Raw genomic sequence first — 72,089 nt, forward strand, 5'->3', positions numbered from 1 at the left:
ACACGTTGACACTCAAAGGTTGCTCTTATGTCTTGAATTTTAATACAGGAAATATTGTTTGCATTCAATAAGGAGTGTGCAATTGATATTTATTCTACACAGTCTATGAGGGATCTCACCAATCCCCTCAATTGGCACCTCCATTAGTGAAATACCTCAGTGTGCACACCGATATCTAGTTTTCTATGGACAGATGAGCCAAAAATTTTACTTTTTGCAAGGGACATCAGTTCTATGTTCACAGACAGAAAAATGAGGAAAAACCAAGAAAAAAACACGGTCCCTACTGTGAAACATGGAGGAGGTTTTGTTATGTTCTGGGGCTGCTTTGCTGCATCTGGCACAGCATGTCTAGAATCTGTGCATGGTACAATGAAATCTCAAGACTATCAAGGGATTCTAGAGAGAATTGTGCAGCCCAGTGTCAGAAAGCTTGGTCTCTGTCACAGGTCATGGGTCTTACAACAGGATAATGACACAAAACACACATAAAAAAACACCCAAGAATGGCTAAGAGGAAATTAGTGGATTGTTCTGAAGTGGCCTTCTATGAGTCCTGACCTAAATCCTATTGAGCATCTTTGGAAAGAGAGGAAACATGCCGTCTGGAAAAGGCAACCTTCAAACACAAGACAACTGGAGCAGTTAGCTCTTGAGGAGTGGACCAAAATACCTGTCGAGAGGTGCAGAAGTCTCATTGACAGTTAGGCCGGCGTCACACTCGGCATAAGACAATACGGTCCGTATATTACGGCCGTACTACGCGCGTAATACGCCAAAATGTCCCTGAAATCTAGTTCCGTAGTTAATGCGTTGCCTAGGCGTGGTCGCGTATTTTGCGCATGTACTGTTCCGTGTGTAATCCGTATGTGACCAGTATGGCGTATTTTTCACGCAACATGCCAAAATGAACATTTAATGGTTTTCAGGCCTGCAAATCATTTAAATCAGCAATAACAACACTATTTAAGCCCTCGACAGCCCTATTTGTGCTTGCACTTATTTTGGCTGTGTTGGTTATACCTTACAAACATGTCTGACCATGTGTATTTAAGCACAACTCAGCGGGTGTTGTTTCACTGGCTGTTGTCGCGTCGCTTTGGTCAGCCATATCCGGTGAATGTTGATCCGCGAAGGAGGAGACGAAGATTGTGGGTGCATCCTCTATTGACCCAACGCCAGAGTAAAGGACATTTTCAGAGGCTATATACAGCTTTGAGGTCACATCCTGAAAAGTTCTACCTGTATACTCGCATGACCATCAGGACCTTTGATATGTTGTTGGAGATCATACGTCCAGGTATCACGTATCAGGACACAAGGATGCGAAAAGCCATATCTGCTGAGGAGCGTCTTCTCGTAACCTTACGGTATGTTTTCTACATTCTCACATACTGTATGTTGATGATATTTTTTTTCTGTGTTGTGTTCTAGCAGGTTTTTTTAAGTATAGGTGGACATTATGGCACAAGCACACAAACAAAACTGTGGTTATTGCTTGAGTAAAGTAACCAAGGGAAATTTTACTTTTTATATTTTCAACAATGTGTTTGAAAATATAGTATGCACTTGTGCTTCATCATGGATTATTTTCACTCATTTTTTAAAATAATCTTATCTTTATTTGTCTTTCAGCTTCCTGTCCACAGGCTTGTCGTATGCGGGACTACACCTTGAATTTCTGATTGGGCGTTCCACAATTTCTGGCATTGTTCGTTCAACCTGTTTGAAAATATGGGAGAAATTTCATGAACTTGTTATGCCTGAGCCCAAACAGGAGGATTGGCTCAAAATCGCCAGTGGATTCAAAAACACTTGTGACTTCCCTAACTGCATTGGAGCTGTGGATGGGAAACATATCAGGGTGCGTAAACCGCCGAACTCTGGCTCCCAATTCTACAATTACAAGCAGTTTTTCTCTGTAGTTCTGTTAGCTGTTGCTGACAGTAACTACAGGTTTGTAATTGTAGACATTGGGGCCTATGGGCGAACTGGAGACTCTAGGGTCTTCAATACGTCCATTATGGGTCGGCGGCTACGTGACAACCAATTAAACCTCCCACCACCACAACAACTCCCAGGCTCCAATGCGGAAGCCGTGCCTTTTGTTTTGGTTGGAGATGAGGCTTTCCAACTGATGAGGCACGTCATGAGGCCTTATCCCAGGCGCAACCTGGACCACCGGAGGAGGGTATTTAATATGAGACTTTCCAGGGCGCGGAGACTGGTGGAATGTGCCTTTGGGATTCTTGTTGCAAAATGGCGTGTTCTCCAGTCTGCCATTCAACTCAGTGATGCTACAATCAATGAAGTAATAAAAGCCTGTGTTATTTTGCACAATTTTACACGCATACATGATTATTCATCAGATAATATTTTTGATCACCTGATGGACAATGTGATTAGGCCTACCCCATATGTCCCTCCTCCGCGGCGTCCCCTTTCTGGGCTAAAAGTTCGTGATGTATTCACAAATTATTTTTTGTCTCCTCAAGGTGCCACTCCCTGGCAAGAATATGCAATTTTTCATGTGTAATTTTGAATATTTATAAATGTTTTTTGAGAAATCAAACAAATCTTTCTGTTGTATTTAATTAATTTACATATGGTTATGAGCCTAGCATGTGTGTGTGATGTAATAATGATTGGTCGACAGACATTTTTTTGTTTTTGGAACGTATTTTTTACTCAAACTTTTTTTTGGATGAGGTTAGTTTTTTTAATGAAACTTTTTGCCATAACCTCTTGTATGTCAACATTTTAAACTGCCAATATAAGCAGAAAATGAAGAAAACAGCCAAATAAAGTGCTATGTCAGCACAAAGAACATCAAGATTGAGCCAAAAATAATATATAAACAAATTAGCAAAATTTACAAAAAAAAACACAAAAAAATAAAGATAAGAAAAACAAAAAATCACAAATCTTGATATGTTGGCGGTGGAGATGTGTCTAGTTCACGCTTCTCATCAGGTGGCCTTTGTAGGCCCAATTGTCCTTGGCCCTGTGAGGATGTGGTACTGGCTGCAGGAACATTAGGCCTGTTCTGATGCTGGGCAGTAGGCAAATTTAAAAATGGATTCTGACTAAAGCCATGATGTTCCTGAACATATGGCCTGGAATCATACCCCAAACCAAACTTGCCATGTTGTCCAAAGCCAGGTTGGGACCAGCCTCCAGCACTGGGTCTGGACAAGTGGCCATATTGGGATGGTTGCTGATATCCAGCCATATGGTACTGAGGTTGCCATGGTGGATTTTGTGTGGGTTGGGGTTGAGTTGTCGGCTCACGTGGAGTGGGTGCTTCAGATCCCTGTTGAGCATGCACCTGTTGGAATCTTTGAGGCCGCAGGATATTTTGTGGTGACATCTGCCACTGTTCTATCATCTCCATAAGCGGGTATGGGTTATTTGGGGGGTGCATGCATCAATAAGGATCTGAATGCACCCTCTCGCACGAAGCCTCAACTCACGCTCTATGGGCCTCAAATATCGTGACAGGCTCCTTGTAAAGCCCTTCTCACCATCATCCTCATGGACCCTTGCCAGGTAGCTCAACACCCCAGCATCAATGTTTCTCCTACTTTGTAGGAGCTCTCTCCTGCGGCGAGCACGCTGGAAAAACAATCCAGCCTGTGGTGAGTGCTCAAGGGCAACTGTAGGGCTGCTGCTGTTTGCCTGCTCATCCTGGCTAGGTGGTTCTGCTGCTGCTGCTGAAGACGGTGGTGCTTCTTCTTCTTGGGCTGCTGCTGATTCTGGAGCTGGCTGGGCAGATGAGGAGGATCCTGGATGGATGGAGCCTGAGGGATCCGAAGATGGTCCAGCCACCTCTTCTCCTTCCCCAACTGGGTCAATGAGTACCTCAGAATCTGACCCTGTCTCCCTGTCAGTGAGGTTAGACTGTGTTCTGTAAGGTAAAAATATTTTGAGTACAAAAATTTTTTTAGAAAAGAAAATCAGTTATCAAAAAAACATAAAATGTGTTATGAGGTTTCTACTTATGTCCTGAGGTCCATGCTGGGGTTCAAGAAAGATAATCTATCGAAATAGATGTATTTCTTCTTTTTCGGAGGTGCATCTGCCCCACTTTTTTCCCGCTGCTGCCTCTCCCTCCTGTACTGATCGCGGATACTCCGCCATCTTGTTGTAACAGCACCCACTGAAACAAAAAACATGAAAGAAAGATATTAGCCCATTATGCACAGTGGTCACACAAGGTGTAATTGACTACACAGATTTTAGTGTAGCATAGCAATATGCATTTGGGGAATACATTTATTAGTAACTTTGTTCAAATAACACAATTTAAATGTAAGGCCACAAGGACAGAGTCCGCTACCCTCTATCCCAGAAAGAACCATATTAGAAAAACATTGTTAACCCCTTCATGACCCAGCCTATTTTGACCTTAAAGACCTTGCCGTTTTTTGCAATTCTGACCAGTGTCCCTTTATGAGGGAATAACTCAGGAACGCTTCAACGGATCCTAGCGGTTCTGAGACTGTTTTTTCGTGACATATTCGGATTCATGTTAGTGGTAAATTTAGGTCAATAAATTCTGCGTTTATTTGTGATAAAAACGGAAATTTGGCGAAAATTTTGAAAATTTCGCAATTTTCACATTTTGAATTTTTATTCTGTTAAACCAGAGAGTTATGTGACACAAAATAGTTAATAAATAACATTTTCCACATGTATACTTTACATCAGCACAATTTTGGAAACAAAATTTTTTTTTGCTAGGAAGTTATAAGGGTTAAAATTTGACCAGCGATTTCTCATTTTTACAACAAAATTTACAAAACCATTTTTTTAGGGACCACCTCACATTTGAAGTCAGTTAGAGGGGTCTATATGGCTGAATATACCCAAAAGTGACACCATTCTAAAAACTGCTCCCCTCAAGGTACTCAAAACCACATTCAGAAGTTTATTAACCCTTCAGGTGCTTCACAGCAGCAGAAGCAACATGGAAGGAAAAAATGAACATTTAACTTTTTAGTCACAAAAATTAATTTTAGCAACAATTTTTTTATTTTCCCAATGGTAAAAGGAGAAACTGAACCACAAAAGTAATTGTCCAATTTGTCCTGAGTACGCTGATACCTCATATGTGGGGGTAAACCACTGTTTGAGCGCACGGCAGGGCTTGGAAGGGAAGGAGCGCCATTTGACTTTTTGAATGAAAAATTGGCTCCACTCTTTAGCGGACACCATGTCACGTTTGGAGAGCCCCCGTGTGCCTAAAAATTGGAGCTCCCCCATAAGTGACCCCATTTTGGAAACTAGACGCCCCAAGGAACTTATCTAGATGCATAGTGAGCACTTTGAACCCCCAGGTGCTTCACAAATTGATCCGTAACAATGAAAAAGTACTTTTTTTTCACAAAAAAATTTTTTAGCCTCAATTTTTTCATTTTCACATGGGCAACAGGATAAAATGGATCCTAAAATTTGTTGGGCAATTTCTCCTGAGTACACCAATACCTCACATATGGGGGTAAACCACTGTTTGGGCACATGGTAAGGCTCGGAAGGGAAGGAGCGCCATTTGACTTTTTGAATGAAAAATTATCTCCATCGTTAGCGGACACCATGTTGCGTTTGGAGAGCCCCTGTGTGCCTAAACATTGGTGCTCCCCCACAAGAGACCCCATTTTGGAAACTAGACCCCCCAAGGAACTTATCTAGATGCATATTGAGCACTTTAAACCCCCAGGTGCTTCACAGAAGTTTATAACGCAGAGCCATGAAAATAAAAAATAATTTTTCTTTCCTCAAAAATGATTTTTTAGCCTGGAATTTCCTATTTTGCCAAGGGTAATAGGAGAAATTGGACCCCAAATGTTGTTGTCCAGTTTATCCTGAGTACGCAGATTACCCATATGTGGGGGTAAACCACTGTTTGGGTGCACGGCAGGGCTCGGAAGGGAAGGCACGCCATTTGGCTTTTTAAATGGAAAATTAGCTCCAATCATTAGTGGACACCATGTCACGTTTGGAGAGCCCCTGTGTGCCTAAACATTGCAGATCCCCCAGAAATGACGCCATTTTGGAAACTAGACCCCCAAAGGAACTAATCTAGATGTGTGGTGAGGACTTTGAACCCCCAAGTGCTCCACAGAAGTTTATAACGCAGAGCCATGAAAATAAAAAAATAAAATTATTTTCTCAAAAATTATATTTTAGCCTGCAATTTTTTATTTTCCCAAGGGTAACAGGAGAAATTTGACCCCAAAAGTTGTTGTCCAGTTTCTCCTGAGTACGCTGATACCCCATATGTGGGGGTAAACCACTTTTTGGGCACATGCCGGGGCTCGGAAGTGAAGTAGTGACGTTTTGAAATGCAGACTTTGATGGAATGCTCTGTGGGCGTCATGTTGCGTTTGCAGAGCCCCTGATGTGGCTTAACAGTAGAAACCCCCCATAAGTGACCCCATTTTGGAAAGTAGACCCCGAAAGGAACTTATCTAGATGTGTGGTGAGCACTTTGAACCCCCAAGTGCTTCACAGAAGTTTATAATGCAGAGCCGTGAAAATAATAAATACGTTTTCTTTCCTCAAAAATAATTATTTAGCCCAGAATTTTTTAATTTTCCCAAGGGTAACAGGAGAAATTTGACCCCAATATTTTTTGTCCAGTTTCTCCTGAGTACGGTGATACCCCATATGTGGGGGTAAACTACTGTTTGGGCACATGCCGGGGCTCGGAATTGAAGTAGTGACGTTTTGAAATGCAGACTTTGATGGAATGCTCTGCGAGCGTCACGTTGCGTTTGCAGAGCCCCTGATGTGGCTAAACAGTGGAAACCCCACCACAAGTGACCCCATTTTGGAAACTAGACCCCGAAAGGAACTTATCTAGATGTGTGGTGAGCACTTTGAACCCCCAAGTGCTTCACAGAAGTTTATAATGCAGAGCCGTGAAAATAATAAATACGTTTTCTTTCCTCAAAAATAATTATTTAGCCCAGAATTTTTTATTTTCCCAAGGGTTACAGGAGAAATTGGACCCCAATAGTTGTTGTCCAGTTTCTCCTGAGTACGCTGATACCCCATGTGTGGAGGTAAACCACTGTTTGGGCACACGTCGGGGCTCAGAAGGGAAGTAGTGACTTTTGAAATGCAGACTTTGATGGAATGGTCTGCGGGCGTCACGTTGCGTTTGCAGAGCCCCTGGTGTGCCTAAACAGTAGAAACCCCCCACAAGTGACCCCATTTTGGAAACTAGACCCCCCAAGGAACTTATCTAGATATGTGGTGAGCACTTTGATCCCCCAAGTGCTTCACAGACGTTTACAACACAGAGCCGTGAAAATAAAAAATCATTTTTCTTTCCTCAAAAATGATGTTTTAGCAAGCATTTTTTTATTTTCACAAGGGTAACAGGAGAAATTGGACCCCAATAATTGTTGCGCAGTTTATCTTGAGTATGCTGGTACCCCATATGTGGGGGTAAACCACGGTTTGGGCGCACGTCGGGGCTCGGAAGTGAGGGAGCACCATTTGACTTTTTGAATACGAGATTGGCTGGAATCAATGGTGGCGCCATGTTGCGTTTGGAGACCCCTGATGTGCCTAAACAGTGGAAACCCCTCAATTCTACCTCCAACACTAACCCCAACACACCCCTAACTCTAATCCCAACTGTAGTCATAACCCTAATCACACCCCTAACCACAACCTTAATTCCAACCCTAACCCTAAGGCTATGTGCCCACGTTGCGGATTCGTGTGAGATTTTTCAGCATCATTTTTGAAAAATCCGCGGGTAAACGGCACTGCGTTTTACCTGCGGATTTTCCGTGGATTTCCAGTGTTTTTTGTGCGGATTTCACCTGCAGATTCCTATTGAGGAACAGGTGTAAAACGCTGCGGAATCCGCACAAAGAATTGACATGCTGCGGAAAATACAACGCAGCGTTTCCGCGCGGTATTTTCCGCACCATGGGCACATCGGATTTGGTTTTCCATAGGTTTACATGGTACTGTAAACCTGATGGAACACTGCTGCGAATCCGCAGCGGCCAATCCGCTGCGGATCCGCAGCCAAATCCTCACCGTGTGCACATGGCCTAATTCTAAAGGTATGTGCACACGCTGCGGAAAACACTGCGGATCCGCAGCAGTTTCCCATGAGTTTACAGTTCAATGTAAAAGGTTGCACTCTATCGTGCAAAAGCATGTCTAATATGAAATATATGAAATATGAATCGCAAAATGGCATTTGAACATTAGGAAAATATTTAAGAGACGCTTTGCACAGAATTTGATATAATCAAATAGTGTGAGCCCATCAACCAATCGTCAAGGTGGTCTCATAACTGATGGGTCCCTGACCCTCCTGTCCAAATGTGAAATTGGGCTTCACCCTCCCCCCCCCCCGTGGCTACGATCGCTCTGATTGGCTGTTGAAAGTGAAACTGCTAATCAGAGCGATTTGTAATATTTCACCTATTAAAACTGGTGAAATATTACAATCTAGCCATGGACGATGCTGCAATATCATTGGCCATGGCTGGAAACACTGGTCTGCACCCCCCCACCCCACCGATCCCCACCAAGTCCTCCGATCAGTCCGGTACACAGCTCCGCTCCCGTTCGTTCTCCTGTCCGCTCCCCTTGTGCTCTTGTCCGCTCACCCCCGTGCTCCAATCCCATCCCCGTGCTCCAAGCCACCCCCCCCTGAACTCCGATCCACCCCCCTGCACTTCGATCCACCCCCCTGCACTCCGATCCACCCCCGATGCTCCGATCCACCCCCCATGCTCCCCCCTACCCCATCATACTTACCGAGCCTCCCGGGGTCCGTCCGTCTTCTCCTTGGGCGCCACCATCTTCCAAAATGGCGGGCGCATGCGCAGTGTGCCCGCCGAATCTGCCGCCCGGCAGATTCGTTTCAAGTGCATTTTGATCATTGTGATAAAACCTATCACAGTGATCAAAATAAGAAAATACTAAATGACCCCCCCCCTTTGTCACCCCCATAGGTAGGGACATTAATAAAATAAAGACTTTTTTTTTTCTTCCACTAAGGTTGGGGTAAGAACTAGGGTTAGGGTTAGGGTTAGGGTTTCTGTATGTGCACACGAATTCTGGTCCTTTGCGGATTTTTCCGCAGCCGATTTGATAAATCCGCAGTGCTAAACCGCTGCAGATTTATTGCGGATTTACCGCGGTTTTTCTGCGCATTTCGCTGCGGTTGTACAACTGCAGTTTACTATTGGAGCAGTTGTAAAACCGCTGCGGAATCCGCAGAAAGAAGTGACATGCTGCGGAATGTAAACCCCTGCGTTTCCGTGCAGTTTTTCCGCAGCATGTGTACAGCGATTTTTGTTTCCTATATGTTTACATTGAACTGTAAACTCATGGGAAACTGCTGCGGATCCGCAGCGTTTTCCGCAGTGTGTGCACATACCGTTAGAATACCGCTATGTGCACATTGTGCGGATTTGGCTGCGGATCCGCAGCGGATTGGCCGCTGCGGATTCGCAGCAGTGTTCCATCAGGTTTACAGTACCAAGTAAAAATATGGAAAACCAAATCCGCTGTACCAATGGTGCAGAAAATACCGCGCGGAAACGCTGCGTTGTATTTTCCGCAGCATGTCAATTCTTTGTGCGGATTCCGCAGCGTTTTACACCTGTTCCTCAATAGGAATCCGCAGGTGAAATCCGCACAAAAAACACTGGAAATCCGCGGTAAATCCACAGGTAAAACGCAGTGCCTTTTACCCACGGATTTTTCAAAAATGGTGCTGAAAAATCTCACACGAATCCGCAACGTGGGCACATAGCCTTAGGGTTAGGGTTGGAATTAGGGTTGTGGTTAGGGTTGTGTTGGGGTTAGGGTTGTGAATAGGGTTATGGCTACAGTTAGGATTAGGGTTAGGGGTGTGTTGGGGTTAGTGTTGGAGGTAGAATTGAGGGGTTTCCACTGTTTAGGCACATCAGGGGTCTCCAAACGCAACATGGCGCCACCACTGATTCCAGCCAATCTTGTATTCAAAAATTTAAATGGTGCTCCCTCACTTCCGAGCCCTGACGTGTGCCCAAACAGTGGTTTACCCCCACATATCGGGTACCAGCATACTCAGGACAAACTGCACAACAATTATTGGGGTCCAATTTCTCCTGCTACCTTTGGGAAAATAAAAAATTGCTTGCTAAAACATCATTTTTGAGGAAAGAAAATTATTTTTTATTTTCACGGCTCTGCGTTGTAAACGTCTGTGAAGCACTTGGGGGTTCAAAGTGCTCACCACATATCTAGATAAGTTCCTTGGGGGGTCTAGTTTCCAAAATGGGGTCACTTGTGGGGGGTTTCTACTGTTTAGGCACACTAGGGGCTCTGCAAACGCAATGTGACGCCAGCAGACCATTCCATCAAAGTCTGCATTTCAAAAGTCACTACTTCATTTCTGAGCCCCGACGTGTGCCCAAAAAGTGGTTTACCCCCACATATGGGGTACCACCGTACTCAGGAGAAACTGGACAACAACGGTTGCAGTCAAATTTCTCCTGTTATCCTTGGGAAAATTAAAAAATTCTGGGCTAAAAAATTATTTTTGAGGAAAGAAAACTTATTTATTATTTTCACTGCTCTGCGTTATAAACTTCTGTGAAGCACTTGGGGGTTCAAAGTGCTCACCACACATCTAGATAAGTTCCTTTTGAGGTCTAGTTTCCAAAATGGGGTCACTTGTGGGGGGTTTCTACTGTTTAGCCACATCAGGGGCTCTGCAAACGCAACGTGACGCCCGCAGAGCATTCCATCAAAGTCTGCATTTCAAAACGTCACTACTTCACTTCCGAGCCCCGACGTGTGCCCAAACAGTGGTTTACCCCACATATGGGGTATCACCGTACTCAGGAAAAACTGGACAACAACTATTGGGGTCAAATTTCTCCTGTTACCCTTGGGAAAATTAAAATATTCTGGGCTAAAAAATTATTTTTGAGGAATGAAAACGTATTTATTATTTTCACAGCTCTGCGTTATAAACATCTGTGAAGCACTTTGGGGTTCAAAGTGCTCAGCACAGATCTAGATAAGTTACTTTGGGGGTCTAGTTTCCAAAATGGGGTCACTTGTGGGGAGTTTCTACTGTTTAGGCACATCAGGGGCTCTGCAAAAGCAACGTGACGCCCGCAGAGCATTCCATCAAAGTCTGCATTTCAAAACATCACTACTTCCCTTCCAAACCCCGACGTGTGCCCAAACAGTGGTTTACCCCCACATATGGGGTATCAGCGTACTCAGGAGAAACTGGGCAACAAATTTTGGGGTCAAATTTCTCCTGTTACCCTTGGGAAAACAAAAAATTGCGGGCTGAAAGATCATTTTTGAGAAAAGAAATTTTTTTTTTTATTTTCATGGCTCTGCGCTATAAACTTCTGTGAAGCACTTTGGGGTTCAAAGTGCTCACCACACATCTAGATTAGTTCCTTTGGGGGTCTAGTTTCCAAAATGGGGTCATTTGCGGGGGATCTGCAATGTTTAGGCACACAGGGGCTCTCCAAATGTGACATGGTGTCCGCTAATGATTGGAGCTAATTTTCCATTTAAAAAGCCAAATGGCATGCCTTCCCTTCCGAGCCCTGCCGTGCACCCAAATAGTGGTTTACCCCCATATATGGGGTATCAGCATACTCAGGACAAACTGGACAACAACATTTGTGGTCCAATTTCTCCTAATACCCTTGGCAAAATAGGAAATTCCAGGCTAAAAAATAATTTTTGAGGAAAGAAAAATTATTTTTTATTTTCATGGCTCTGCGTTATAAACTTCTGTGAAGCACCTGGGGGTTTAAAGTGCTCAATATGCATCTAGATAAGTTCCTTGGGGGGCCTAGTTTCCAAAATGGGGTCACTTGTGGGGGAGCTCCAATGTTTAGGCACACAGGGGCTCTCCAAACGTGACATGGTGTCCGCTAACAATTGGAGGTAATTTTCCATTCAAAAAGTCAAATGGCGCACCATCCCTTCCGAGCCCTGCCGTGTGCCCAATCAGTGGTTTACCTCCACATATAAGGTACCAGCGTACTCGGGAGAAATTGGCCAACAAATTTTAGGATCCATTTTATCCTATTGCCCATGTAAAAATGAAAAAATTGAGGCAAAAGAAATTTTTTGTGGAAAAAAAGTACTTTTTCCTTTTTACGGATCAATTTGTGAAGCACCTGAGGGTTCAAAGTGCTCACTAGGCATCTAGATAAGTTCCTTGGGGGGTCCAGTTTCCAAAATGGGGTCACTTATGGGGAGCTCCAATGTTTAGGCACACAGGGGCTCTCCAAACGCGACATGGTGTCCGCTAACGATGGAGATAATTTTTCATTCAAAAAGTCAAATGGTGCTCCTTCCCTTCCCAAGCCTTACCATGTGCCCAAACAGTGGTTTACCCCCACATGTGAGGTATCGGTGTACTCAGGAGAAATTGCCCAACAAATTTTAGGATCCATTTTATCCTGTTGCCCATGTAAAAATGAAAAAATTGAGGCTAAAAGAATTTTTTTGTGAAAAAAAAGTACTTTTTCATTTTTACGGATCAATTTGTGAAACACCTGAGGGTTTAAAGTGCTCACTATGCATCTAGATAAGTTCCTTGGGGTGTCTAGTTTGCAAAATGGGGTCACTTGTGGGGGAGCTCCAATTTTTAGGCACACGGGGGCTCTCCAAATGCAACTTGGTGTCCGCTAAAGAGTGGAGCCAATTTTTCACTCAAAAAGTCAAATGGCGCTCCTTCCCTTCCAAGCCCTGCCGTGCTCCCAAACAGTGGTTTACCCCCACATTTGAGGTATCAGCGTACTGAGGACAAATTGGACAATAACTTTCGTGGTTCAGTTTCTCCTTTTACCATTGGGAAAATAAAAAAATTGTTGCTAAAAGATCATTCTTGTGACTAAAAAGTTAAATGTTCATTTTTTCCTTCTATGTTGCTTCTGCTGCTGTGAAGCACCTGAAGGGTTAATAAACTTCTTGAATGTGGTTTTGTGCATCTTGAGGGGTGCAGCTTTTAGAATGGTGTCACTTTTGGGTATTTTCAGCCATATAGACCCCTCAAAGTGACTTCAAATGTGAGGTGGTCCCTAAAAAAAATGGTTTTGTAAATTTCGTTGTAAAAATGAGAAATCGCTGGTCAAATTTTAACCCTTATAACGTCCTAGCAAAAAAAAAATTTTTTTTCCAAAATTGTGCTGATGTAAAGTATACATGTGGGAAATGTTATTTATTAACTATTTTGTGTCACATAACTCTCTGGTTTAACAGAATAAAAATTCAAAATGTGAAAGTTGCGAAATTTTCAAAATTTTCGCCAAATTTCCGTTTTTATCACAAATAAACGCATAATTTATTGACCTAAATTTACCACTAACATGAAGCCCAATATGTCATGAAAAAAAAAATATCAGAACCGCTAGGATCCGTTGAAGCGTTCCTGAGTTATTACCTCATAAAGTGACACTGGGGTTGAGTGAGGACTTACTTTTTGCATGCTGATCTTATGTTTTTTTTAATACCATTTTGGTCTAGATGCAATCTTTTTACCGCCTGTTATTGCATTTTATTGCAATGCTGCAGCGACCAAAAAAGTGTAATTCTGGCGTTTTGATTTTTTTCTTGCTACACCATTTTCCGATCAAATTAATTATCTTTATAAATTGATAGATCTGGAGATTCTGAACACGGCAATACCAAATATGTACAGTACAGACCAAAAGTTTGGACCCACCTTCTCATTTAAAGATTTTTCTGTATTTTCATGACTATGAAAATTGTAAATTCACACTGAAGGCATCAAAACTATGAATTGACACATGTGGAAATATACTTAGCAAAAAAGCGTGAAACAACTGAAAATATGTCTTATATTCTAGGTTCTTCAAATTAGACACCTTTTGCTATGATGACTGCTTTGCACACTCTTGGTCTTCTCTAGATGAGCTTCAAGAGGTAGTCACCGGAATGGTTTTCACTTCAAAGGTGTACCCGCTCAGGTTTAATCAGTGGGATTTCATGCCTTATAAATGGGGTTGGGACCATCAGTTGTGTTGTGCAGAAGTCTGGTGGATACACAGCTGATAGTCCTACTGAATAGACCATTAGAATTTGTATTATGGCAAGAAAAAAGCAGCTAAGTAAAGAAAAAGGAGTGGCCATCATTGCTCTAAGAAATGAAGATCAGTCAGTCCGAAAAATTGGGAAAACTTTGAAAGTGTCCCCAAGTGCAGTTGCCAAAACCATCAAGCTCTACAAAGAAACTGGCTCACACGAGGACCGCCCCACGAAAAGAAGACTAAGAGTCACCTCTGCTTCTGAGGATAAGTTTATCCGAGTCACCAGCCTCAGAAATCGCAGGTCAACAGCAGCTCAGATTAGAGACCAGGTCAATGCCACACAGAGTTCTAGCAGCAGACACATCTCTACAACAACTGTTAAGAGGAGACTTTGTGCAGCAGGCCTTCATGGTAAAATAGCTGATAGGAAACCACTGCTAAGGACAGGCAACATGCAGAAGAGACTTGTCTGGGCTAAAGAACACAAGGAATGGACATTAAGAAAAAGGAAGAAAACAGACTGGGCCAATAACGGTATGCACACCCATGAATTATGTAAATATATCAAACAATTTTAATTTTTAATTACACCTCAAAACAAGACTATAAAACCAATTAAAAAGGTCTGGGTACAGGACCATACACCATCACCCCTAAACATGTGTGGCATGGATTAGCCTGACACATGAAGAAAATGTTAGTACGTAGATACAAAATATATATATACAGTGTATATACTGTGAGTGGTATTACCAGCTATATGGCTTTATCTGCTCTCTTTTTCATGTTCTCCAAGGTTTAACCCTGCTGTTGTCTTCGGTCTGGGGAGACCGATTTTGAACTTTGGTATTTTTTGGGGTGTTCAAGATGCGGTTCTGAAACTTGTGGTTGATTGACTTAAATGAGGATGGGTCGGTCGGCCACGGGTTTCAGAGCCGCATCTTGAATATTTTAAAGAATATTGAAGTTCAAGGTCGGTCGTTTTTGACCGAAGACAACAGCAGGGTTAATTATACAGACACTCATTTGAGTGCTGATATGGTTCATTTGCCCACTTGGATGTGTGTATGATATATGCCCTTTTTTCATGGTCACGCAGGTTTTCTTCTGGCAATGCAGACTTTATTATGCAGGGCCAACCAACTGGACATTATTACTCCTAATGAAAAACGTTACATGTGGGTGGAGGATCCCATCATTGCAACATTCTATATGTTGCCAAAAATTCACAAGGATGACAAACAGCCCCCTGGTCGACCAATAGTTTCAAGTATTGGTAGCCTATGCGAAAGAGCTTGCCACTACATTGATTTTTTCTTGCAGCCCATTGCGGCAATGTTACCCTCGTACGTTAGGGACTCGCCTCACTTTATTGAAATCATTCGATACATCAATTTGCCGACTGAATTCCACGTAGTCACATGCGATGTGGAATCATTATATTCCAACATTAGCCATGTGGACGGCATTAACGCATTGTCCTTTTTTCTGAATTTGAGACAACATGAGGAATCTGGACACCATATGTTTCTTTTGGAACTTCTTAAATTTGTCTTACACCATCATTTTTTTCTTTTTGATAGGACTTTCTACCTCCAGGTGTCCGGTGTGGCCATGGGGGCTAAATGTGCGGCAGCCTATGCTAACATCTTTTTAGGCTGGTGGGAAGAGACTGTAGTTTACCCCTCCGTGACCTTCCAGGAGAAGGTGCGCCACTGTCATCGATACATCGATAACGTGTTTTTTCTATGGCTTGGCACCGAATCGGAGTGTGTTCAGTTTCTGCAGGACCTCAATACCAACTCCCATAATATTTTTCTTACACATTTTATGTCAACTGCCTCGGTCACCTATCTGGATTTGAAGATCATTGTAGAAGACCACCATTTGGTAACAGATCTCTTCTGCAAGTTAACAGCCACCAATGCACTACTGGAATACAGTAGTTTCCATACTACACATACCAAGGTGGGTGTCCCTATTAGCCAATTCTTGCGGGTGAGGCAGAATTGCACGCATGATATTGATTTCTTGTCGCAGGCCCGTGAGCTCACAAGTCGTTTCAAACAAAGGGGCTACCCTAAACGAATAATTTCATCTGCCTTCCAGAGAGCACGACGGGAAGATCAAGCGTCATTACTGACTCCGAGACCTCGCAACCTGGATAAAGTCACCAGATTTGTCACGGACTATAACAGCAGCTGGGACCAGGTAAAGACCATTATCACTCGACATTGGTCTATCCTCAGGACCGATTCTCAGACGGCAGAGGTAACGAGTGACAGACCTTTGCTTGCGATTAGACGGGCCCCCAACCTGCGAGATCTTTTAACAAACAGTCATTTCTCGAGACCTACAATTAGGCTTAATAGAGGGCTTAATCTCAAAGGGTCATTTCCCTGCAGGGATTGTAGTGTTTGTCCCTTCATGATACCCACAAGGAATGTTTTTTCTAATCCATTAGACTCATCTATCCATCGGCTTAAACATTATATCAACTGTAAGACGAGGACGTCATTTATGTTATTATTTGTCCATGTGGCAAACCGTATGTTGGACAAACCTCCCAGGAACCCAGAAAGAGAATCCAGAAGCACATTTCGACCATTCATTTGGCAGCTGCAGAACAACGTAAGGGTAAGCCCCTCACCCCGGTGGCAGCACATTTTTTGGCAACACATGGGGGCTCTACTTCCAACACTAGGGTTGTGGGGTTGCAGAGGATATTATATAGGGGTAGGGGCGGCAGCTCACATAACCAGTTCCTTCAGATAGAATCTAGGTGTATCTTCAATCTTCGGTCCACAGCACCACAGGGACTCAACGAAGAACTTTTATTCACTGGGTTTTTAGGTTGAGATAGGTGGGGCAGGCATGTCTGTGTATGGGGTCTTTTTTCCCTTACACATTTTTCACCTTGCCGCCTTCCTTCCATCTCCCCTTTAAAATTTGGGCCACCTGCATACCTATCTCATATGCTTGCTATTTGTTTTCATTCCTTAGAGCTCCATGCTGCTTATTGTGGATCAAGTGATTCCTTGTTCCAAACAGGATATACGGCTTGGGGACCAAACTGGACACTGGAAATATCCAAGCTTATGAGCTTATACATCTTGGGTGTAATTGGAGGAGCGTCATGATGGTATTGCCATGAGGACAACGTACAACGGTTCTTGGGACCCTGGTCTCCGGTGATGTCTACGCACGGGCACACATATCTCTGTTGCGGACCAGGACCATGATGAGGCAGTGAGGACGCCCTAGACATATCAAGATCTTTTCTTATTAAAGAAGACTGTATACATCTTGGGCTGTTAATCTTCAAAGAGTTTACATCCATGGAAGATACCTGGAGTCAGGATTTAGGGAAGATATACCTGCATACCGCTTTCCATCTATGAGGACTTATGCCCAATTTGGACGTCGCCACTAATTCTCTATGGGGATATATATTATGAGGACTGCTTTCCCTATTGGGGCTATGTAGATGAATGGACGCTATATTAACATTTTGAATAACTTTAGTTATATAGAGCGATAGGTATTTTTACTATGTGTGGTATATTCTATATGTTCCTATTTAGGTTCATAGTCCAGTTCACTGCTAACTATAGTTATTGTTACTTATTTTGGCACTCTTCATAAATATTATCTCTCCCCTGCTTGGAAAATGTGGCCATCTACATGTCCGTACACTAGCGGGCTGACTTTAACCCTTGGCAATCATTTCCATCTGTTGCCATCCAAGCTTCTATTGTACTGTGAGTGGTATTACCAGCTATATGGTTTTATCTGCTCTCTTTTTCATTTTCTCCAAGGTGTAATTATATAGACACTCATTTGAGTGCTGAAATGGTTCATTTGCCCACTGGGATGTGTGTATGATATATGCCCTTTTTTCATGGTCACGCAGGTTTTCTTCTGGCAATAGATACTTGCCGTTTACTCCTTGCATTCAATCTGCACATGCGCGATCTTCCTCCTCTAGTGTTACCGTTCTGCATGTGCAACTGCACCATGACAACGGTTAGACTTTCCGGCTATAGCCATTTCTGGCACGCTCCATGCGGCGACTCCCACTGGCGCGGCGTTCCCTAACTGCACACCGGTCTGTATTCAATTCATTTATGTTTATGTATATTATACCTCAAGGGGGACGTATTGATTCACTTCCCCTGACGAAGCTGCGCTTGCAGCGATATGCGTGGAGTTTGCTGCCTCACCCCTCCACTTGTCTCTTGTCCTTACCAGGCACCGTCATCCATGGTATACCTTTGCTGAGTATTGGTGCCATAGATATACTTCTGGGGCAATATACTATGGTCTCACTGTGTTCCTACTTTTGAGCTTATGGCTCTTTAGTCATAGCATACTTTGCCTGTTCTCTTGTATGATTGTGGGATATTTGCCACACACCTGGTTGGGGCTTTGAGCAGTCTAAGTCCTATCAGGGATATTAGGGACAGATATATTGATAGTACCATTGCCGCTATACCACAATGGTGAGAGAATGCACCAAGAGATTGTGGTGTACCATCCAATGTAAAGCAGGCTCTGGCTGGATACACAGACAGGCAGGTGTATGGTAAAGGGATTACCTGTGACTTGCACAGTCCATTGAGGCTTGCAGTTGGTATTATATGGTATATTTTGACTGGAGTGTTGCTTTAACAAAATAAATCAGCCTTTCTCAACTGCTTGTTGGTCTATCTTTCCATCTTCTTATAGTAATTAACATGTAAAACTGTGGAAATGGACACACATTTTTTGAAGTGACCTTTCACACTGATACAATGAAGAAGCACTTTCTCGTACTATGCTGTAATACAGACTGGCATGCTAATGTTCTCAGACTTTTAGAATGTTTCTTTCATTCTTAATGTTTCCTTCATGTAAATCACAGTCTTGCCAAAATGATTTCATTTTCTCACAATATGTTGCATCTAACAGCACTTTTTCAAGTACTAGTCTCTCTTCATTATTCACAGTTCCTTTTCCTACTTGTCAGGAATGACGGATTTGAGGACATAATCTAAATTTCTAAAGTTCTGTACTGTACAGACCCACAAAGATTTACTTTTAACAATATGTTCTAGTAGTTACATGCCAATTGGAATAAGCTGTAAATGGCTGCACAAGGCCTCCTGGGTGGTCTTCAAGAAGAGTATGCAATGGTTTTAAACATTGAGATATTACATACGGTAAAAGTACAACTATCGGAATGTTTTCTATTGGACTAATTATGACTTTAGTTGATTCACTAATTAAAATGCTATGAAGTATTGTTTGCGTTTCCACTTTTGTAATAATTATAAAATAATAATTCATCATAGCTTTTTGCAATTGTTTGTATTTCATTAAAGTGACTTGATTGAAAAGGAAGTTTCATATTCCATGATCTGAGATTACTAGGTGTTCACACGAAAAAGATAGCACATCTACACACACCACCAAAGAAAATCCACTGATAAAAATTATACTTTGTAATTCAGGCCATGAGAAGATGCAAGACACAAAGCTGAACAATAAAAATAAAGAATTATATAAAAAGTGTAAGTAATACTAATGTGTACATGACAATATATGTACATGTTAAAGGGAGCTGTACATGCAGTCTGATCTGTGAACAGCATGGTATAAAGAAGGAAAAATGATGAACAAAAAAAGCAAAATTGTACTTATCAGCTCTAATGAGATTGGTGTGGCTCATGGATGCACCAAATTGAAAAGGGAAGCACGGAAGAAGGAATACCAACTAATTGCTGGATGGAGTACTAAACAGGAACAAGATGCAGCAATCTCAACAAAAAATGTAGATATATAGACTAGATGTTACAAGCAATTTGAAAGTGAGATGTCCCCTACTGTATGACATTAGTAACAGAAGATTTTTTTTAAGCCTGTGGATTAGGCCTCTATAACAGACTAAATGCTATAAACAATTTGAAAGAGAGATGTCCCCTATTGTATGATGTTAGTAACAGAAGATTTTTTGGGGGCCTGTGGATTAGGCCTCTATAACAGACTAAATGGTACAAACAATTTGAAAGTTGGATGTCCCCTACTGTATGACATTAGTAACAGAATATTTTGGGGGGCCTGTGGATCAGGCCTCTATAACAGACTAGATGTTACAATTTGAAAGTGAGATGTCCTCTACTGTATGATGTTAGTAACATACTATTATTTTTGGTGCCTGTGGATCAGGTCTCTATAACAGACTAGATGCTACAAACAATTTGAAAGTCAGATGTCTCCTACTGTATGATGTTAGTAACAGGAGAATTTTTAGAGGCCTGTGGATCAGGACTCTATAACATACTAGATGCTAAAAACAATTTGAAAGTGAGATGTCCCCTACTTTACGCCGTTTGTAACAGAATCATTTTTTTGGTGCCTGTGGATTAGGCCTCTATAGCAGACTAAATGCTACAAACAATTTGAAAGTCAGATGTCCGCTATAGTATGATTTTAGCCACAGAAAAAAATTTGGGGGACCTTTGGATCAGGCTTCTATAAGACACTAGGTGCTACACACTAGGTACTACAAACAATTTGAAAGTGAGATGTCCCCTAGTGTGGGTGATGCCTGTATAAACTAGAAGACATGCTCCAAACAATTTCAAATTCAGATTTAGCCTGCTGTATCACATTTGTAAAATCCCCCAAATGTTCTTTTTTACTAAATTGTTCTACAGACAGAACAATTTAACTGCCATAAAATTACAATGTGAGATAAGGCAACCTGTATGACGTTTAACAATAGGAAAATTATTTTTTTATATGTGCTTGAGGTCTGCAGACAGCTAATGTCAACCCAACAAAATGACAACGTGGGATATGGCGGTCTGAATCATGTTTCGCAACAGAAAAATTATAATTTGCTTCTAATGTGTGTTCTGTCTGCCAGTTTCATATCACCACCATATTAGTTTCATATTACCACCACAAAATGACAGTGTGGAATATGGTGAGCTGTGTCACATTTTGAAACAGAAAAATGTATATTTTTTGATGAGCATGAGCTATGCACACTGTGAAATTTCACCCCCACTAAATAGCAAGGTGAGATATGGCATGGTAAATCAAGCTAGCAATTGCCCCTAAAAAAATATTTCTTCATGTGCAACAGCTCAAATCACAGAACTACAGTAAAGACCAAAGGTTTGGATACACCTTCTCATTTAAAGATTTTTCTGTATTTTCAGGACTATGAAAATTGTACGTTCACACTGAAGGCACTGACGAGGAAAAAGCTAACATATTAAACACCTTCTTCTCCACGGTATTCACGGTGGAAAATGAAATGCTAGGTGAAATCCCAAGAAACAATGAAAACGCTATATTAAGGGTCACCAATCTAACCCAAGAAGAGGTGCGAAACCGGCTAAATAAGATTAAAATAGATAAATCTCCGGGTCCGGATGGCATACACCCACGAGTACTAAGAGAACTAAGTAATGTAATAGATAAACCATTATTTCTTATTTTTAGTGACTCTATAGCGACAGGGTCTGTTCCGCAGGACTGGCGCATAGCAAATGTGGTGCCAATATTCAAAAAGGGCTCTAAAAGTGAACCTGGAAATTATAGGCCAGTAAGTCTAACCTCTATTGTTGGTAAAATATTTGAAGGGTTTCTGAGGGATGTTATTCTGGATTATCTCAATGAGAATAACTGTTTAACTCCATATCAGCATGGGTTTATGAGAAATCGCTCCTGTCAAACCAATCTAATCAGTTTTTATGAAGAGGTAAGCTATAGGCTGGACCACGGTGAGTCATTGGACGTGGTATATCTCGATTTTTCCAAAGCGTTTGATACCGTGCCGCACAAGAGGTTGGTACACAAAATGAGAATGCTTGGTCTGGGGGAAAATGTGTGTAAATGGGTTAGTAACTGGCTTAGTGATAGAAAGCAGAGGGTGGTTATAAATGGTATAGTCTCTAACTGGGTCGCTGTGACCAGTGGGGTACCGCAGGGGTCAGTATTGGGACCTGTTCTCTTCAACATATTCATTAATGATCTGGTAGAAGGTTTACACAGTAAAATATCGATATTTGCAGATGATACAAAACTATGTAAAGCAGTTAATACAAGAGAAGATAGTATTCTGCTACAGATGGATCTGGATAAGTTGGAAACTTGGGCTGAAAGGTGGCAGATGAGGTTTAACAATGATAAATGTAAGGTTATACACATGGGAAGAGGGAATCAATATCACCATTACACACTGAACGGGAAACCACTGGGTAAATCTGACAGGGAGAAGGACTTGGGGATCCTAGTTAATGATAAACTTACCTGGAGCAGCCAGTGCCAGGCAGCAGCTGCCAAGGCAAACAGGATCATGGGGTGCATTAAAAGAGGTCTGGATACACATGATGAGAGCATTATACTGCCTCTGTACAAATCCCTAGTTAGACCGCACATGGAGTACTGTGTCCAGTTTTGGGCACCGGTGCTCAGGAAGGATATAATGGAACTAGAGAGAGTACAAAGGAGGGCAACAAAATTAATAAAGGGGATGGGAGAACTACAATACCCAGATAGATTAGCGAAATTAGGATTATTTAGTCTAGAAAAAAGACGACTGAGGGGCGATCTAATAACCATGTATAAGTATATAAGGGGACAATACAAATATCTCGCTGAGGATCTGTTTATACCAAGGAAGGTGACGGGCACAAGGGGGCATTCTTTGCGTCTGGAGGAGAGAAGGTTTTTCCACCAACATAGAAGAGGATTCTTTACTGTTAGGGCAGTGAGAATCTGGAATTGCTTGCCTGAGGAGGTGGTGATGGCGAACTCAGTCGAGGGGTTCAAGAGAGGCCTGGATGTCTTCCTGGAGCAGAACAATATTGTATCATACAATTATTAGGTTCTGTAGAAGGACGTAGATCTGGGTATTTATTATGATGGAATATAGGCTGAACTGGATGGACAAATGTCTTTTTTCGGCCTTACTAACTATGTTACTATGTTACTATGTAAAACTATGAATTAACACATGTGGAATTATATACTTAACAAAAAAGTGTGAAACAGCTGAAAATATGTCTTATATTCTAGGTTCTTCAAAGCAACCACCTTTTGCTTGGATGACTGCTTTTCACACTCTTGGCATTCTCTTGATGAGTTCAAGAGGTAGTCACCAGGGATGGTTTTCACTTCACAGGTGTGCCCTGTTAGGTTTAATGGGGTTGGGACCATGAGTTGTGTTGTGCAGAAGTCTGGTGGATACACAGCTGATAGTCCTACTGAATAGACTGTTAGAATTTGTATTATAGCAAGAAAAAAGCAGTTAAGTAAAGAAAAACGAGTGGCCATCATTACTTTAAGAAATGAAGGTCAGTCACTCCAAAAAATTGGGAAAACTTTGAAAGTGTCCCCAAGTGCAGTGGCACAAAAGATCAAGCGCTAAAAAGAAACTGGCTCACATGAGGACCACCCCAGGAAAGGAAGACCAAGAGTCACCTCTGCTTCTGAGGATAAGTTTATCTGAGTCACCAGTCTCAGAAATCGCAGGTCAACAGCAGCTCAGATTAGAGACCAGGTCAATGCCACACAGAGTTCTAGCAGCAGACACATCTCTACAGCAACTGTTAAGAGGAGACTTTGTGCAGCAGGCCTTCATGGTAAAATAGCTGCTAGGAAACCACTGCTAAAGACTGGCAACAAGCAGAAGAGACTTGTTTGGGCTAAAGAACAAAAGGAATGGACATTAGACCAATTCTGTGCTCTGGTCTGATGAGTCCAAATTTGAGATCTTTGGTTCAAAAATTCAAAGTGTCTTTGTGCGACGCAGAAAAGGTAAACGGATGGAATCTACATGCCTGGATCCCACCATGAAGCATGGAGGAGGAGGTGTGATGGTGTGGGGGTGCTTTGCTGGTGACACTGTTGGGGATTTATTCAAAATTGAAGGCATATTGAACAAGCATGGCTACCACAGCATCTTACAGCGGCATGCTATTCCATCCGGTTTGCGTTTAGTTGGACCATCATTTATTTTTCAACAGGACAATGACCCCAAACACACCTCCAGGCTGTGTAAGGGCTATTTGACCAAGAAGGAGAGTGATCGGGTGCTATGCCAGATGATCTGGCCTCCACAGTCACCAGACCTGAACCCAATCGAGATGGTTTGGGGTGAGCTGGACCGCAGAGTGAAGGCAAAAGGACCAACAAGTGCTAAGCATCTCTGGGAACTCCTTCAAGATTGTTGGAAGACCATTCCCGGTGACTACCTCTTGAAGCTCATCAAGAGAATGCCAAAAGTGTGCAAAGCAGTCATCAAAGCAAAAGGTGGCTACTTTGAAGAACCTAGAATATAAGACCTATTTTCAGTTTTTTCAGAATTTTTTGTTTGGTATATAATTCCACATGTGTTAATTCATAGTTTTGATGCCTTCAGTGTGAATGTACAATTTTCATAGTCATAAAAATACAGAAAAATCTTTAAGGCTAGTTTCACACTAGCATTTTGAGGAGCTGCAGAGGGCTGTGGACTTCCTCCGTAAAGTCCCGCCCTCGGCTGCTAGCTCCACCTACTTCTGCATGCGGCGGGCATGCGGCCTGCGTACCTATCTTTAAATTGCTGCAAAGTCGATTCCTCAGCCACACAGGATACTACCTAGCTAAAGTATTTGAGTAAGAAATAACCGCCTAGCTAGCTAATTAGCTAAAATCTAGCTTCTAACACATCCAGCATTCAGGAGCAGCCTCTCTGTGCCGTTACAGTGTCCAAATGGTGCTAAAACAAGATGTCCGCTCTTTGTATGGAGAGTGACATGTGATTTCAGCAGTCAATGACTCAAGCCGTTGTATCAGGACATTGTGGATTTTTCCTGAACCCTGATTGGCTAGCAGCAATGTTCACACATAAAGTTACGAGGTACACATAAAATTGGCCATTTTTGTGCGCTAAAAGCTCTCATTTTTCATATTTCTAGTGCAGTAATGCAGTTCAAATTTCGTTTTTTCAAGTTTGCATGTTTTGGCGCTGCAGTGTGCTGCCCTATTTATTTAACTATATACGAGTTGGCGACTCTGGGTTCAGCACCTGTTCACACTCAGTCTATGTTTGGATGTGCAGGTCAGGTTTTTGAAATGTATTCTCTAGCCTTCTGATCGTGCACTCCCCGCCTCCTAGCTTCAGGTGTTTTAATTATAGTAGGTCCAATACCCCTCCACATAGAGAGAGAATTTGAGTCCAAGAAGAGGTTTCACATGTACCCGTTCAGATGGAGACGTTTATTCTCAGTGAGGTAGGTCAAACGTAGGACCTCGTATAAGAGAGATGCCTTAACGTGGCTACGAGGTACACATAAAATTGGCCATTTTTGTGCGCTAAAAGCTCTCATTTTTCATATTTCTAGTGCAGTAATGCAGTTCAAATTTCGTTTTTTCAAGTTTGCATGTTTTGGCGCTGCAGTGTGCTGCCCTATTTATTTAACTATATACGAGTTGGCGACTCTGGGTTCAGCACCTGTTCACACTCAGTCTATGTTTGGATGTGCAGGTCAGGTTTTTGAAATGCACACATAAAGTTAAGACATTTTTTTTTTGCAGTTTACAATCACATCGAGCCTCTGAGCTCTGCAAACCCACTCCCTCATTAAACATGCCCATGACATACCATCATTATCATTGCAAATGTGCTGAAAATCCTTTTACGGCAATGCAAATATTTTCTGTACTTTTTACCGATTGTTACCGATTTTTCCTGATTTTATAAAATGTTGCTTGTGTTTCTGATCACAGATCTGAAAGTGCCAAATCCCAAATTTATGTTTGGTAATCGCTTTCCAAACAAATTCGCTCATCAATACTCAGGACCTCCACGCTCCCAAATGGGATTTGCCTAAGCCAGGGCTTATCCAGACAAGAGAGAGAACCTAAATAAGTTTGGTTTGGTCTGATGCCTCCCTATAGCAGGTGAAGACAAGCAGGAAGATGCCGCAGTTCTAGGAGTGGTGCAGGAGACAATGCAGCAAGACAGCCTGACAAGGTAAGGAGAAGAGCAGTGAACGCAATGAGCAGGATGGCATCCATTAACTGTGCAAGTCAAAGGAGACCAATTGTGACCTGCGTGTTTAGTACTTGTGCCAGCACAACTTGTACCAATGCTTCTATCTGTTACTTCATTATTGGTCATCTATGGTATTTTTTTCTTTTACACACCACCAACCATTTCCACTTTTACCATATATTTTGTACATAAGTGCTATTAATGAAGCGCCCCCAGACGCAGGGCCGCGGAGTACTCGGTACCGGTCCTCTCTGTCTCGGTGCTGAGGTTGTCACGGTGGCTGGACCCGGTCCGTGACCCTGCTAAGGGGCGTCCAAGGAAAGGGTGATGAAATTATGTCAAGGGTTCGTGACGCCACCTGTGGTATTCGGTCAGGGTGACCGAGGCTGCTTGGGGGACCGCTGGGGTGATGGAATGGCAGCTAGATGGTATACCTTCCCACAGGTGAAGTATATCCCCAGGGTTTCCCAGTAGTGTAGGTGGCGATGATGTGAGGCGCAGTTAATAATGAGGACACAGGGTTGCAGTCTCTTTACCTTTTTACTGAAGACTTCGGGGTCTGCAATCCAGAGCACTGTTAACAGGGCTGGCTGAGTCCGGCCGGTCCGAAGGCACATCCAGAGTTCCCTTTGCAGGTGGAAATCAGTGCCTACCAACTAGCGCCTGTGTGTTGTAGTCCTTCCCTGCTGAGCATTCACGATAGTCCTCACAACTTTTGTATTCATTCGTTCTCTCTCTCTTCGTTCCCCAAGTTTATCTGGCTAGGACGCACCCGTTTGACGGGAAGGCCTGGAGTTATTCTGGGACCCTAGAGACGCCCCTCTCCCACAATTGCCCCCTATGTCTGCTTAGGTGATTTAAGGTAGACAGTCAACCTATAATCAACTGTCCTGCCGCTGTTTGAAGTAATGCTTGAAGTCTGTTACTTCCTCGGCGTTCCGGCCACCGGCTACGCGCCTCAGTAGGATGTTGCCGATCTCGGGGCATGACTCCTACTGGTTTTATCTCCTTGTGCTGTGATCTCGTTTCTCACTTCTCCACAATATCCTTCGCTTTGTGTCCTTCCTTAGGATGCCGCCGCAAGGTAGTGCAGGTGCGGCTCCGTAACGATCTGTCCTTTCTGCTAGGTACCTGCCAGGAACCCACCCCTGACAGGTCCTCACTGGAGCTCTCCCAGGCTGCGTTCTCCCTAACTTCCTATCCAACCCCCAGTTTTACCAGAGTGTGAGGAGTGGCCTAATACATAGTGCCTTTTGCTCCCCCTGGTGGCCGGAGTGTGAAGTGTAATGTGTGTTAGTGCAAGCAGACATAACATCACTCCCCTTAGTGGCAGAGCAACATTACTACAACGACCAGGACTCTGGGGCGCTGCATTAACATTTCCAAAACTTTTCACCCACAGTTATTCAACTTTGGATGACTGAACAAGAATTGCTAGGTAGGGACTAGTGATGGGCAACTCGAAAGGCAAAGTTCGGGGTCCGTACATGGACTTCGAACACAGAGTTCTCCTGGAAGTCCATGTTACTGTTCAGGTTTGGCAGCCCAAAAAAGCTTGTTGAAAGGCAACAGCATAGAGTGCTGAGTGCCTGACTCGCAGTTTCATATTAGTCTGGTACTTGTGCCCTCGCGGAATTGGGCAGGTTAATCTTTTCTAATCAAGCCACATACAAGGTTATCCTGGAAAAACAGTTGTTTCCTTCTGCTCAGGCAATGTTCCCCAACTCTGAGGACTGTTTTTTCCAGCAGGACAATGTGCAATGCCACACAGCTAGTTCAATCAAGATGTGGATAAAGTACCACCACTTCATATCCCTGTCATGGCCAGCCTAATCTCCAGACCTGAACCCCAGTGAAAACCCCTGGAATATAATTAAGAGGAAGATGGTTAGTCACAAGCCATCAAACAAAAAAGAACTGCTTAAATGTTTGTACCAGGAGTGGCATAAGGTCACCCAAAAGCAGTGTGAAAGACTGGTGGAAAGCATGCCAAGACTCATGAAAGCTGTGATTAAAAATCATGGTTATTCCATAAAATATTGATTTCTGAACTCTTCCTGAGTTAAAACATTAGTATTGTTGTTTCTAAATGATTATGAACTTGTTTTTTTTTGCATTATTTGAGGTCTGCAAGCAATGCATTTTTTTGTTATTTTGACAATTTCTCATTATCAGAAAATAAATAGAAAATTTATTGTTTGGAACTTTGGAGACATGTTGTCAGTAGTTTATAGGATAAAAAAACAATTTATATTTTAATCATAAATATACCTATAAAGAGAAAAATCAGACAAACTGAACATTTTGCAGTGGTCTCTTAATTTTTGCCAGAGCTGTATGTAGTGAGGGGGCATTAGACTGCATAAGAGAGCATCATATTGTGCAGAGGGGAGCTTTAAATGGGGGAGACTCGGGACATTATTAAATGTAAAGAGGGCACTTATTGTTATAGGGGAACTCAGGTTACTGTGACTGTCAAAGGAGTACACAGGGCATTATTACTTTCTAGGATAAAAAATGTGGGCTCTGGTTTGTAGGGCACTTGCACCCAGCATTACTATATTCTAAGGCTATATTCACACTTAGCGGTTTTTACCGCGGAACCGCCGCGATTTTGATGCTGCGGGTCCGCAGCAGTTTCCATAGCGTTTACAGTAACATGTAAACCCTATGGAAACCGCAAACCGCTGTGCACATGCTGCGGGAAAAACCGCGCGGGAACGCAGCGGTTTACAACCCGCAGCATGTCACTTCTTTGTGCAGAATCGCTGCGATTCTGCACCCATAGGAATACATTGAACCGCTTACTTCCCGCATGGGGCTGTGCCCACGTTGCGGGAAGTAAGCGGATAATGTGCGGGTGGTACCCGGGGTGGAGGAGAGGAGACTCTCCTCCAGGCCCTGGGAACCATATTTGGGGTTAAAAAATAAAAAATCTGGTTATACTCACCCTCTGATGTCCGGAGCTCCTGGGCGCTGCACGCGGCCGTACGGTCAGAGTTGCTGTGCGACCAGGACCTGCGGTGACGTCGCGGTCACATGACCGTGACGTCACGAAGGGTCCTTCTCCCACAGCATCTTTGGAACCGGAACGCCAGGTGCAGCGCCCAGGAGATCCGGACATCAGAGGGTGAGTATAACCAATTTTTATTATTTTTAACATTACTATTGATGCTGCATATTGCTGCATATGCAGCATCAATAGTATAGGCGGAAACCCGCAGCGGAAAACGCGGAACAAACCGCGATAAATCTGCAGGGAGAACCGCAGTTGTTTTGCCCTGCAGATTTATCAAATCCGCTGCGGGAGAACCCGCAGGGACCCGACGCAAGGTGTGCACATAGCCTAAAGGGTTGCTTTACAATTTAGAGGGCACAGAGAACAACACAGTAGCTGCAGTAATAGGGTCACATACAGCAGTCGCAGCTCAGCATTGGGGTATCGGCAGAATGAGGAGTTTGTGCAGGTTGGGAATAGTTACATAGGGGACAATGCTGAAAATGTGAGAAGTGAAATGTGTCTTTGTTGCATTCTCTGCAGCCCTGTCCTGGCTGGAAGAAGCTGTCGTGTCAGTCTGGGCCAGATGGAAAAGATGTGAAAAGTGAACGACTCCATCAGAAAGAATGTCAGCGGTAAGTTATTATCTATAAACACTGACAATATGGTGATAATATCAATATTGGTCTTTATATAGAGATTATTTTCAGCAACCGTGCGGTCATCTGCTGAGGTTCTCCTCCTCTATTAGGGCACGTCATCCAGTTGTAATCAAGGTCACCTAGTTAGGGGCCCACTCAGAAACTTTGACCCCTTAACCAAAGCCCTAGCTTTGCGTCTGCGACTCCCCCTCCCAAGTGAGGAAAAGGCTGTAACAAAATATTGTATGTTGGTAAGGATGAGCCCTAAAAAAAGTTTAGCAACATTAATACAGATCCTGATTATTCAACAAAAGCGGACTTATATCACATTGGCCACAAGAAGAGAACCATATATAAAAGCACCATTCTTTATTTTGTAAATTAAAATCCACAAGACAGAAAAGACATCACAAAAACAGAGTGTACAGAAGGACACGATAAACCGCATTCCATATAAACATATACCAGCATAGAAAAATATACTTTACTTTGGGTGGAATGGTATCATGTACCATTTTAAATATCAATAAAGGTTAAATAACCATATCAGTACAGCCATCACAAATAGTCTGATATAGAATATTGTATATTTCAAGTCCCACTACGGGTCATCTATTAAGCAATATGCATATCATTAGGGGTTACAAAGATCCCAGATATTATACAATTAAGGCACCATTTTGAGGTCATATAGTGTGTAATATACATACCATGCAGCAAAAATAAGCCATAGCAAAAAGACCCTTTATTTCTAAATAGAGGCGGTTCTACTCAGGGTTCTATGTAGAGTATGATGACCATATGAAAAGTAATAATTACCTGAGACCAGTTGTAACCAAGTGGACCGAATCAAGTGCGGAGTGCCAGCTGTACGTGCCTTCCTGGTGCGCCCCCGATGCATGTTTCGCCCTAGCTTCTTCTGGGGGCGTGCCTCTGCGACTCCCCCTCCCAAGTGAGAAAAAGGCTGTAACAAAATATTGTATGTTGGTAAGGATGTGCCCTAAAAAAAGTTTAGCAATATTAATACAAATTCTGATTAGGTGAAACTGGCTAGCTCTGCATATAACCAAGTTAGGTCAGTCTGCTGAGGAGAGCTTAGCCAACTAGATGTGTGTTGGCGATTAAGAGAGAGACAAGCCAGAGTCTCTCTCTGAGAAGAGTCTGCACAGGCCTTGTGCACCAAACTTCAAGTATCAATGGTTACATTGGGCAATAACTATTTGTTTGACAGGACTGTGCCTAGCTCAATTGTGTATGAGTAGCCAGGATCTATATTGTTTAGTTAATGCCCTGAGAAGGCTAGGGATTTTGTGATTATGGTTTTGTTTTCAGTACTGTGCAACCAGTGGAAATAAATGTCACCTTGTTTTGACACAAGAATCCAGTGCCTGTGTGAACACTACCTAATGCTGACCGGGAATCCCTACAATTGGTGTTTGAATGTGGAGCACAATCCCAAAGAGCACAGATGATTCCAGTGTAAAAATTGAATGCCCTGGGTAAAGGTAGCAACAACAATGCAAACACAGTCTGGAAGCATGGAGGAGCTTTATAGGCAGCTGGCCCAAGCCAATCTGCAGTTGCAACAGCAGACTTAACAGAAAGCTAACAAACTCCTGATCCAGCAGTTTCAACAGCAGCAGTGGCAAAGGTGGTTACCGCATCAGCAGTCACAGCATTAGTAGTTACAGTAGCAGCAGCTACAGTAACAGTGGGAGCAGCATCAAAAATATCAGCAGATGACTCTCTAGACAGAAGCTGCTTGGGCTGATGAGACAGCACCTTCTGCTAGCCAAAGTGACGGCATCCATGTGAGGCAAACAGTACTGGAGAAAATGACTCTTGAGGCTTTTCTGACTGTCTTTGAATGAGTGACTAACAAGGAGAAACAGCCCCTAGAGCAATGAACAGAGATCCTAGCTGCATACTTTACTGTGGATGTGCAGAAACTAAAACCTTGCCCTGCAAGATGCAAAGGAGTGCAGAAAGCTAAAGGCAGAGATTATGACACATTTGATCATAATCCTGGCAGTCTGTGTGCAATGGGACAACCTTTGGTGCTACCAAAGGGACAAGACTCCCTGGTTCCATATGCTCGACCTATTACACTGATTACAACAGTGGCTGCAGCCTGAGACCTGCCCCCCCCAGCACAAATAGTGGAAAGAGTGGTTGTGGCAAAGCAGGGTTGCCCATAGAGATCCCCAGAATGCAGATGAATTTGTGTGCCTCATGGAAAGATACTTGGTTGGGGAGAACTACCTGAGCAGTAAAGTAATCAGAAGGTCACCTTTCTGGGACGCCCAAAAGAAGTGATCCTAGTCCACATTTGAGGGTGCACAAAAACCCAAGAGGGGTCAGAGCTAGGTTCAAGCTCTACTCCTACTTCGTCTACCCTGCCTGCAATGCTGTCTCTTATCCTGGTGAGGGGCAGCAAAAATGCCAAGTTACTGTGAAAGGAGTCCAAATGATGGGACTCCTAGAATCAGGGAATTTTATGATCCTGGTAAGGGCAACACATGCATGTGCAAGTCCTTAGGAAAAGGGTGAGGGTAAGGTATATCCATGGAGACACCAAGAACTGTCCCATGGCTCAGGTTGAAATACACAAAGACTGTGGTTCTGTTTCCCACCAAGTGGAAGTGGTCAAGGACTTGTTACATGCTATTGTTATCAGTCGAGATTTACCTTTATTCTTGGACTATAGATGTAGCACCCAGTAGTCCGGAATGCGACCAGGAGTCGGCTATGGTAACAAGGTCACAGATGTAAATGAAGATTTTTTATTTCACTGTTATTGCGAAAAGGTGTATGTGGAGACTAGAGTTGAGCGACCTTGACCTTTTTAGAGTCGAGCCGGGTTTCGCGAAACCCGACTATCTCAAAAGTCGGGTCGAGTGAAATCGGCCGATTATGACGTAAAGTCGGGATCGACCGAAACACGAAACCCAATGCAAGTCAATGGGGCAGCATAGTCGGCAGTGAGTGGGGGCCAGGAAAACACCTAGAGTGCCCATTTTAATGTCAAAACCATCCATTCTTCTTAATGAAGCTTGTCAAGCGTAATTTACCTTATAATAATTGGAAGGCATTTGAAATTGGGGGTCATTTGGCTAAAGTTGTGGTGGGTAGGGCTGGTTCAAGTAATTAGTGGGCCCAGGAAAGCTGGACCACGTCACGGCAGTGGAGCAGGGAGAGGTAAGTATTTCAACTTTGCAAGTGCCGTGAACCTGAGCAAGCAGGGGGGGCCCACTCGTTGGCATTGGCACTGGCACTGGGCCCCTCAAAGTACAGCGGTGTGTTTGCACGGCGGGGGCGCCTCCCACCGGCAGCAACACTTTTGCGTACCATGAGAGGCCCTGTGCCAGTGACGTCGCCAACTAGTATTCCTCCCCCCACTTGATGAAGGAACCTTCACTTTCATCTGCACCTTCCTGTTTGTCCCCGTGTAAGGTGGTATGGTATGCGGGAAGGGGGACCTGACTTTCAGCAGGGTCACAATCTTGCAGTGTAGCGTGCACGGGAAATGTTGCGTTATGGGTCAATGTACCAGCAGACTCATCTATCACTGGCTGGGCAATGGGCAGGATGAGGAGGAAACACAAAATATAGGCCCAAAGAATAAAGTGGGCTAAATGCAGTTCAAAATTGGTAACACAGGACTAATCAGGGGGCATTGCAGTGGAGGACAACTGGAATGAGAGGCTGACACAGAGAGTAGGCCCAAATCAGTAAGTAGTCGATATGCAGTTCAAAATTGGCAACAGTAGTAAACAGGCGGCACAGCTTTGTTCAGTGGAGGAGAACAGCAAGGAGTGGCAGACACCGATAGTAGGCCCCAACCCAACTAGTAGGCCAAATGCAGTCTAACATTAACAACTACTTAACGAGCGCCTGAAAATGGAATTTCAGGACAGGAAATCAGAGGAACAGCAAGGAGCGGCAGACACCGATAGTAGGCCCCAAACCAACTAGTACGCCAAATGCAGTTGTTCCGTTTAACCACAATTTAATGAGAGCATGAAGATAGAAGTTCAGGAAAGGCAACCTGGAGAACACCTTGGAGTGGAACACACCATCTCTCTACACCCCATACCCAATTTGTAGGCCTAATGCAGCGTAGTTTCCAACAACTACTAAACGAGACCATGATGATCGAAGCATTGGCGAGGAAACCTGGGGAACACCTTGGAGTGGAACACACCATCTCTCTACAGTGGAACACACCATCTCTCTACACCCCATACCCAATTTGTAGGCCTAATGCAGCGTAGTTTCCAACAACTACTAAACGAGAGCCGGAAGATCGAAGCTCAGGAAAGGCAACCTGGGGAACACCTTGGAGTGGAACACACCATCTCTCTACACCCCATACCCAATTTGTAGGCCTAATGCAGCGTAGTTTCCAACAACTACTAAACGAGAGCATGAAGATCGAAGCAATGGAGAGGAAACCTGGGGAACACCTTGGAGTGTAACACACCATCTCTCTACACCCCATACCCAATTTGTAGGCCTAATGCAGCGTAGTTTCCAACAACTACTAAACGAGAGCATGAAGATCGAAGCAATGGAGAGGAAACCTGGGGAACACCTTGGAGTGGAACACACCATCTCTCTACACCCCATACCCAATTTGTAGGCCTAATGCAGCGTAGTTTCCAACAACTACTAAACGAGAGCATGATGATCGAAGCATTGGCGAGGAAACCTGGGGAACACCTTGGAGTGGAACACACCATCTCTCTACAGTGGAACACACCATCTCTCTACACCCCATATCCAATTTGTAGGCCTAATGCAGCGTAGTTTCCAACAACTACTAAACGAGAGCCGGAAGATCGAAGCTCAGGAAAGGCAACCTGGGGAACACCTTGGAGTGGAACACACCATCTCTCTACACCCCATACCCAATTTGTAGGCCCAATGCAGCGTAGTTTCCAACAACTACTAAACGAGAGCCGGAAGATCGAAGCTCAGGAAAGGCAACCTGGGGAACACCTTGGAGTGTAACAAACCCTCTCTCTACACCACGGAAGGGCTGATTCTTAGGAAGGAAGGCTGTCGGAAAGAAGCAGGGCGCGTCCGAGGGTGATTATATTCTTATTAGGTATATACTCACCCTCGGACGCGCCCTGCTTCTTTATTTGTAATGAATGTTTATTTGCAATGTGGTTTTGACTTACTCTATTTTTTTGGTAAATAATGATTTTATTATTTTCATTGTTTTGCATCTTCTTGGCAATAATATAAAGAAGACGCGACAGGACAACACTCGGTGGATGCCATATCTGTGTTTAAAATTGAAAAAACCTTTCAGTTAACTACTTGCAGGAGAAAGTTATTGTAGCTGGTGGCCATTTTTAGTACTGTACCAGATTTTTGTTGTATGTGTTTGTTTTTAATGTTAAAATGTCTGCATTTGATATCTCTCCAGTATTTTCTTTTTTATAAGCAAAATACTTATTTTTATATTTTCTGATGTTGGTTCCAGGGGTACACGGGCAGCAGTGGTGTGGTCAGTGGAGGCCTAGTGGAAGGAGTGACCGCAGACAGGCATCGAAGGCCTAAAATAATAACACATGGCTGTAGGCAATTTTAAATTGGTTCCAGGGGTACACGGGCAGCAGTGGTGTGGTCAGTGGAGGCCTAGTGGAAGGAGTCACCGCAGACAGGCATCGAAGGCCTAAAATAATAACACATGGCTGTAGGCAATTTTAAATTGGTTCCAGGGGTACACGGGCAGCAGTGGTGTGGTCAGTGGAGGCCTAGTGGAAGGAGTCACCGCAGACAGGCATCGAAGGCCTAAAATAATAACACATGGCTGTAGGCAATTTTAAATTGGTTACAGGGGTACACGGGCAGCAGTGGTGTGGTCAGTGGAGGCCTAGTGGAAGGAGTCACCGCAGACAGGCATCGAAGGCCTAAAATAATAACACATGGCTGTAGGCAATTTTAAATTGGTTACAGGGGTACACGGGCAGCAGTGGTGTGGTCAGTGGAGGCCTAGTGGAAGGAGTGACCACAGACAGGCATCGAAGGCCTAACATAACAAAAATGTCAATACAATGGTATTGTCAGTGGCAGGCATTGAAGGATGTCAGCGCATAGACTAAACATTGGTGGAGCTGTGAGATAATTTTGCAAGTGGTAGAGCACTGTTTGAGCTGGGGTGGGGGGAAACTGTCTTGTGGCCGGCGGTACAGGCCCAGGGCCCCTCATATTACAACAGTGTGTCTGACGTTTGGTGCGCACCACCACCGCCAGAGACACTTTATTGTACTAGGAGGGACCCAGTGGCAGTGCCGTCGACCAAAAGCTGGCTCACCCACCTCTTCAGACAAACTGCACTCTCACGGGTGCTGTCGCCAAGTGTCGATACCACGACCCCGTGTGGGGAGTTTGGCCATTTAGTGAGGTGTAAACATGTCGTATGCTGGACAATCAGGTGCAGAAAATTACGAGATTGGAAAAGGCATTCAGAATAGTCCACAGGCAAGACCTTTTCATAGGAAAGCTAGGTGTCAGCCGGGCAAGGTGGGGCAAAAGATTTCGAAATCCAGTTGTGGTTCATTTTAATGAAGGTTAGATCATCTACATTTTGGGTAGCCAGACGAGTCCTTTTTTCTGTTAGTATTGAACCTGCAGCACTGAATACTCTTTCTGATAGGACACTAGCTGCCGGGCAAGCAAGCTCCTGCAATGCATATTCTGCCAATTCTGGCCAGGTGTCTAATTTTGATGCCTAGTAATCAAATGGGAATGACGGTTGAGGGAGATCATCGATAAGGGATGAAAAATAGTTTGTAACCATACTGGACAAATGTTATCTCCTGTCACTTTGAATTGATGCTGCAGTACCTGTCCTGTCTGCGGTCATAGCAAAATCACTCCACAACCTGGTCAGAAAACCCCTCTGGCCAACGCCACTTCTGATTTCTGCCCCTCTAACTCCTCTGGTCTGCTGGCCCCTGCAGCTCGTGTGAGAACGATCACGGGCGCTGTGTGCAGGGAATGCCAGAAGCAAACGGTCAACAAGAGTTGATTGTTTGGTTGCTAATATTAGTTCCAAGTTCTCATTGTGGCATTATATTTTGCAATTTGCCTTTATAGCGAGGATCAAGGAGGCAGGCCAACCAGTAATCGTCATCATTCATCATTTTAGTTATGCGTGTGTCCCTTTTGAGGATACGTAAGGCATAATCCGCCATGTGGGCCAAAGTTCCAGTCCTCAAATCTGCGGTTGTGCTTGGTTGAGGGGCAGTTTCAGGCAAATCCACGTCACTTGTGTCCCTCAAAAAACCAGAACCCGGCCTTGCCGCGCCACCAATTTCCAGTGGCCCCGGAAAAGCTTCCTCATTAAAAATATAATCATCCCCATCATCCTCCTCGTCCTCCTCCTCCTCTTCGCCCGCTACCTCGTCCTGTACACTGCCCTGGCCAGACAATGGCTGACTGTCATCAAGGCTTTCCTCTTCCTCAGCTGCAGACGCCTGATCCTTTATGTGCGTCAAACTTTGCATCAGCAAACGCATTAGGGGGATGCTCATGCTTATTATGGCGTTGTCTGCACTAACCAGCCGTGTGCATTCCTCAAAACACTGAAGGACTTGACACATGTCTTGAATCTTCGACCACTGCACACCTGACAACTCCATGTCTGCCATCCTACTGCCTGCCCGTGTATGTGTATCCTCCCACAAAAACATAACAGCCCGCCTCTGTTCACACAGTCTCTGAAGCATGTGCAGTGTTGAGTTCCACCTTGTTGCAACGTCTATGATTAGGCGATGCTGGGGAAGGTTCAAAGAACGCTGATAGGTCTGCATACGGCTGGAGTGTACGGGCGAACGGTGGATATGTGAGCAAAGTCCACGCACTTTGAGGAGCAGGTCGGATAACCCCGGATAACTTTTCAGGAAGCACTGCACCACCAGGTTTAAGGTGTGAGCCAGGCAAGGAATGTGTTTCAGTTGGGAAAGGGAGATGACAGCCATGAAATTCCTTCCGTTATCACTCACTACCTTGCCTGCTTCAAGATCTACAGTGCCCAGCCACGACTGCGTTTCTTTCTGCAAGAACTCGGACAGAACTTCCGCGGTGTGTCTGTTGTCGCCCAAACACTTCATAGCCAATACAGCCTGCTGACGTTTGCCAGTAGCTGCCCCATAATGGGAGACCTGGTGTGCAACAGTGGCAGCTGCGGATGGAGTGGTTGTGCGACTGCGGTCTGTGGACGAGCTCTCGCTTCTGCAGGAGGACGAAGAGGAGGAGGAGGGGGTGCAAACGGCTACAGCCAATTGTTTCCTAGACCGTGGGCTAGGCAGAACTGTCCCAAACTTGCTGTCCCCTGTGGACCCTGCATCCACCACATTTACCCAGTGTGCCGTGATGGACACGTAACGTCCCTGGCCATGCCTACTGGTCCATGCATCTGTTGTCAGGTGCACCTTTGTGCTCACAGATTGCCTGAGTGCATGGACGATGCGCTCTTTAACATGCTGGTGGAGGGCTGGGATGGCTTTTCTGGAAAAAAGTGTCGACTGGGTAGCTCGTAGCGTGGTACAGCGTAGTCCATCAGGGCTTTGAAAGCTTTGCTTTCAACTAACCGGTAGGGCATCATCTCTAACGAGATTAGTCTAGCTATGTGTGCGTTCAAACCCTGTGTACGCGGATGCGAGGCTAAGTACTTCCTTTTTCTAACCATAGTCTCATGTAGGGTGAGCTGGACTGGAGAGCTGGAGATCGTGGAACTAGCGGGGGTGCCGGTGGACATGGCAGACTGAGAGACGGTGGGAGATGGTATTGTTGCCACCGGTGCCCTAGATGCAGTGTTTCCTACTACGAAACTGGTGATTCCCTGACCCTGACTGCTTTGGCCTGGCAAAGAAACCTGCACAGATACTGCAGGTGGTGCGGAAAATGGTGGCCCTACACTGCCGGAAGGGATGTTGCGTTGCTGACTAGCTTCATTGGCCGAGGGTGCTACAACCTTAAGGGACGTTTGGTAGTTAGTCCAGGCTTGCAAATGCATGGTGGTTAAATGTCTATGCATGCAACTTGTATTGAGACTTTTCAGATTCTGTCCTCTGCTTAAGGTAGTTGAACATTTTTGACAGATGACTTTGCGCTGATCAATTGGATGTTGTTTAAAAAAAATGCCAGACTGCACTCTTTCTAGCATCGGATACCTTTTCAGGCATTGCAGACTGAGCTTTAACCGGATGGCCACGCTGTCCTCCAACAGGTTTTGGCTTTGCCACGCGTTTTGGGCAAGATACGGGCCCGGCAGATGGAACCTGTTGCGATGTTGATGCCTGCTGCGGCCCCTCCTCCTCCGCTTCAGAACTGCTGCCGCCTGCACCCTGTTCCCCCAATGGCTGCCAATCGGGGTCAAGAACTGGGTCATCTATTACCTCTTCTTGTAGCTCGTGTGCAACTTCGTCTGTGTCACCGTGTCGGTCGGTGGTATAGCGTTCGTGATAGGGCAACATAGTCTCATCAGGGTCTGATTCTTGATCAGCACCCTGCGAGGGCAATGTTGTGGTCTGAGTCAAAGGACCAGCATAGTAGTCTGGCTGTGGCTGTGCATCAGTGCACTCCATGTCAGATTCAACTTGTAATGGGCATGGACTGTTAACTGCTTCACTTTCTAAGCCAGGGACGGTATGTGTAAAGAGCTCCATGGAGTAACCCGTTGTGTCGCCGGCTGCATTCTTCTCTGTTGTTGTTTTTGCTGAAGAGGACAAGGAAGCGACTTGTCCCTGACCGTGAACATCCACTAACGACGCGCTGCTTTGACATTTACCAGTTTCACGAGAGGAGGCAAAAGAGCTAGAGGCTGAGTCAGCAAGATAAGCCAAAACTTGCTCTTGCTGCTCCGGCTTTAAAAGCGGTTTTCCTACTCCCAGAAAAGGGAGCGTTCGAGGCCTTGTGTAGCCAGACGACGAACCTGGCTCCACAGCTCCAGACTTAGGTGCAATATTTTTTTTCCCACGACCAGCTGATGCTCCACCACTACCACTACCCTCATTACCAGCTGACAATGAACGCCCCCAGCCACGACCTCTTCCACCATACTTCCTCATTGTTTTAAAAACGTAAACAAACTAACGGTATTTGTTGCTGTCACACAAATTACACGGTGAGCTATAACTTCAGTATGATTTAGCTACCCCTTTACAGGTGAGTGAGACCACAACGAAAATCAGGCACAATGTTACACACTCTGTTGTTGGTGGCAACAAATGAGAGAGATGCCACACACGCAGGACTGTCACTGAAGCACAAATGTAAATATTAATCTCCCACTGATTTGATTTTTTTTTTTTTTAAGGGAGACTTTAGGGAAAAAAAATAATAGAATAAAATGATTTTTTCAGGAAGAATTTAGAAACCAAATAAAATAAAATGATTTTTTCAGGGAGAATTAAGAAAACAAATAAAACAAAAAAAGGCTTTCTATGGCCCACTGAGTGAGAGATGACGCACACAGGAGTCAGGAGTGGCACACAAGCCCAGAGGCCAATATTTATCTCCCACTGATTGATGTAGTGATTTTTTCAGGTAGATTTTGGAACCCAAATCAAGCTAAAAAAAATAATAGGCTTTCTATGGCCCACAATTGGAGAGAGAGATAGAGATGGCACACCCAGGAGTCAAGACTGGCACACAAGCAGAAAGGGCAATATTAATCTCCCACTGATTTGTTTTTTTTTTTTTTCAGGGAGACTTTAGGAAAAAAAAAAATAGAATAAAATGATTTTTTCAGGAAGAATTTAGAAACCAAATAAAATAAAATGATTTTTTCAGGGAGAATTTAGAAAACAAATAAAACAAAAAAAGGCTTTCTATGGCCCACTGAGTGAGAGATGACGCACACAGGAGTCAGGAGTGGCACACAAGCCCAGAGGCCAATATTTATCTCCCACTGATTGATGTAGTGATTTTTTCAGGTAGATTTTGGAACCCAAATCAAGCTAAAAAAATAATAGGCTTTCTATGGCCCACAATTGGAGAGAGAGAGAGAGATGGCACACCCAGGAGTCAAGACTGGCACACAAGCAGAAAGGGCAATATTAATCTCCCACTGATTTGTTTTTGTTTTTTTTGTTTTTTTTCAGGGAGACTTTAGGAAAAAAAAATAGAATAAAATGATTTTTTCAGGAAGAATTTAGAAACCAAAGAAAATAAAATGATTTTTTCAGGGAGAATTTAGAAAACAAATAAAACAAAAAAAGGCTTTCTATGGCCCACTGAGTGAGAGATGACGCACACAGGAGTCAGGAGTGGCACACAAGCCCAGAGGCCAATATTTATCTCCCACTGATTGATGTAGTGATTTTTTCAGGTAGATTTTGGAACCCAAATCAAGCTAAAAAAAATAATAGGCTTTCTATGGCCCACAATTGGAGAGAGAGAGAGAGATGGCACACCCAGGAGTCAAGACTGGCACACAAGCAGAAAGGGCAATATTAATCTCCCACTGATTTGTTTTTTTGTTTGTTTTTTTCAGGGAGACTTTAGGAAAAAAAAATAGAATAAAATGATTTTTTCAGGAAGAATTTAGAAACCAAATAAAATAAAATGATTTTTTCATGGAGAATTTAGAAAACAAATAAAACAAAAAAAGGCTTTCTATGGCCCACTGAATGAGAGATGACGCACACAGGAGTCAGGAGTGGCACACAAGCCCAGAGGCCAATATTTATCTCCCACTGATTGATGTAGTGATTTTTTCAGGTAGATTTTGGAACCCAAATCAAGCTAAAAAAATAATAGGCTTTCTATGGCCCACAATTGGAGAGAGAGAGAGAGATGGCACACCCAGGAGTCAAGACTGGCACACAAGCAGAAAGGGCAATATTAATCTCCCACTGATTTGTTTTTTTTTTTTTTTTTTTTCAGGGAGACTTTAGGAAAAAAAAAAAATAGAATAAAATGATTTTTTCAGGAAGAATTTAGAAACCAAATAAAATAAAATGATTTTTTCAGGGAGAATTTAGAAAACAAATAAAACAAAAAAAGGCTTTCTATGGCCCACTGAGTGAGAGATGACGCACACAGGAGTCAGGAGTGGCACACAAGCCCAGAGGCCAATATTTATCTCCCACTGATTGATGTAGTGATTTTTTCAGGTAGATTTTGGAACCCAAATCAAGCTAAAAAAATAATAGGCTTTCTATGGCCCACAATTGGAGAGAGAGAGAGAGATGGCACACCCAGGAGTCAAGACTGGCACACAAGCAGAAAGGGCAATATTAATCTCCCACTGATTTGTTTTTTTTTTTGTTTTTTTCAGGGAGACTTTAGGAAAAAAAAATAGAATAAAATGATTTTTTCAGGAAGAATTTAGAAACCAAAGAAAATAAAATGATTTTTTCAGGGAGAATTTAGAAAACAAATAAAACAAAAAAAGGCTTTCTATGGCCCACTGAGTGAGAGATGACGCACACAGGAGTCAGGAGTGGCACACAAGCCCAGAGGCCAATATTTATCTCCCACTGATTGATGTAGTGATTTTTTCAGGTAGATTTTGGAACCCAAATCAAGCTAAAAAAATAATAGGCTTTCTATGGCCCACAATTGGAGAGAGAGAGAGAGAGATGGCACACCCAGGAGTCAAGACTGGCACACAAGCAGAAAGGGCAATATTAATCTCCCACTGATTTGTTTTTTTTTGTTTTTTTTTTTCAGGGAGACTTTAGGAAAAAAAAAAATAGAATAAAATGATTTTTTCAGGAAGAATTTAGAAACCAAAGAAAATAAAATGATTTTTTCAGGGAGAATTTAGAAAACAAATATAACAAAAAAAGGCTTTCTATGGCCCACTGAGTGAGAGATGACGCACACAGGAGTCAGGAGTGGCACACAAGCCCAGAGGCCAATATTTATCTCCCACTTTTTTTTTTTTGTTCCAGGGAAAATTTATAAACCCAATAAAAAAAATAATAAATAGGCTTTCTATGGCCCACTATCTGAGAGACAGAGAGAGATGGCACGCTTAGGACTGGCACACAAGCCCAAAGGCCAATATTAATCTCCCTTTTTTTTTAAGGGAGAAGTTATAAAACCAAAAAAAAATAAATAAATAGGCTTTCTATTGCCCACTATTTGTGAGAGAGATGGCACGCTCAGGACTGGCACACAAGCCCAGAGGCCAATATTAATCTCCCACTTTTTTTTTTTTTTTCCAGGGAAAATTTATAAACCCAATAAAAAAATAAAAAAATAAATAGGCTTTCTATGGCCCACTATCTGAGAGAGAGAGATGGCACGCTTAGGACTGGCACACAAGCCCAAAGGCCAATATTAATCTCCCACTGATTGATTTATTGATTTTTTCAGGTAGAATTTAGAACCCAAATAAAGCAAAAAAAAAAAAAATGGGCTTTCTATGGCCCACTGAGTGAGTGATGATGCACACAGGAGTCAGGAGTGGCACACAAGCCCTGAGGCCAATATTTTTCTCCCACTGATTGATGTAGTGATTTTTTCAGGTAGATTTTAGAACCAAAATCAAGCAAAAAAATAAATAGGCTTTCTATGGCCCACTGAGTGAGTGATGATGCACACAGCAGTCAAGAGTGGCACACAAGCCCTGAGGCCAATATTTTTCTCCCACTGATTGATGTAGTGATTTTTTCAGGTAGATTTTATAACCCAAATCAAGCAAAAAAATAAATAGGCTTTCTATGGCCCACTGAGTGAGAGATGACACAGACAGGGATGGCACTCTAGCAGAAATGTCAATCTTAATCTCCCACAAAAAAAAAAAAACAGGGAGTGTCCTTCAATTACTATCTCCCTGCAGTAATCTCAGCCAGGTATGGCAGGCAGCAATAAGGAGTGGACTGATGCACAAATTAAATAAAAAGTGTGTACAAACCAAAAAGATAGCTGTGCAGAAAGGAAGGAACAAGAGGATTTGTGCTTTGAAAAAAGCAGTTGGTTTGCACAGCGGCGTACACACAGCAATGCAGCTATCAGGGAGCCTTCTAGGGCAGCCCAATGAGCTACAGCGCTGAGGGGAAAAAAAAAAAATGTAGCTTCCACTGTCCCTGCACACCGAAGGTGGTGTTGGGCAGTGGAAATCGCTACAGCACAAGCGGTTTGGTGGTTAATGGACCCTGCCTAACGCTATCCCTGCTTCTGACGAAGCGGCAGCAACCTCTCCCTAAGCTCAGATCAGCAGCAGTAACATGGCGGTCGGCGGGAACTCCCCTTTATAGCCCCTGTGACGCCGCAGACAGCAAGCCAATCACTGCAATGCCCTTCTCTAAGATGGTGGGGACCAGGACCTATGTCATCACGCTGCCCACACTCTGCGTTTAGCTTCATTGGCTGAGAAATGGCGCTTTTCGCGTCATTGAAACGCGACTTTGGCGCGAAAGTCGCGTACCGCATGGCCGACCCCGCACAGGGGTCGGATCGGGTTTCATGAAACCCGACTTTGCCAAAAGTCGGCGACTTTTGAAAATGAACGACCCGTTTCGCTCAACCCTAGTGGAGACATCCTCTGAAGTCAATATCCTTGACCTGGAGTAGTCCCAGTCCAACTTTGGGACTTCCCAGCAGTAACTTTATGGTAGTAGCTACTGTACTCTAGACAAAGTAAATGTGTTAAATTGTGTTCCCCGAAGTCGGGAACCAATAATCATTTTCCAAAAATTGGTCAAGCGTAATGATCTGTTGTGTCGTTGTACCATAGTGAAGTGACAGGTAAAACAGCACCTCCTCAAGGCCATTGAGAAAAAAATCCAGGGGGTACAATCGATTTGCTCGAGTGAGACAATTTAATCCTGGTGATCGGGTGCTGGTGTTAGAGCCTACAGTGAAGAGCAAGTTCCTTACGCAGTAGTAGAGACCCTATAGGGTGGGGCAAAAGGTGAGAGAGGTCAACTATAAAGTAAACTGACCAGGGAAAAAGAATAATTTTCCAATATCTTATGGCAACCTACTAAAACCCTAAAAGGATAGGGACCCCCTCAAAAACCTTTGCTTGTTGGCCTGGTTGGAAGCCAACATTTTGTGTGTCAAAAAGGCAGAAAATCTGGTGTCTTCCCAAAATCATCAAGGTTGAAAATCAGTAAACAAAAATGGGGACAGGTTCTTGGAGTTACTTGGTCACTCTCATGTCATCAAGCAGGTGTGTCTAAAGATGCTGTTGTGCTGTGCGGTTTTGGTGTTCATTTTTTTTCTCTATAGCCTTCTATGTGGAGCCTGAAAAAAATGCATGCTAATTGTTAAATAAAAATGCAGTTGTATTTTTAAGTGTAGAATCAAAATTTTTCTGAACTATTAAAACCACAATAAACACTGCTTCACATCTTCACCAAATAAGCATCAAATAATTGGGAAAAGACAAAAAATGTAGCAAACACACAATAATTAGAGAAGATTGCTATTGAATCGTGTAGTGGGGACACACGCAGAAAGAAAGCAGTAGAGAAAATGCAGCATTTACACTACTTGTGACCATGGCTTACATTAGAGAAAAAAAAATAAATTACTCAATTTTTCTATGCTCTTTGCAGATCACCATAAATCATCTAATTGCTGGGTTGTGGGATTACGATTACAGGAACTCCCAATATGTCTATTCTTTGCTGATTTGTCATATTTATTTTTATTTTTTTTTTTTTAAAAAGCTAATTAAATAATTGTTTTTTTATTATTTGTTAGTAATTTTATAGGAAGAACAAAGCTTTCTTTTATTTTCCCTCTAAAATGCAAAGACATAGAAAAATACTCACACCTTAAACCGAAATGTCGTAGGAGCCCATATGGGCTAATAAACCGCTATTTTTTCTAAAAAGGAGTGCTGTCTTCAACTATTTAGTACTATATTGAGAATCGATCTATGCCTGGAAGGTCTGGCACCCATTTTTCCCATATTGCTTGCTACTGCTGTTTTTGAACTTTTTTTTATATTTATATGATTTTCTGTAGCCATGGCCTGTGTTTCTGCTATGGTTATGTGTTCTTCTGTTGGTGTCCTTGCTATTTGGAGTTTTTTTTTCTTTTAATATTCAGAGCTTCTCATGGGTGACTAAATTTACACAACCTCGGATAATTTCCAAAAGGTTTAATTTAACAATTGCTACAGTTTGTGAGGTTATATCAGGTAATGATGGCTTAATGACTATATTAGTACATTTAGCTCCAGGTAAATACTGTTTATCTCGTCTATAATCATTTTCAAGGAACAATTATATGAATAGACAAAGGCCATAAAATAACATTACAGTTATAATTGTATCTGCTGGGCGTTTAGTGGCGGAATATAGTTTACGGTAATTGACTAACACTTTATGTTCCTTTATTTTCAAGATGCCACTTAGGGATGAACGTTGTTAAGATCTGCGGTAATATAAAATAGCCATTGTGGATTTTCCTACTAATGTATAAAATGATAAATACTGTATTATACATTGACACTGTACATAGTGATTTGTAGGTAGGTTTTCTGCACTTTTTATAAGGGAAAAATATGTATCTGATATAAAGATGATACATAGATTATACTTCAAACTACAATGGTAACAGCACATTTGTGATCTGGCTTTCTACTTCTTTTACGCTAGTAGTATTTTGGAAGCAGCATATTTTCGCAGCTCCAAAATGATGCGTTCTATAGAAATCCCATGCCCACTGTGCTTCTATTTAATGCTTTGTATACTGACCTGCGGTGCGAATTTCTGAGCCGCAGCATGTCAATTTCTGTGGTGGAGACGCTTGTCTCCTCTGCTTACTTTCCCTGAATAGACTTCCATTAGATGCGGGAAGGTTCTACAAGTCAAGTGCTAATGTAGAACGCAGTGTTTTGGATGCAGCGAAAATACACTGCGTTCAAAACACTACTATTCCTGATTACGCATACGTATCCTTATAGGAAAATAAGCTGTATGCAGAAAAATGCAACTACTTTACCAATGTAACCTTAAGGTAGAGTAAAAAATATTTCACTGCGAGTTTTGAAACAACATTTTAACTTAGGCCGGGGTCAAACTAGCATAGAATACAGGCGAGTGCTATGTGAGAAAACATCACATAGCACTCGGACCAGTGTTAATCTATTGCACAGCTCACATCACTGTATTTTTTCTCAAGCGCATTAGACGTGCGTGTAAAATCACAGCATGTTGTGATTGTACGCGTATATAGTCCGAGACTCGCAATGCAAGAAAAACTTGGACACCACACGGACCATTGGTGTGACTTGCTAGAAATATGCACAGATTTTTCTCATTTCGGCCCATTGAGCCATTAAATTCAATAGGGAAAAGCAGTGAGAAATGTAGGGTCATACACATGTCATACGGATGTCATATGGATACATAGGCCAAAAACAGAAGAAAAGGGTAGCATGCATAATGAAGGGATCACCACAAAATTTATAACAAAGTATAACAAATTTTTATTAAACCACACTTGAGTACACTACAAAAAGCCGTTAAAAACAATTAAAATTGCAGCACATAGCAAAAAAGAGAACTAGACCTATAATAAGGTCAAGCCACAGTGTCACCCCACACAAACTACCAGAACAAGTCCAAATACAGGAGATTTAGGGATGCAATAGTACCCCACATGAGAGGCCCCCGTGGCATTCTTGCCCGGTGCCACCCCTTATCATTGCCATCTCTTATTAGCCCTGACTTATTATACAGGAACGCTACCTAGGAGGCCTGGTTCATTCATGTCAGGTAGTATAGGACGGTTTATTTGTCCGGTAACTTCTAGCTACAGGGGCCTCTCATGTGGGGTACTATTGCAATTTTTTCCACGATTTAACCCTTAAATTTAATAGCTACAGGCATCTGGAAGATGCGCCTATTCTGGCACTTGGCCACTCTCTTCCCATTCCCGTGTAGCGATGGGGTAATGAAGGGTTAATGCCACCTTGTTATTGTAAGGTGACATTAAGCCAGATTAATAATGGAGAGGCGTCAGTTATGACACCTATCCATTATTAATCCAATAGCATGAAATGGTTAAAAAAACACACACACATTATTACAAAGTCTTTTAATGAAATAAAGACACAGGTTGTTGTAATATTTTATTAGACTCTTAATCCACCTGAAGACCCTCGCTCTGTAACAAAGGAAAAATAAAAAAAACAACAATATCCCATACCTTCCGATGATCTGTCACGTCCCACGCTGTAAATCCATATATATAAAAACGAAACCCGACTTTGGTGCGAAGATCGGCGACTTTTGAAATTGTCTGATCCATTTCGCTCAACCCTAATCATAACCGTAGAGCATTATGGAGATACACACATAGCCACACAAAATTACATCAGCCCAGAGTCTGTTGCAAAATCTGCAACTGCACCTATAGTATTTTTATGAAAACATATCGGAAACAATATGACTTTGCAAAATACATAATATACATCTCCTATTACCTTGTAGATTGTAAGCTTACGAGCAGGGACCTCACTCCTAATGTCACTGTTTAAATTGTCTTAACTTGTATTGAATTTATTGTCTGTACATGTCCCCGCTTAATTGTAAATTGATGCGGAATATGTTGGCGCTATATAAATAAAAATTATTATTATTATTACATCAAGGATCCTCTCAAATCTCATAGAAAACTCATAAGAATCACAGAGAGTCTTAAATATCCTAATAATAGTATGGATGTACCGCCAAAGCACATTCAATTACAAATCCAGCAAAGACAGGAAATATATAGAAAAAAGTCTTTATTGCTACAAAATACTAAATTATGACCAATACATATAAAAATTAAATCCACACTGAATATCAAATTTATTTGGAGAAGAACAGGCGGGCAGCAATTTAACCATTTGAGCAAAGAGGGGCATACAATATAAGGCTATGGAAAAAAGATCCAGGCATATATAAGTTCATAAAGAAACGAGGGAGATCTAGCTCCAGGAAGGGAAATAGTCTCTGATAAAATCCAAAATAGCTTTATTGTCATGAAAAAATTTAAAATGTGGACTCCAATGACAAGTGGTATAACAAAGGAATCACATAGCAGCTCTCACTGCACTGAACGCGTTTCGAACACAGCTGTGTTCTTAGTCCTCAGTATATGGGACTGCTATGTTCCCACACCACTGGCACCCTACAGATAAACCGTGTCCCGATTGCCATGTTCTTTGCGTGTTGTGCAGAACACTCATGCAGGCCTTTGCTTTATCCAAGCTCCCAGACCCAGGATCATCCACACACAAATCAGGAGACACAGGATCATCCACACACAAATCAGGAGACACTTGCTTCATAACCAATAGTTACACTTTACTAGACCATGTTCACTCCATGTTACAGCACAGTACGCTTCTGCAGCGCCTCAGAGATCTGGTCGTTGCAGTATGACACTCTTTCACTAAGGGGAGTGATGATACGTCTGATGGCACTAAAAAATTTCTCCTGACCAGGTATCACCAGAACACATTACACTTCACACTCTGGCCACTAGGGGGAGCAAAAGGCTTTATTTATTGGGCCACTCCTCACACTGGTAAAACTAGGGGTTGGGGAGGAAGTTAGTTAGAAGCTGACTGGGTTGGATTCAGGCAACATCCCGTGGCAGGGGGTGTTGCAGGGAGAAGACACAGGGGGGTCCCTGTCAGGCATGGGAACCTGGCAGGTGCCTAGCGAACAGAACAGAACATAACGGAACCGCGCCTGCACACCCCGCAGCGGTATCCAAGAGAGAGACACAAAGGGAAGGATATTGTGGAACAGTGTAAACGAGATTAAGCACAAATGAGTACCAGTAGGAGTCGTGCCGTGAGACCGCGGCAACATCCTACTGAGGCGTGTAGCCGGTGGCCGGAACACCGTGGGAGTAACTGACTCTAGGCCTTACTCCGAACTCCGCAGGACAGCTAATTATAGGTTGGCTGTCTCACCTAAACACCTATGAAGACATTAGGGGGCAACTGTGGGAGAGGGGCGTCTCTAGGGTCCTGGAAGGACTCCAGGCCTTCCCGTCATACGGGTGCGTCCTAGCCATAACATACCTGGGGGACGTTGAACTAGTAACATCTGGAACTAAAGAAAGAGAGAGCTGTATAGAATGAACAAATGAGAACAGCAGTTGTGAGGACTATTCCGAATGCTCAGCAGGGTAGGACTACAACACAAACAGGCGCTAGTGGTAGGCAACGATTTCCATCTGCGAAGGAAACTCTGGATGTGCCCATCGGACTGGCCGGTCTCAGATAGCCCTGTTAAGCGTGCTCTGGATTGTGGATCCTGAAGTCTTCAGTAAAGAGGTAAAGAGACTGCAACCCTGTGTCCTCGTTATTGACTGCATCTCACACCATTACCATCTACCTTACTGGGAATCCCTGGGGATATACTTTACCTGTGGGAAGGTATACCATCCAGCTGCCATTCCATCACCCCAGCGGACCCCACAGCAGTGTCGGTCACCCTGACCGAACACCACAGGTGGCGTCACGAACCCTTGACAGACTGTACCACATTTATTGGATGCCCCTTAGCAGGGTCGCGGACCGGGTCTAGCCACCTTGACAGCCTCAGAACCGAACCAGAGAGGCCCGGTACCGAGAACTCGTGGCCCTGTGTCTGGGGGCGCTCCACTTCCATATTCTCTGTTTGTTCAGCCTGATTTATCCCTTCACTTAATGGCTTCTGTGGCCCCTGAGATACTCTATCCAACCCAGCTTCCCCTTATGGGAAGGGAATAGGACACATTTTGCAGTCTCTAGTTCTGGCCATAGGCCCTGAACATGCAGAGATGTCCGCAGAAAACAGTAGTAGACGTCCTCATGCTGCATAAACAGTCTGACCTTATTGTGCCCTCCTGCCCTTTACCCTTGAACCCTGCTAACACTTTATCTTCTAATCCAATTCAAGAACCTTTTTACTCAAAGTCAATAAAATTCAGTCACAGTTTGGTAAATCATTGCATTTCCATTAATCCTTTGGTTGTTACTTTGGCTATGATAGTGGTGCTGTATGATAAGCAGAGTGAATGGGGGGATGTGTTTGATAAGAGGAGAGTGTGTGGAGAGGTTACTGGAGTGGAATTCCGGCAGACAAGTAGGGTGCAGAAACAATCCAAAACGTCCAGACACAAGGACTTGTGTAATTGGCTGCCAAATTCACATGTCTCTCGCCAAAGAGCAGACATGTTGTTTTGGCGTTATTTTGTCAGTGTAGCAGTGCAGCGAGGCCGCTCCTGGTGCTGCTACTGAATAGTCAGAAAGTTATTTTGGCAGTTGACTGTCAGTCAGTTAGTTCAGATACATAGGATCCTATGTAGGTGTGAAATCAACCTTCAAGCAGATCAATTGTTTTTGCTCAGTGTGTGACACCAGGGCACATTTCAGCATATAACTCTTTTGTGCTGCTAATATTGTGCTTGAGCCAGGAGTCCACATGTGAGAATTTAAATTGTTTGTTCTAATACCCTGCTCCAGAAAGCAGGGGACATTTCAGTATCTAATAATTTAGTGCTCATGTTTTGGCTCCATCCATTAGTTCACATTTGAGAATCTAAATTCTTTGTGCTAATACTGTGGACCAGAAACAAGTCCACAGTTGGGGGCTGGTAATATTTTGGAATATCAATGTTAGAAAGGAAATATGGCACTCCCGGTCAGGATCAGGTGCTTGTATACAAATTCCAATTTGTACTATAAAGGCTCTAATACGAATCTGGCACTCTGAAATGAATATAGTGAATAAAATGAGACTTTTATTACTGTTGTCCTTATAGATATTGTGTATCTTATTTGACCTTTTGGTAAGTAAAGAACTTTGTCAAACATACACATGTGTGTCAGGTCACAAAGTGTGGGAGAAGAAATACAGAAGGCAGTGTGGAGGGGTTAAAGGAGCGTGTGAAGAGATTACACGAGCAGCACGTGCTTTTTTTTTTCCGCTTAAACCCTGCTGTTCTGTTCGTTTACACTATACACTTGTACTGTTCCGGTCATTTTTGACCGGACCTAATAAAATGCTGTTTTAGCTACTTAATTTTTTTTTTTTTAATACCTGTTGCATTATTATACTGTATGTGAGCATAATTGGTCATTATAAAAAAATACGTAAAAAACTCAATTTTTTTATTTATTTTGTGTTTATAAAAGTTACAAGGGCTTATTGAATTCTGCACATAAATTACAAATTTGAGCTTAACTAACTAAGACAACTACTACTACGACTGTAACAACTATAACTAACTATAACTAAATAACTATAACTAAAATTAACTATAGTATAAAATTTAACTACGTGCAAACATTTTGAAAAAAAAAATAGTAAAAATAATAAAAAAATAAAAAAAATAAAAAAATCTTCACATAATTCTATTGTTTACATTCAGGACAACAATAATACACATGTTTGCCTAGTCCATTATTATGTCCGGCTTTCTATCTTCTCGATTGCTTATTGCATCATCATTGTGCATTGTGCTCATAAGTATCTTTATTATTATTTTTTTTATATAGCGCTAGCATATTCCGCAGCGCTTTACAGTTTTGCACACATTATCATCATTTGTTTATTTTTTTTTTGGAACATAAGAAACCACTGTTGTGTCTTGACTCGAGTAGTGTTGAGCGATACCGTCCGATACTTGAAAGTATCGGTATCGGATAGTATCGGCCGATACTCGAAAAGTATCGGATATCGCCGATATCGATACCCGATACCAATACAAGTCAATACGACACCAAGTATCGGAAGGTATCCTGATGGTTCCCAGGGTCTGAAGTAGAGGAAACTCTCCTTCAGGCCCTGGGATCCATATTAATGTGTAAAATAAAGAATTAAAATAAAAAATATTGATATACTTACCTCTCCGGATGCCCCTGGACATCACCGCTGGTAACCGGCAGCCTTCTTTGCTTAAAATGAGCGCGTTTAGAGCCTTCTGTGACGTCAAGGTTTCTGATTGGTCGCGTGCCGCTCATGTGACCGCCACGCGACCAATCACAAGCCGCGACGTCATTCTCAGGTCCTAAATTCCTAGAATGAGGAGTTTAGGGCCTGAGAATGACGTCGCGGCTTCTGATTGGTCGCGTGGCGGTCACATGAGCGGCACGCGACCAATCAGAAACCTTGACGTCACGGAAGGCTCTAAACGCGCTCATTTTAAGCAAAGAAGGCTGCCGGTTACCAGCGGTGATGTCCAGGGGCATCCGGAGAGGTAAGTATATCAATATTTTTTATTTTAATTCTTTATTTTACACATTAATATGGGTCCGATACCGATTCCCGATACCACAAAAGTATCGGAACTCGGTATCGGAATTCCGATACCGCAAGTATCGGCCGATACCCGATACTTGCGGTATCGGAATGCTCATCACTAGTCTTGAGTGAAATAAAACATGGAACTATGTACACCTCTTTTGCTGAGAACACCTTGTGGAAGCTCAGGCTTGTTTGCACAGAACTGTACTGAAAGCCAATATGGTTTGTTTTTTTACACTTGTACTGTTCCCGATCAAAAATGACCAAATAACATTTTAGCTAATTTTATGGTTTGCATGTGTAAATCTGCACCTAAAGCAACTGTTTACTTCATAAACAATAGTAGATGCAACAAGTAGTCTCAAAAGAAATTATAACTCATTTGTTTTACTCAAAAAATGGCTGAAATTAGCTAAAATGCTTTTTGGTCATTTTTGACCGGGAACAGTACAAGTGTAAAAAAAATGTGGCGCAAAAACTAAACCCCCCCCCCCAAAAAAAAAGGACCCTTAAAAAGAACCCCTCAAATTAGGAAAATAGAAGTAACTACAAGTTTCAGAACCGCATAATGAATTGTTTAAAAAATATCAAAGTTCAAAAACGGTCATTTTTGACTGAACAGTACAGCAGGGTTAACTTTATGTGTGTTGATTTAGGCAACCAATCAGGGAGAAGAAACCATCCACAATGTCATGACACAAGGTCTTCTGTGATAGGTTGCCAAAGTCACATGACCCTGACCATATAGAAAGCCGACATCTTGTTTTGCTGGTCCCATTTTCTCAGTGTCACAGTGCAGAGAAGTTGCTTCTGCTCTAGAGCTGGGGCTGAAAGTGAACTTGTCAATGAAATAGGAACCTGTCCTCTGCGAATCGATTTTCCATCATTTAAATAGATTGTGAAAAACTGGGTGGCAGTCTGCGGAAGCCTAATTTGCTACTCCAAATCGTTTGTGCTAAAACTGTGATTCAGTGGAAAATCAAAAGGCCAGATTAACACTTAAAAATCATTAGGGCTACCGTAGTGGTGCAGCCATGGGGCCCAATTAGCTACTCCAAATTGTTTGTGCTAAAACTGTGTTTCAGTGGCAAATCAGAAGGTTAAATGTCCACTTAAAAATTGTTAGGACTACTTTGGTGGTGCAGCCACGAGGCCTAATTAGCTACTCCAAATCATTTGTAATAAAGCTGTATTTCAAAGGCAAATCAGAAGGCTATATTTCCACTTAAAAATCATTAGGCATAGCAGTGTTATTCAGGCACATCATCTAAAAATAAATAGTGATTGATCTTGTAGAGACAGGTGACTGACAGCTGTGAGCCTAAGGGTGGGAACCAGCAGGGTACAAGAGGGGAAGGCTACTTACAACATGAGTGGGAAAAAGCAATGTTGTGGTGGAAGAGGGAATAGGCTTGGTGTTCGACATATACGTGGGTTAGGTGTTAATTAGTGATGAACAAGCACTAAAATGCTAGGGTGCTCACTGCTCGGGTCGAGAAAATTGGAATACTCGGGTACTCGGACAGAACAACGAGCTCAATGTAAGTCTATGGGAAACTCGAGTATTTTTAGTGAGATCCCCCCGGGGGTCCTTTTAAGGTCTAAAAACATCTGAAAATGATGGAAACACTGCTCAAATGACACTGTGACATCATGGGGATCGCCCCTGGAAGCACTCTTGACTCCTAGTTCACAGCTGTAAACATTTTTTTTCCGAGATTCATGCCATTTTTCCCGGTGCAACAAAAAACACAATAAAACAGAACCAAAACGGATTTTGCTGGGAAATATGTTATACATCTTTTGCAGGTTAATGACTTGCCTGTAAGGCCAAATATTGAACCCCAGACCGAAAATTTCCTCCCCAACTTGGGCTTAGTTCAGACGCAGTGTTTTTGAAGCGTTTTTCAACTTTAACATTGCTTTCAACCACTACAAATACATTCACTGTGAAATGTCATTATAACATTAACAACCATAGCTGCCCATGTGGTGTGTGCCACATAAGCAGACCCATCTTGTTTCATTTATGAAGGAGGGACTCTTAAAGTCACAGAGCTTATTTTTACTGGTTCATCAGGCAGCATTAATCTTCTTAAAGGACCATTATGAAACAGTGCATCTCCTAAGCTGTTGTAGCCTATGCTGCGAGTGGATGGGCTGCCAAGAATTACAACGCACCACAATACCCCTTTTGTAAGATGTCCAGGGGGGACTCCTGAAAAAGTGTTGCATTGAATTCAAGGCCTGCCCTGCTAGCAATTCATAGGCCCCTCAATAAACCTTTGAACCCACATACTGGATGGGCCCCTGAATATCCACTTCACAATATGCATTTTGTTCTCCCGTACTCCTTTGTTTTACTCATTGGCAGCAAGGCCATTCCTTCTGCATAGTCAGTCATATACACCCCATTAAACCTTGTAACCCACATATTGGATGGGCCCATGAAAATCCACTTCACAATATGCATTTTGTACTCCGTACTCCTTTGTCTTACACATTGGCAGCAAGGCGAGCCCTGCTGCATAGTCATATGCACCCCATTAGGCTTTGAACCCACATACTGGATGGGCCCATGAAAATCCACTTAGCAGTATGCATTTTGTACTCCCTTACTCCTTTTGTTTACACAGTGACAGCAATGTCTGCACTGCTGCATAGTCATATGCACCCTATTACGCCTTGGAACCCACATACTGGATGGGCCCATGAAAATCCAATTGTATTTTTAATGGTGTGATGGTTCCCTCTTTGCAGAATTACTTACAGGAGACAGAAATCCAAAATATATAAATACGGAAGCACTAGTCACAGGTATAGTACAAAAATACTTTATTAAGGATAACACATTTTATCCACACACATTAAAAAGCAATACATAGAAAAAAATGCATAAAAAATGGAGATGCACATGCAAGACCACAGCAGGTGCAGGTACAGCCTCACTTCTCTAGGTAAATCTCAAACTTTGTAGGGAGTGTATATAGGGCTATTGTATACACCAGTTATAAACAGTCGACCTAAATAACATGCCACATTAACGGCTACCAGTGAGGTCAGGACAGTGCTACATCTTCCTATAGTAAATGCCAATGCACATTAGTAAGATTTTCACAGTGTCCTGTCAGACAGTTCAAAAAATTATAGCCATATACTGAAGGTCAGATAATCCTACCGCATATACAACAACCAGCTAGACCCAACTCCATGTTATATATAGAGGTAAATAAATACAGGTGATACATGACCTGCACGAGCTGAGAAGAGCCCCAACGCGCGTTTCGCGTTAGCTTCGTCCGGGGGTTGCTAGTGTGAGTGTTCAGATATGGAGTTTTTATAGTTTTACCTACATTGGTAGGTAGGTATTCACTATCCATATAAATCACACACAGTAACACCTTACACGCTTTAAGTCACTAACGACACCCTGGAGGCTATTGAATGTCATACGGGTGCCATACATAGGACTCTGCCTATACTTGCACTTAATGTTACCAACATGGTTAATCCCACCTCTGTTTATTTACCTCTATATATAACATGGAGTTGGGTCTAGCTGGTTGTTGTATATGCGGCAGGATTATCTGACCTTCAGTATATGGCTATAATTTTTTGAACTGTCTGACAGGACACTGTGAAAATCTTACTAATGTGCATTGGCATTTACTATAAGAAGATGTAGCACTGTCCTGACCTCACTGGTAGCCGTTAATGTGGCATGTTATTTAGGTCGACTGTTTATAACTCGTGTATACAATAGCCCTATATACACTCCCTACAAAGTTTGAGATTTACCTAGAGAAGTGAGGCTTTACCTGCACCTGCTGTGGTCTTGCATGTGCATCTCCATTTTTTATGCATTTTTTTCTATGTATTGCTTTTTAATGTGTGTGGATAAAATGTGTTATCCTTAATAAAGTATTTTTGTACTATACCTGTGACTAGTGCTTCCGTATTTATATATTTTGGATTTCTGTGGCTTGTTTTGGAAGCGTCACACAGATAGGACGTTGTTTGAATTTTTGGAGTTATTTACTTACAGGAGAATTTGGCAATTTTAGTTGCCAGGTTTTTAACACTAAGGTTCAGATACGGCTTTAAAGAAGGCTAATACTTGCAATACAGTGCAATTTTATTGCAAATTTCAAAATTCAAGGAATAGTATGATTGAATAGTATGAGTGCGTACACTTTTGTATATGATAAAATACAAAGGTTAAGTACATAAGAGGATTAAATACATATAATGATTAAGTATATATACAGATTAACTACATACAATATACTTAAATCATCATCAAGAGGCATTTAAACATCATCCGTTTGGAATATCAGAGAAGCAGCACCAAGACAGAGAACCCCTGTGAGATTACCTACACTGCTTGGGCGTTTCCAATTATGCATGCAAGTATGAGCACACTGTATATGTACAGGTACCCCAGTTTTTGCATCTGTCTTGTCATGTTTCTCTGGTCTTATAAAGTGATTTACACTATGTAGTAACTCCAGTTTCACCCAGCCCTTCAAGTGGCCAGCTTTCAAGGTTGTATGAAACTAAGACATCATGGAGTCATCAGATGATGGGCCATAAACCCCAAGAATATAAAAGCCACAAGGATTTAGATCAAACCACCACAGACAGAGTTTCAGTAAACCTTAATGTTTTACAATGACAAACAGCAAACATAGAGGCTTAGAACTGTTTTTGAAGTGAATAAACAAACATTTCTCAAGATTTCGTCACTATCAGCATTGTCTGTAACATCGGTAAATGTTTTACAAGAAATGCAGCTATGTAATTGTCTGAATGCATTCGGTATACAGTATTTTAATCTCGATTCCAAATCGCCATTTGTGTATTTGCCATTTGTACATTTATGCAGCCGAAGTTATGGCTCTCAAGGAGAGAAACTAATATTGTGGACAAAGAAACATTTGTAATGAACTACTGAGCAAAACTAGCAACATTGCTTTATCACATTTATATGAAGTGTATTGTGTCCAATTTGATCAACCAGGCAACACAAAAGACTTTTCAAGTGAGCTCTTTAAGGTACACAAATGTTATGAAGTCTTTACCAACAAGGATGTGGTTTCACCAATGGGGGGTACCTTTTTTAAAAATATACTATTGCCATCACAGCCCCCTTCAGCAAAATTCGGTGGCCTATAACAGTACAGAACACGTTCACCCAGGTCATGTAGTCGGAGGTAAGGAAGAGACATTGCAGGACACAGAGCTAAGAAGTAGCCCAATGTAGGGGTGTGGGTCTCTGAGACTTGTAATGGAGTGCATGAGCTGACAAACAATTGGCCAATAGGGGGTCCTTTTTTTAATAAATAAAATAGTGCCATCACAGCCCCCTTGCACAAAATTGACTGGCCTATAACAGTACAGAGCACGTTAATAATGCTCATCTAGTGGCAGGTAAAGAAGAGACATTACAGGAAACAGAGTGAAGAAGTAGGCCCAATGTAGGGGTCTGGGTCTCTGAGACTTGTAATGGAGTGCCAGGCCTGACAAGCATTTGCTCATTGGGGGGTAAATTTTTGGAAAAATTTTTCATGTGGATCATAGACAACCTTTCCAAAAAACTCACTGTCTGTAGCAGCATGGAACACTTGAACCCTGGTGATCTAGTGGTGGAGAATGAAGGGACATTGCTGAAGGCCTCATTAAAACCTAGGCCCAATGTAAAGGATTGTGTCTCCTACACTTGTAATGCCCATACACTAAGTGTATAGCCTGACAAACATTTCCCCAAGGGGGATACATTTATTAAAAACATACTATACTGTCTGTAGTAGCGCGTAACACATGAACCCTTGTGATCTAGTGGTGGAAAATGATGAGAGGGGGAAGAAGGCCTCATTAAAACCTAGGCCAAATTTAAAGGTGTATTTCTCCTACATTTTGTAATGCCCATACAATCAGTGTATAGGCTGACAAACATTTCCCCAAGGGGGATACATTTATTAAAAACATACTATGGTCATCCTAGACACCCTTGCCAAAAAAATGACTGCCTGTAGCGGCACAGAAGCCGATAAGCCTGGTGATCTAGTGGTGGAGAATGTGGAGACGTAAAGCTAAATTATAATTAAATAAAACAAATAAATAAAAAATGTGAATCCATCGATGAAAGTAAATAACAAAAGGGAGGGGTGAAGACAGGTTCATAGATTTGAAGCCTGAATCTGTCCAACGAGATATGTTTATCCCTAGCAACTGTTAGGTGTCGAGTTACCGCCTCTGCACAGGGGGAATCTCGAACCATCTCTGCTGCGGTCTCCAATTCTTCTCCAGCTGCAGTGGAGTCTGCTCAGTGGAGACGTCGGTCCCAGCGTCTTGCTCAGTCTCACTCTGTGCATAGGGTTACTGCTGCTTTTTCTGCTTCTGCCATTGAAGTCAGTGCTGGGCAGCGGCGAGCAGACGCTTTTGGGACTAAGTCCTGCTTTTCCCCTTCTGAGCATGCCCAGGGCAAGATCTCCCGTTGGAGATTGAGGGTCATATGCTCAGATACTGCAGCAGACCTTCACACCAGCGGAGAGGAATTATTCCATCGGGGACAGGGAGTTGCTAGCCATGAAGTTGGCTTTTTCAGAGTGGAGACACCTCTTGGAGGGAGCTCGCTTTCCCTTCCAGGTGTTCACAGACCACAAGAACTTGGTGTATTTGCAGACAGCCCAGCGGCTGAATTCTCGTCAGGCTAGATGGTCCCTGTTCTTCTCCCGGTTCCATTTCACCCTCCATTTTCTTTCCGGGGAGAAGAACGTTCGTGCCGATGCTCTCTCTCGCTCTGTAGTATCATCTGAGGAGGAGAAGGAGCCTCGGCTTATTGTCCCTTCAGAGAGCCTGAGAATGGTGGCTCCGGTTTCGCTAGAGTCTGTGCCCCCAGGCAAGACTTTCATTCCAGCTAATTTGCGACCAGAGGTTCTCTCTTGGGCTCACTTGTCCATGGTGGGTGGACACTTTGGGACCAAGAGGACATCTGAGCTCTTGGCGAGGACGTAGTGGTGGCTGCATATGGCTTGTGACGTCAAGAACAAGTCTCCTTGGCAACGGCCAGCTGGGTTGCTTTACCCCATGCCGGTGACGGACAGGCCCTGGGAGATGGTCGGGATGGATTTTGTGGTGGGCTTCCCCAAGTCTTGTAACTGCACCATTATCTGGGTGATCATCGACCATTTTTCCAAAATGGTGCACTTGGTGCCTCTTCCACGGCTACCTTCTGCACGGGCTCTGGCTGTATTGTTCATCAAACATATCTTTTGCCTACATGGTATGCCAGACAAAATTGTTAGTGACCGGGGCCCCCAATTTGCGTCTCGATTCTGGAGAGAGCTTTGTCATCAACTCAGTATTGAGTTAAATCTCTCTTCGGCATATCATCCAGAGACGAATGGGTTGGTAGAGAGGGCCAACCAGACCCTGGTCACATATTTACGACATTTTGTTTCTGCCAGGCAGGATGACTGGGCATCATAGCTACCGTGGGCAGAGTTTGCACTTAATAATGCCGTAGCCAACTCCACCGGTCAGACTCCGTTCCTCCTAAATTACGGCCAGCATCCGCGTGTCCCTGTGCCCATGCCCGTGTCTTCCGCTGACTTCAGGTTGGCAGACTGGGCTGTGGAGGCACTGGACATTTGGGACCGCACTCAGGATGCCATTCGGGCCTCCAAGGAGAGAATGAGGTCCTTCGCCGATGCTCATCGGTGCCCCGCTCCGACCTTTGCTCCTGGCGACTTAGTGTGGCTCTCCGCCCGTAACATCAGGCTGCGTGTTGAGTCCACTAAGTTTGCACCTCACTACTTGGGCCCCTTCAAGGTCCTCGAACAGGTTAACCCTGTGGTTTACCGTCTGGCCCTTCCTCCACGCTTGGGTATCACCGACACCTTTCATGTGTCCCTCTTGAAACCCATATACATGTCCCGGTTTTCCGAGTCATCTGACGGGACATCGGGTTCGTCTACGGATGATTACGAGGTGAATGCTATTTTGTAGTGCAAGGTGGTACGTGGCAAAAAATTCTATTTGGTGGATTGGAATGGTTATGGCCCAGAGGACAGGTCCTGGGAACCTGCTGAACACATTCAAGCTCCACAGCTCATTGCTGCCTTCGAGCGTAGCGAGGTCCCTAAGGGGGGTAATGTTAGGTGTCGAGTTCCGGCCTCTGCACAGGTGGAATCTCAAACCATCTCTGCTGCGGTCTCCCATTCTTCTACAGCCACAGTGGAGTCTGCTCAGCGGAGACGTCGGTCCCAGCGTCTTGCTCAGTCTCACTCTGTGCATAGGGTTACTGCTGCTTTTCCTGCTTCTGCCATTGAAGTCAGTGCTGGGCAGTGGCGAGCAGACGTTTTTGGGACTAAGTCCTGCTTTTCCCCTTCTGAGCATGCCCAGGGCAAGATCTCCCGTTGGAGATCGAGGGTCACATGCTCAGATAGTGCAGCAGATCCCATTGGTCCTTTATTGGAAGGTCCTGAAGGTGCTAAACTTCTGTGGCAGCTTCCCATTGGTCCTTTATTGGAAGGTCCTGAACGTGCTGCAGCTATATAAGCTTCGCATGGCCGAACGGCCATGCGCTAGTATACATTTGTAAACGTGTGTGTGTTGTGAGTGAAAGTCGTTCTTTAAAATCCTCTCCCTATTGTATGACTGCTCGTGGAAGGTGGATGATTGCTATCCAGTGCCCGACTTAGCCATCAGCACGTAACACCCAATACAGCGTCTAATTGCTGTGACCGCCAGTGCGGCGCCGTGCGCTTTCACAGCGCTTTCCTGACCCAAGCCTGGGTGGTTAGTTGCGTCCACCAGTGCGGCACCGCACACACTCTCGTGCATTATTATTATTATTATTTCTGTCACTCTGACACCCCAGTTGTGGTGTCGAGCACATGAGGTCTATATGAACTCAAATCCTGTGTCTTGGGATTGAGTTCTGAGACTCTATATATAAGCTGGGCATAAATCCAAGAAAAAATATAGTAGAATAGCAATTGGATATAAAACGTAACCTTTAATAGGTATAAGTTAAAAAATAATAATAAACAAACAACATATAAATAGGGGAGGGACACCCATGTGTCTATGTGACCCTAACCAACACAAAAAGGGGAAGAAAAACAAAACACAAACACACATAAAAATACTGACAGTACCGTTGACATCAGATACTATTCAATAAGTCAACCAAGATGCCGTTTGACTCTGCTATCAACTATTGGTATGTTACAACGCCAAATATAGTACTACGTATCAAAGGGGAGCACCCTATGAGTTGTACCTGATACCTAGATATGTCTATATTAATGTATCCAAAACGTATAAACCAAAGAAAAAAAGAAAAAGTCAGGCACCTCAATGCTGTGTAAAAAACTATACTAATGCACCAAAAAAGGTGGTCTACCTATTTCCCATATTACTATTCATATACCATGGGCAAAAAGTAGTATGGCCTGCTCAAAAAACCCCAAAGTTGCAGGCTAATCACATTACTATAATATATGGTGCCATATGAGTAAGGTGCCGTAGATAACTGTCAGTAAAATAGCAGCATACAAGAGGCTAATATAATAGACCCATAGAAAATATCACCATATCAATAAACAAAATCGGGACCACGCTGCCCCATGAACATATTCCATGAGCATCCCCCTTGTATGTATTGGTGCGGTCTAAGTCCTTATGGTACAATCCTAGTTGTCATCGAGCGGCACCAATCCGTGCCACTTGTGCATAAGTTACAGCTAAATGGATTGATCTCACCCGATGGTGGAGAGAGTCATGCTATCTCTCAGCGGGTGAGAAAGCCTCTGTATGAATCGGCGTCTCCCGACGCGTTTCGTCCGTGAGGACTCATCAGGGGAGTCTGAAAACCTGTGTCTGCCGCTTACAGGTCTCCCCGCTTCTGTGTCATAAATAGTTGATAGCAGAGTCAAACGGCATCTTGGTTGACTTATTGAATAGTATCTGGTGTCAACGGTACTGTCAGTATTTTTATGTGTGTTTGTATTTTGTTTTTCTTCCCCTTTTTGTGTTGGTTAGGGTCACATAGACACATGGGTGTCCCTCCCCTATTTATGAGTTCTGAGACTCCTTGCTTGTGCTCTTGGTGCGGTACTGCGGCCCTGTGACGCAACAGGGTTCGCTTCCTTCACACAGGGTGAAGTTAACCCGTGTGTGTATTCACATTGTACCGCCATATAGTCCGTCATTACTTGGCAGCAGGTTCCATCTCTGCACGGTGGACCCCGGGCTGCGAACGCACCTTACTCTATCTGTCTTATTATTTGGTGCGTTCCGCTAACCCTAACAGCAACTGCTCAGAGACAGTGCTAAAAAGAAAAATATAATATAAAAGTCGTTGAATAATTTTCTATTGTAGAGGTATACACTACCTCATTAGAGGACTGTCCAGAGATTGGGAAAATGGAAAATATAAGAATAAATGGGAATAATATACTTACATCTATTTTTTATTACATTTCCCCCTTGGGAGTAACATTTGTTTTGGTTTCCAATTAGTTTCGGGCATAATAGTTACACCCTTGCCAAAAAAAAATGTGACTTTGGCATCACGGAATCCGTTCACTCTGGTGCTCTACTGGTTGTGGCTGATGGGGATGAGGATAATGAGGAGGATAACAACAAACAGACCAAATCTGGTAGCGCATACCCATGTGTAGTTGTGAAGAGGTGCATGAGAATACATCTCCCCAAAACAGAGAATGTATTTGAGGTTATGTTTCGCTGCTTTCACTTGGTGGTGTACAGAAGTCTTTCCCAAACCAGCCCTTGTTTATTTTGATAACAGTCAGCCTGTCAGCATTTTCAGTTGACAGGCGGATGCGCTTATCTGTTATAAATCCACCAGCGGCACTAAAAACCGGCTCTTAGAGAACGCTAGCAGCAGGGCAATCCAGGACATCCAAGGCGTAGAGAGCCAGTTCATGCCAAGTGTCCAGCTTGGATACCAAATAATTAAAGGGCACAGAGGAATCCCGGAGGACAATTGTTCCATCTGCAAGGTACTCCATCACCATCTTCCCAAACATTGCACTTCTTGTGACAGCAATCCTTGCCTCTGTGCCGTCACGATGGGAGGGTCTGAGAAAACTGTCGCAGAACTTTGCCATTGTTCTCCTGCCTGAGCTGGAATGTACTTCTGTCTCTCTCACTTGGACTCCTTGGTTGTACAACAAACTCTGACGTCTGCTGCCAGCGTTCTCACATGGGAATTTTCTAAGTAATTCCGCTACAAGGGCCTTCTGGAACTGCAACATTTTAGTACACCTCTCTGCCTCTGGCAGAAGAGACTGAAATGTCTCCTTGTAGCGTGGGTCTAGAAGTGTCACCAACCAGTAATGAGTGGCACCCAAAATTTTTATAATGCGAGAGTCACGTGAAATCCAGCGCAACATAAAGTCAGCCATGCATGCCAGACTGCTAACAGTTAAGCAATAGTGTATACACCTCAGAGGACTGATAACTTTCAATAATAAGCAATACAATCCATAAATGAGTATATAACATTCCTCCCCAGTGCAGCAAAAAAAAAAGAAGTGGAAACCACTCAACTATTACTAGAACTATGGAGCAGAACCCAAGGAAGCACTAGCAAGGACATAGAGTTAGTCTAGGGTCACATTGCGTTAGGCCAGTCTGTTTAGCGCATAGCTCTACGGACTGCGCTAACGCAATGTCCCAAAAGGGATCGTGTTAGCCGATCTTATTCCCACTTAGGTTTCAATATATTAATGATTTTACGCATACTTGCTTTTATTATTCCTGGTCCTAAAATATGTGCACACAATGTATGTTGTATTTTAACTGTTACAAATAAAGCTTATTTTAGGCTAGGGTCACATTGCGTTATGTGACCCCGTTTAACAGATCCCCAATCTGCGCTAGCGAGGAACGGACCGCGAACGCTGCAGGCAGCGTTTGCGGTCCTTCACTCAAATGACGGCACATCGCTAGCGCACGCCAAATGTGGGCGTGTCCTAGCGATGCGTTCGCCATTACAATCAATGGCGGCGTTAACGGACTACGTTACACCGCGTTATGCCGTGGTGTAATGTAGTCCGTTAAACGGGGTCATATAACGCAATGTGACCCTAGCCTAAAATAAGCTTTATTTGTAACAGTTAAAATACAACATACATTGTGTTCACATATTTTAGGACCAGGAATAATAAAAGCAAGTATGCGTAAAATCATTAATATATTGAAACCTAAGTGGGAATAAGAGGCAAAGAGGCACCCAGAGAACATATAGATATATAATATATATATATATATATATATATATATACAGATCTCCTGTGAAACTAGATACGATCAAAAAGACTACATAAGTGTTCCCATTGACCCCTAGATTAACTAACAGATCATGTATCACTATTGAGAAAAATCAATAATGAAGCGTGATCAAATGAATCAAGCAACAAAAAGCCCATACATAGGGCAACAGTGTGCAAAGTGCAAACAAATCACGTATCCCTATTGCAAAAAATCAATGAAGAAGCGTGATCAAATAAATCAAGCAGCAAAAAGCCCATACATAGGGCAACAATGTGCAAAGTGCAAAAGTGCAAAGTGCTGACAAACAGAAAATAATTAGGAGAATCGGTACCTGATAGGTGCCACTTGGTCCTGACAGTGTGCACACCCCAACGCGTGTTTCGGATTAACAATCCTTCGTCAAGGGGTGATGAATTATTCCTTGTCCTAAAATATGTATATATAGTTCTATAGTTCTAGAATATAGTTCTGGTGATTGGTTTTACATAGACTGCTAACAGGCAAGACTTCCGTGTCCTCACCAACAGGACGACTGGCCATGCTGTCCTCCTCATCCTCATTCTCCTCCTCCCTGTCCTCAGGCCATTCCTGCTGAACAGATGGTAGGACAGCTGTGTTGTAGTACAGTCTATAGTGCATGAAAGTAGCTCCTGTTCTTCCTTGTCCTTCTCTTTGACTACCAATCCATGTTGAGATGACATGAGGCTGGGCTGAGTGTAATCCCCCTGTATGGTTCCTCGCTCCATGTTCTCATGCACTGCCTGCAATGTATCCTATTTAATTGTGAGCAGAGAGGCTTTCAGAATGCTTAGAAGTGGGATGGTGATGCTAATTATGGGGTCATCGCTGCTCACTATCTTGGTGCAGTCCTCAAAGTTTTAGAGGATGGTACAAATGTCTGACATCCATGTCCACTCCTGAGGTCTTATGTGTTGAGTCTGAACTAAATATTGACGGCCTTGCTGATGTTGGTAGTCAACAACTGTCCTCTTCTACCCACAAATCCTTTCCAACTTATACAGCGCAGAGTTCCAGCGTGTGGGGACATCACGCAACAGTCAGTAAGCTGGAAGCTGCAAAAGCTGCTGAAGCACGGCAAGGGTGGCTGAAGCTGTAGTTGACTTTCTTAAATGGGCAGATAGACAGCGTACTTTCACTGGCAGATCTGGCAGCTCTGGGTAGCTTTTCAGAAAACGTTGAACCACAAGGTTAAGCACATGGGCCAAGCAAGGTACCTATGTGATCTCACCTTGCCTCATTGTCACACACGACCATGCCTGGCTGTAGGTTCAGCGGTGTCATCCAAATATCTGCTCTGACTACTCTTTCAGCCCTGTACCTTAGGACAGCTGCCGCCATCAGGTTGCAGAAAGCTTCCATCTCAACGAGCCTAAAATCAACATTTCTAGCACAAGCAGAAGAGAAATGTTAGAATTTAGGACTGTGGCCTGTGGGGCGTTGGCTGGGTATTTCTGCTTGCATTCCAAAGACTGGGGTATAGACAACTGAAGGCTGCAGTGGGACAATGACATGAACGGGCTTGATGATAGTGCTGCTTGACTGTGGGCAACAACAGGTGCAGAGCTAGAGGCATCTTCACATGTATGGTGGACTGGGGATTGGCTTCGCCTTCTACGCAAAACAGTGGAAGAAGCAGTGGTGTCACCTGCAGAGAGTGTTCCTGGAGCCTGGGGTTCGGCCCACAAAGTCAGGTGCTTTGCTGTCATGTGCCTGATCATGCTGGTGGTGGTCAGGCTGGTTGTTTTGTTACCCCTACTGATGCGGGCATGGCAGGTGCTGCAAATGGACTGTTTGGGGTTATTGGCAGAGTCTTTAAAAAAATAACCATACTCTGGAAGATCTAACAGTTGGAATGGCAACTTCCCTCATGTTGGTGTTGCGGGGAATGGATGCACGCCTTCTGTCTGTGGCCACCAGACTGCTTCTTCATGGCTGTTGGAGGGATATGCCTCCTTCCCCATGTGTACTGCTGCCCTTGCTCTGCATGTCCTCCTGACAGGTTGGGTCAGTCACTATGTCATCAACCACATCGTCTTCCGCTTCCGCACCCTGCTCCTCCTCCTGACTTCCTGGCAATTGTGTCTCATCATCATCCACCTCTTGTAATACTTTCCCACCATCGCCTTCGTGTGACTGTTGCTGGTCAAATCTTTGGGCATCGCTACATGCGATCTCATCTGGCCCCACTTCAAGTTGACCGGCTGAGAGTCCGGAATCTTGAAATGGAAAACTGAACAGCTCCTCAGAGTGTCCAAGTGTGGTATCAGTTGGCTCAGGCCACTTGGCATTGTGGGAGGAAGGATAAACAGGGTGAGGAATATCCGGGCCACACTCACGGCCACTCAGACTTGACCATGTGGAAGACATGGTGGTTGTGGTGGCTAAGTGACTGGAAGCATTATCCTCTATTCAACCAACAACAGTTTCACACTGCTCTGGCTTCAATAGTGGTGTGCTGTGGTCCCCTAGAAACTGGGACAGGATGGTCGAGCAAGAAGACGTGGGTCTTTGTTGTGGCCCACTTTCACCTTGGCCACAACCTCTTCTTCTGCATGCACCATGAGCATCACGTCCACTTCCCCATCCCTTGCCCCTTGCCCATTTTAAATGGACTACTGCACTATTTCTAAAGCACAACACAAATGTATTTATTTGGAGCTATATTATGTCTGATCAGTATGCCTGCAAAGCTACGATTTTTCAAACACAAACTCCAAACCTCAGCCTGACCTAACAGACTGTATTAAATTTTGTTTGGGGTCTTGTAGAATTTTTTTAATTGCAAAATAGTGCTGTATATAAGTAAAGTCACAGACAGCAAACACAGTGGGAAACCGGCCTACAATGCCCAAACTTGGAGCACACAGATATATGAGGCCTGTCACGGAAAATCCACACTGCCAAATATGTGGCCTGTATTTTTTGTAATGCAAAATATTGCTGTATATAAGTAGAGTAACAGACAGTAAAAGAAGTGGGAAACTGGCCTACAATGGCCAAACTTGGAGCACGCAGATATATGAGACCTGTCATGGAAATACCACACTGCTAAATATGTGGCCTGTTTTTTTTAATGCAAAATAGTGCTGTATATAATTAGAGTCACAGACAGCAAAACAGTAATATTTGCCAAATTCAATAATAATGAAAGAAAATGTTTTAAGACATTTTTATTATTTACACAAAGTCAAAAGTTTACCAACATTTCATTAAAATGTGGTACCATTAACCTTAAACTGAATGACTTGGATCAAACATTTAAAATATCCTTTCACAAGCTTCTCACAATAGTTTGACGGAATTTGGGCCCATTCCTCCTGCAAATCTGGTGTAACTGATCCTGGTTTGTAGGTCGCCTTGCTCGCACCTGCCTTTTCAGTTTTGCCCATAAATTTTCAATAGGATTGAGATTAGGGCTTTGTGATGGCCACTCCAAATTAGTGACTTTGTTACCATTTTGGCAGTATGCTTCAGGTCATTGTCCATTAAGAAGACCCATTGCCACCCAAGCTTTAACTTTCTTACTAATGTCTTCATATGTTACTTCAGTATTGCCACATAATTTTCTTTTCTCATGATGCTATCTATTTTGTGAAGTGCACCAGTCCCTCCTGCAGAAAAACAACCCCACAATATGATGTTGCCACCCTCAAGTTTCACAGTTGGGATGGTGTTCTTAGGCATCCAAGCTTTTCGCTTTATACCTCCAAACATAACGATGGTCATTATGACCAAAAAGTTGAATTTTAGTTTCACCAGACCACAGGACATTGTCCAAACATTAACCCCATAAACACCGGAGCTTTCTTTGCTTTTCGTTTTCGTTTTTCGCTCCCCTTCTTTCCAGAGCCTTAACTTTTTTATTTTTCTATCAATATGGCCTTATAAGAGCTTATTTTTTGCAGGACGAATTGTACTTTTGAACAATATTATTGGTTTTACCATGTCGTGTAACAGAAAATGGGAAAACAATTCCAAATGTGATGAAATTGCAAAAAAGTGCAATCCAACACTTGTTTTTTGTTTGGCTTTTTTGCTAGGTTTAATAAATGCTAAAACCGATGAGCCACTATGATTCTCCAGGTCATTTTGAGTTCATAGACACCAAATATGTCTAGGTTCTCTTTTATCTAAATGGCAAAAAAAAATCCAAAATGTGTTAAAATAAAAAATAAAAAAATTGCGCAATTTTCAAATACCAGTAGCGTCTCCATTTTTCGTGATCTGGGGTCTGGTGAGGGCTTATTTTTTTGCATGCCGAGCTGATGTTTTTAATTATACCACATTTGTGCAGATACATTCTTTTGATCGCCCATTATTGCATTTTGATGCAATGTCGTGGCGACCAACAAAACATAATTTTGGCATTTTGATTTTTTTCTCGCTACGCCATTTAGCGATCAGGTTAATCTTTTTTTTTTTGATAGGTCGGGCGATTCTGAACTCGGCAATAACAAATATAGGTAGGTTTGATTTTTTTATTGCTTGATTTTTTTATTTTGATTGGGGCGAAAGAGGGGTCATTTGAGCTTTTATATTTTTTTATTTTTTGATATTTTGAAACACTTTTTAAAAATTTTTTGGCATGCTTCAATAGCCTCCATGGGAGGCTAGAATCATCCACTACTCGATCGCCTCAGCTACATAGAGGTGATGCACAGATCACCTCCATGCAGCAGAATTACAGGCTTGCTATGAGCGCCGATCACGGAATCAACAACTATAGAGGTCTCGAGGAGATCTCTGGTTGTGATGGTGATTCGCCCACCAGGGCCGTGGGGTAAACGGCCAGGGTATTGACAGGGGGATGTCACAGGGTGACCCGGTCCGTGGCCCTGGGTGCCCATGTAAAAGGGGGTTTTGAAAAAAGTTTATGTTCGTGATGCAACCTGTGGTATTCAGTCAGTGGGGACTGACACAGCTTTAAGGGGGTCTTCTGGGGTGATGTTAAGGCAGCTATATGGTATATTTTCCCACAGGTGAAGTATATTCCCAGCTCTCCCGGTGTGTAGATGGAAGATGATGAATAGTGCAGTAAAGAATGAGGACACAGGTGTGCAGTCTCTTTACCTGGTTTACTGAAGACTTCAGGCAGCCACAGTTCAGGGTACCAGATCACAGGCCAGGCAGGGTCTAGCCAGCTTGGAAGAAAATCCAGAGTCCCCTTTACCAGGTGGAGTTAAAAGCCTTCCTCTAGCATGGTGGTGTTGTAGGTAGGTAAGGTCCTCACAGTTCTTCTGTCTGTCCCGCATATAGCATAGGACAATACCTGTATGACAGGTAACTCGAGCTCCTTTACAGGGACTCTATCACGCCACGGGCTCTATGTGTTACTGTGTCTTCCAGGTGTGTGTGGCGGACAGGTAGCTTGCAGTTCAGCTTTCCTGCTGGTCTCTGCTGTAAGTCCTAGAGTCCCTTACAACCTCGGTGTTCTGGCTACCGGTTATCTGCACTTCAGAGAGAGGCAGCTCATTTGCAACTGGTCTCCCCTGATATCACTCTCATGTGCTTCACTCTCCTGCACACTTTCCACAAGTTGTCCTTTCCTTCTTGATTATCTTTCTTTAGGATCTGTAGCGACTCTGGCTACACAGCTCCTTCAGCCCTTCCGACATTCTATGTCTAGCTGCTTCCTCCTCTGTCCTCTGACAGAATCTCACTAACTTCCCTCCAAACCACAATATATATATGCATATGTAGGGGAGTTACCTAGAAATAGGGTCAAAAGCTCCCCCTTGTGTCCCGGAGTGTGAACATGTTGTGTGTATGGTGATTATCTGATAAAAGATATACTTCATCACTTCCAAACTTAACATCACTCTCCCCGTAAGGAAAGCAATGCCACTGTGATGACCAGGACCCTGGGGCGCCACAATTGCAATACACCGATGACCCCTGATCATGTGACGGGGTCAGCGGTGCATACTTCAGAACCTTCCAGACACCTGACTTCATCATATGGGCAGTCCAAAAATGTTAAAAGGCATAGTATTCTTAGTGTTTGTAAACTTTTGACTTAGCAGTAAGTAATAAAAACATTAAAATATTTTCTCTCACTCATTATTCTGGCATTTGGCAAATAGTAATATTTATGGTAATCCTAAGTTGCCTAAAACGGGAAAGGTTTATTCTGATTTCATGTCAGATATTGAGAAAAACATGCATATGTGTCTTTTTATATAGTGTATGTAAACTTCTAGTTTCAATTGTAGCTATGCAATTTAGCTGTCCTATAGAAGGATGCAACCAGACACTACTTTGTAGATGAGCAAACCAATTAGAAGAAAAATTAGTGTTGAATTTTAGAAATACACTGAACCCATTAAATTTGAACAATTTGTGATTTGCTTCACGCAAACTGCTGTTGTAATTTTGTACTTTACTGATAATTGGATCAGCCAAAGATGGATCATATGACCTTTGCACAGCTGGGTGGGATTTCCCTTAATGCAGTTATCACATCACATGGTGATGTGATAACTGCATTAGGGATTCAAGCTTGAGGAGGATAATTTGCATATTCCAGGTGCCTTCTGGGCACCAGGGATTCAAGCTTGAGGAGGATAATTTGCATATTCCAGGTGCCTTCTGGGAAAAGCGAAGAGTCTCCCTCAGCTAGAAGATCGTTGGGTACAGCCGGGACCAGCTGCTTGGAAAGCATCACCAAACCAGGGATTCAAGCTTGAGGAGGATAATTTGCATATTCCAGGTGCCTTCTGGGAAAAGCGAAGAGTCTCCCTCAGCTAGAAGATCGTTGGGTACAGCCGGGACCAGCTGCTTGGAAAGCATCACCAAACCAGGGAT

General features: G+C 43.1%; 1 long non-coding RNA gene across 1 annotated transcript; it reads right to left on the reverse strand.

Annotated features, from left to right (window-relative positions):
• Window positions 1-2,718: 2,718 nt before the first annotated feature.
• On the reverse strand, window positions 2,719-30,687 carry LOC138657911 (uncharacterized). Its single transcript, XR_011317253.1, has 3 exons — window positions 30,550-30,687; window positions 3,999-4,159; window positions 2,719-3,907 (listed from the first exon to the last, which is right to left on the reverse strand). It is a non-coding gene; the product is annotated as an uncharacterized lncRNA (long non-coding RNA).
• Between the last annotated feature and the right edge of the window lie 41,402 nt (window positions 30,688-72,089).

This window comes from Ranitomeya imitator, chromosome 1 (assembly GCF_032444005.1).
Source record: "Ranitomeya imitator isolate aRanImi1 chromosome 1, aRanImi1.pri, whole genome shotgun sequence".
NCBI classification, from domain to species: domain Eukaryota; kingdom Metazoa; phylum Chordata; class Amphibia; order Anura; family Dendrobatidae; genus Ranitomeya; species Ranitomeya imitator.